The 72,089-nt window shown below is 42.2% G+C and overlaps 2 protein-coding genes and 1 pseudogene across 3 annotated transcripts; 2 read left to right on the forward strand and 1 right to left on the reverse strand.

The window, feature by feature from the left end:
* Positions 1-1,238: 1,238 nt before the first annotated feature.
* ENTPD7 (ectonucleoside triphosphate diphosphohydrolase 7) lies at positions 1,239-38,874 on the reverse strand. The gene is made up of 13 exons (XM_030865306.2): positions 38,756-38,874; positions 38,395-38,497; positions 37,085-37,267; positions 25,445-25,650; positions 25,050-25,200; positions 20,735-20,838; positions 18,806-18,862; positions 16,284-16,417; positions 12,111-12,277; positions 9,678-10,002; positions 7,135-7,220; positions 5,277-5,438; positions 1,239-3,772 (listed from the first exon to the last, which is right to left on the reverse strand). The coding sequence occupies exons 2-13, from the start codon at positions 38,400-38,402 to the stop codon at positions 3,541-3,543; spliced, it is 1,815 nt and encodes a 604-aa protein (XP_030721166.1). The 5' UTR covers positions 38,403-38,497; positions 38,756-38,874; the 3' UTR covers positions 1,239-3,540.
* LOC115858014 (receptor-binding cancer antigen expressed on SiSo cells pseudogene) lies at positions 10,220-11,061 on the forward strand (annotated as a pseudogene).
* A 21,352-nt stretch (positions 38,875-60,226) lies between the features above and the next one.
* On the forward strand, positions 60,227-70,713 carry SLC25A28 (solute carrier family 25 member 28). Of its 2 annotated transcripts, XM_030865310.2 has the most exons (4): positions 60,227-60,532; positions 67,289-67,517; positions 68,644-68,700; positions 69,871-70,713. In XM_030865310.2, the coding sequence occupies exons 1-4, from the start codon at positions 60,242-60,244 to the stop codon at positions 70,386-70,388; spliced, it is 1,095 nt and encodes a 364-aa protein (XP_030721170.1). In that variant the 5' UTR covers positions 60,227-60,241; the 3' UTR covers positions 70,389-70,713. The 2 variants fall into 2 exon arrangements, with proteins under 2 accessions (XP_030721170.1, XP_069900009.1); XM_070043908.1 differs by lacking the exon at positions 60,227-60,532 and having other exon boundaries at positions 67,370-67,458.
* The last annotated feature ends 1,376 nt before the right edge of the window (positions 70,714-72,089 follow it).

The following is a 72,089-nucleotide window of genomic DNA, read 5'->3' on the forward strand; positions in this document are numbered from 1 at the left end:
TTTGCCCTAAATCACACCAGCCACTTGTCTTTCACCCCTGACAAAAAGCAGAACACAAAACTATGAGAATAGGGGTGAGGGGGGCACCTAGATAATACCAGTGAGAAGTTATTCTATCTCAAAAATATAAATATGGAGGTGATAATAAGTGTTAATGCCTAAACTGACTAGCTTAGCAAGTGTTTGGCAGACTCAACCACATTTTAATAATCACTGCCTAAGGCCTCTGAAGTTAAAGAAAGCTCTTAGGCTGAGGAGGGCAGAGGCAGAATACTTTGGATAACATTAGAAGAATAAATACAAGGTTGGGGGAAAGTGCCTAAAATTTCCTAGACCAAGGAAAATCAATTCAAGGAGCTAAGGTACAGAGAGAAAGATGGTATAATTTGGCTTAGAATTAACTGCAACTTAAGTGAATGTAATGCCAAATAATTGGGTATTATACATATTTTTATTATGTTCTCATGATAAGAATTCAGAGGAAAGTGATGGGATGTGCCAACATAAAGAATAATAAAGCCTCACTCCTGTAAGCCACTGGCTCGACTTTGACATTTGTGACCTATCTCAGTAATTAAAGCACTGAAACAGTTCAGGTTCACTGCTGCTGTTATAAGGAAGACTGCTTGGTAAGATTCAAAGGAGCCAGTGGAATGTGAATTTTATGAAATCATAATTATTTTCACATGAGAACCGCTCAAAATGCAGAAATGCAAATAGAAGTCTTTAAAAATCTTTTAAAACTGAGGGCAAAAACAGGGTTAAAGGGAAGATAGACTGTCTGATTCTATAAGTAAGAATATTTCATTTTGAGAAAGTAATATATATAACTGGCACTCAGCAAGGGATAAATGGCTTCTGTTTCTAGCTAATGAGATTTGATTTAAAATATTTAATTGGGAGCAATGGACGAAGCTCAGGAACCAGAACCAAGAGCAAATACTCAGTTTTTCTGAGGGGTATGACAAAAATTCGTCCTTCTTATTTTTATACCATGGAACTCTAAGATGCCTTACTCACTGCAGTAGACAAGCCTAGATCCTATAATATTAAAATAATAAAAGAATATAACACTAAAAAAATTCAGGGCTTCCCTGGTGGCGCAGTGGTTGAGAGTTCGCCTGCCGACGCATACGACACAGGTTCGTGCCCCGGTCTGGGAAGATCCCACATGCCGCGGAGCCGCTGGGCCCTGAGCCATGGCCGCTGAGCCTGCGCGTCTGGAGCCTGTGCTCCGCAAAGGGAGAGGCCACAACAGTGAGAGGCCCGCGTACCGCAAAAAAAAAAAAAAAAATCAAAGACTAATTAAAATAAATTAAGAAATACATTTATATGGAAAAAATGATAAACAGGTATCCTGAGTTTCTCAACTATAAAAAGAACACAATAATCTGAAAGGTTATCATGATGAGCAAATAATATACATAAAATTCTTAAAGATGTGTCTGGTACACAATGAGTGCTTTGTAAATGGTAGCTATTATCATAGCCAGGATGAAGAATAACTTTTGAGCTAATTAGACTGGACTAATCACCACCTCCTCCATGCTTCAGTTTCATTCTGAGCATGCAGATGTGATCACTGTTAGCCAACTAGGCAGCTTCTGAGATCTTTGACTAGATCACACAAGAAAACCAAAAATAGTATTTGGAAACCAAAGTGAGGGGAAAAGAGTTACCTGAGTAGGCAATGGCTAGCAAAACATATTATGACATTATTTATAAGCAGCATTCATAAGGCAAGGGGTCACTCACAGTACAAAGATAAGAAGTCAAAGAAAATCAAGGCAATTTAGAAATCTTAAAAATTAAAGGAAGCTGTGACATAAGCCCTAATGAAAAGTAAAAAGTACTTCCAAAGGAACCTGTAAGACTCTTTGCTGGAACCATTTTTATCTAATTTGAAAACAATTCAAGACTCATGATCTTTTCACCTACCAACCAAGAGTCAGTATACTTATTTTCAACCCAGTATAGTTCTAGGAGGATTTGGATTTATTTTTCTTGGTTTTATGAAGCACTTAATTCCTTTCTGCTCCCAGTATGGAATTTATTTTTTAAGAATTCCACTTTCTTTTCCCTTTGAAGTCAAGGACCTTTCCCCTACTCATGTAATTCTAGAACTCAAAGCTGACAAAAAAGAAAACTGTTTTAACTCTGGGAGCATATTCTTGGGCAGGACATTTAAGGCTACATAGAGGAATGGTTATTAACGTATAAAGAAGGTTCCACGGGGATGAAAAAGAAATCCTTGTGCAATTTGAAGGCTAAATGCAGAGAAAAAGCAAAGCTCCTGAAAGGTAGGAGATAAAAATGTAATTACTATGGCTTTTCCTCTCTCCCCATTAATGGAAATGCTGTTTATGACTGAGAAATCTCTTTAAAAATATTCTGAAAGTTGCCAGGTAGATTATTAACAGATTTATCTGTTTATTCCAAAGTTTGGGATTTGCTTCTTTTCAAATATTCCAAGAGTCAAACTGAGAGAACGTCTGTTTCTCAGAAAAACATTAATAAATAAGAGCTTGGATTTATGGCCTTTGTCCACTCTCCTGATACTGTTCTTTCCTTCTTTAAAAACAATCCAAATGCATCCCTACCCAAAATACATATTGATCTTAACAGTGAAATACAGGAACTCTTTTTTTTTGAATCTTCCCACATAAGGACTCATAAAAATAGGCCTAGAGGACAGTGACCTGAAACCAGAAAAATCTAGGTCTCCAATTCCCATCATAGTCTCTCCAACCCTACAAGCACACTTAAGGTTCAAAAAGAAAAATTAATGCCCAAACAGCCTGTGAGGCACATAGACATGGAAAAATTTTCTATCCTGGTCTTACCAGGCATCAGATAACACATTGTTAAAATCGTCAATGGACCATTCATTTAGAAAGGGTTCTAACCTTTTAAAATCACGAACTAACATCAGCAACAGTATGTCGGGGATCTTGGACCACACGCACAATGGCTTCTTTGTCGAGTAAGCAAAGAAGCTGTGTTATTTTGGTTGCCTGGAAATTCTTATTTGTTCCGCTGAACTGCAAAGATCTTGGATCCCTATGAAAGGCTGTGGATCTCCACATAAGTGATATCTCTGTTACAGAGAAAGAAGGGGCTGCTGCACTTGCTAGAATGTCTTCGGCTTTGAATCAGATGCTCCAAGTTTGGTTTCAACCAGACTTCCAGTGTGCCCAATGCCAAACTTCAAGCTTTAAGCAAGGGGAGAAAAGTCTAGATCCCAGGAGCACACCAAATCACTCAGATAAAGGAGTAGAAGCATGCTTCAATTGGACTAAAGTTGGTTCCCTTTGTTAGCACCAATCTCTCATTTAGTTCTTCACAGACTAAATTACAGCTTCTCTCAGAGAAGAGGACCTGGATATTGAGAATGAATTAAAGTAGGTATTAAAGTAGAAATTTCAAGGCCAAATATCCACAAAGTCAGGCAAAGCAGCATCTGAGGCCAGTACCAGAAAGTGGTGGAATTCAATGGGCAGCAATTCTGAATACTTGAGTTCCCCTAGAACCTGTCCAGCCTCATGGCCCAACCTGTACCCCAATCATGGGCACCACCTCCTCGATCCACAGTAAGTCCAGTGGGGTTGAGGCTCGACTTTGTCGGTGGTGAATTCGGCGTAGCCGCAGAAGGTACAGGATGATGGCCAGTAGCACCACCAGGATACAGGCGAAGAAAAGATAGTGGTTGTACACAAAGGAGAGACGGAACCAGCTACCATGGGCTTGTCGGGCACCTTCCTGCCGTAGCTCCCTAAGGAAGAAGGTGGAAAGAAATGTTAGTTTAGGAGAGAAATATTTATGCCAATTTAAAAGGCCCAGAGGTTTTACCCATTTACTCCATCCATGTAAACATGCTATAATACCAGCTCCACAGAGCAAGCAAAGCTGAAGCATGTCCCCAGGCCCAGGGCTGGTGTGTGTGATTCCTTCTGTACCTTCCTTTCCCCGGCCTAGAGGGAGCCTCACAGGCCTACCCCCTCTAGAATCTGGAGGCAAAATTAGAAGCCAAAGAAATGAACAGTAAGACAAGACTGGTCACCTGTCAAATAAGTCTTAACAGTGACCCCATACCACCCTGGCCTACACAGTTTGTAAATATGGTGCGAATGAGTAGGGTGGCCCCTGAATCTAATCAAGAAATCAGAGTATATCTAAATTTAAAAAAAAAAAAGTTGCTGTGCTTCCTGAGGATTTAGGATTTATCTAGAGAAAGCTGTCACTTAATCAATTGTATTATAAACCGAAGAAAAAATAGACATGTAAACCTAAGTGCAGTGATCTGTCTAGAACAGAAGCCCTTCTCTCATGGTCCAGATACCAGATCCATTTTCATTCTGTTTGACCTGCAGTGTTTTTTAAAAATGTGAATCTCCAAACAGAAAGACCACATATAAAATATGGGTTTCTGGCTTCTCGACAAAGGAGAGCTGGCAGATGCTGGGACAGCACTTTTGCATGACGTAATCAGCCTTTTGTTTGGGGCACATACTCTCCAGTTCCCCACTTCTCTCACCCACCTGGCTTCTATACTGAGTTTAAAGAAACAGGCACCAAAGATTAAGAGTTCATCTTAGTTTATTTAAAATAGTCCAGAGGAGAGAGCACCTAAAAATTATCCCAAATATCTTATGGTACATAAGAGCAAGACATCCCCTAAAAGCATCTCAGGTCCTTTGTTCTAATTCTGGCCCACCAAAAAGCCTTCCAAGTCAATGACATGATCTCTAGAGTGACTCTACCCATTAGGAAAGATTGCTGTATAGGAACAACATATCCCAGTCCTCTAGTCAGATAGAGATAGTTCCAGAGTAACTTTAGTTCATCAGTCAATATCTTAGAAGTTGTTAGTAAGAGCTCAATTCTAAAGATTGATTTGTTGTAGATAAACAAAACTGAATTCCTGGGAACTCCCTGGCGGTCCAGTGGTTAGGACTTGGCGGTTTCACTGCCGAGGCCGTGGGTTCAATCCCTGGTCAGGGAACTAAGATCTCACAAGCCACGTGGCACGGCCAAAAAAACCCCACTGAATTCCTGAAATTGCAAAGAAGAACATACTCCAGACCAATAATTCTCAGACTTCTTTCTGTTTCAACATGCCTGGTAAGTAATAGTAGTTTCACGTGGCAGTAATAAGGGGCGTTTGGGTGGGTTTTTTGTTTTGTTTTTTTGAGGGGGAGTTTACTTAAGAAACCTATTTTGAGGCACCAACTAACATTCTCTGAGCTCAAGATGCCAGCTTGGTCAGTCCCCTTTACCTGAGTGGTAAGAAGCGTGTTTTATATAAAATGGCTCCCAGTGTCCACTGAACCTCTCGGTCATACACCAGTTGGGCTGTCTGCAGATTTGGGTAGTCATAGGGAAAGTGGAATCCTTCATGAAGAACTTGGTACATCCAAGCTGACTTAAAACACTGATATCTGTGTGACAAAAAATAATTAATTTTTTTTAAAGAAGGAAAAGAGGGACTTCCCTGGTGGTGCAGTGGTTAAGAATTTGCCTGCCAACGCAGAGGACGTGGGTTTGAGCCCTGGTCCGGGAAGATCCCACATGCCGCGGAGCAGCTAAGCCTGTGCGCCACAACTACTGAGCCTGTGCTCTAGAGCCTGCAAGCCACAACTACTGAGCCTGTGTGCCACAACTACTGAAGCCCGCACGCCTAGAGCCTGTGCTCCACAATAAGGGAAGCCACCGCAATGAGAAGCCTGAGCACCGCAACGAAGAGTAGCCCCCGCACGCCGCAACTAGAGAGAGCCCGCACGCAGCAACGAAGACCCAATGCAGCCAAAAATAAAAATAAATTTTTTTTAAAAAAAGAAGAAAAAAAAAAAAGAATTCAAATGCTTTCTGCATATTCCCACTAGATGTCAAAAAGACCTCTCTTTCCCCGTTTCACCTTCCTCACCTCTAGGTGGAGCCAAATCTGAGCCTCCTTTATGTTAACGTTTACCACAAAAGGGAAGAACACCTCTATGCAATGTAACAACACTATTGTGAGTACGTTTTACTTTTCTTTTTCTTTCTTTCTTTTCTAACAGCTCTTATCTTCAGGGAGAATGCTGAAATATCTACAAATATGATGTTTTGGATTTGCTTCAAAATGACTGAATTGTGGGGTGGGAAAACAGATGAAACAAGAGGGCTGGAAGCTGACAGCTATTAGGAGAGAAGCTGGGTGACAGACATTCAAGAGTTCATTAAACTGTTCTATTTTTGTTTAGGTTTAAATTTTTTTTAACTAAAACATTTACAAAATGGGAGGACTGATGAACCAAACTGGCAAAATATTGATATGTGTTGAAGCTGGGTGACAGTTACACGTGGGTTTCTGTTACTGTTCTTTCTACTTTTCTGCATGTTTGATATTTTAATAAAAATTTAAAAATAAAAAGACCACCACTTTTGATTTAAAACCACTTAGAGAGAACACTTTTTGGTAACCACCAGTTTCCCTTGGCTTCACTAAAATAAGCTCACTATTTTGGCCTCTACCCTTCAGAAAATCAAAATCTGAAATAACCAAATTCTCCTTCAACATAAAATCCAATCTGTACTATCACTCGTTCTCTTTCATTCATTGTTCATACACTTTTTTAAAAAATTTAATTTAATTTTATTTTTTTGGCTGTGTTGCATCTTCATTGCTGCGCACAGCCTTTCTCTAGTTGCGGCAAGCAGGGTCTACTCTTTGTCACGGTGCTTGGGCTTCTCACTGTGGTGGCTTTTCTTGTTGTGGAGCACGGGCTCTAGGCACATAGGCTTCAGTAGCTGTAGCACGGGGGCTCAATAGTTGTGACAGGCGGGTCCTAGAGTGCATGGGCTTCAGTAGTTGCAGCGTGTGGGCTCAGTAGCTGTGGCGCGCAGGCTCTAGGGTGCGTGGGCTTCAGTAGTTGTGGTGCACGGGCTCAGTAGTTGTGGCTCGTAGGCTCTAGGGCGCAGGGTCAGTAGCTGTGGTGCACAGGCTTAGTTGCTCCGTGGCATGTGGGATCTTTCCGGACCAGGGCTCGAACCCACGTCCCCTGCATTGGCAGGCGGATTCTTAACCACTGCACCACCAAGGAAGTCCCGTTCATACATTTTAAGGCCACATCTAAGGGAGAAAAGGAAGTTACTTACTTGAGTCGATGCTCATCTGCATGTGATGAAAAGAGGCCATTCTTGAATCTCTGAGTGAGTACTGACCAAGCCATGCCACAGTAATCCTGGAACAACCACAGAGAAATGGTGCAACATGAAATGGGAGGCAAACTGTAAATCCGCCACAGTCATAGCTGTTCCGTTTCTAAAGTTACTTGTGGGATACTAGTTGACAAAGGAAAACAGAAATGGCATATTCATTCACCAAACACAGTGCCAGGTCCTGGGCAAGGCAAGTCCCTGAGCTCAGGCCACTGAGTGACTTGAGTTACCTGGGAATAGTCCTTTTTATTCCTATTGCCTCCACATTCACTACGAAGCCTGCCTGACATGGCTCCTGAGCCTCTTAGGCTTCAGATATGGGTAAGGTTAGGACCAGGAGTAGCAACATCAAAAGCCAAACAGAGCTTCATTCTATCCTATGTAGGACTGACATGAGTAGGTCAAACAGATAGAACAGAAAATGGTCAAAGATCTATCACTGGGACTTCCCTGGTGGCACAGTGGTTAAGACTCCGCCTGCCAATGCAGGGAACACAGGTTCAAGCCTTGGTCCGGGAAGATCCCACACGCCGTGGAGCAACTAAGCCCGTGCACCACAACTACTGAGCCTGCGCTCTAGAGCCCGTGAGCCACAACTACTGAGCCCGTGTGCCACAACTACTGAAGCCTGCGTGCCTAGAGCCTGTGCTCTGCAACAAGAGAAGCCACCGCAATGAGAAGCCCGCGCACCGCAACGAAGAGTAGCCCCTGCTCGCCGCAACTAGAGAAAGCCCGCTTGCAGCAATGAAGACCCAATGCAGCCAAAAATAAAATAAATAAAATAAATTTATATTAAAAACAAAAAGATCTATCACTGGCCTGCCTCTGTGTTGTAATTCTCACCAAAGGAATCATTCCTTTTGGTTTGTTCAGTGAACTAACATTTCCTGCATGTCTACTGTATGCCAGGTGCTATTCTAGGTGCCAGGGGGATCCAGCAGTGAATAAAACAGACAAAAATTTCGTTCCTTACGAAGCTTACTTTCTAGTGGTGGGGGACAGACAATAACCAAATATACATGCATACATACATACATATACACATACATACACAGAGTGGGTTAGATGATGTAAGTGCTCATGGGAAAAATAAAGCAGGAAAGGGAAATAGGTAATATTGGGGAGGCCTGCAATTTTGTATAGGATGGCCAAGGAAGGTGTCACTGGGACGATAACAGTTGAGTCAAAGTTAAAAAAAAAAAAGGGCGAACGCAATCATCTTTTACCTAGGAAAGAAAACATATTAAGCCACTAGCAGTTTGGGCAAGTAATAACTTGAGCCCTTTGATGTTCAAGAGAATAGGATTTGAGGAAGTTTTAAAATGAGAGAAAGATTCAGGCTATGGACGCTTAGGGGACGCTGGAAAGGAAAGGGAATATGAGGGTATTCCTAGAGGCAAGGGCAAATACAAACCAGGTTTTCCTCAATATTTCTTAGAGACTGCCTTTAGAGAACAGAATAGTACAAACACTGCAGATATTATTCCTTTTGGAAGCCTTATACCAAGCGAACCTTAGAGAATTCTAAGAAAGCAGAAGGGAAAGAATAAAAAATATAAGAGAGGACAGATCTCCCCATAAATTTTTCTGATAAAAGAAACAGATAGGGCTTCCCTGGTGGCGCAGTGGTTGAGAGTCCGCCTGCCAATGCAGGGGACACAGGTTCGTGCCCCGGTCCAGGAGGATCCCACGTGCCACGGTGCGGCTGGGCCCGTGAGCCATGGCTGCTGAGCCTGTGCATCCGGAGCCCGTGCTCCGCAACGGGAGAGGCCACAGCAGAAAGAGGCCCGCGTACCGCAAAAAAAAAAAAAAAGAGAGACAGATATACAAAAATTAAAAAGAGATGAATCCAAATTAAAGCAGACACTGTAGAAAGCTAGCTAAACTTTTACCTGTCCAAATAACTAATGTTTTAAACCTATAAGATGCTTAAGTCCTAAATGTGCTCTAAGTGCATGTTTACTTCTTCTGCAATTTAAATACACTATCATTGCTTTTTGCAACATCTTTTTAATATTCTAAGTGACCTTATACCATCCTTAAAACTCAAGGTAAGAAAATGAAAGTGCACTTGCCCACCTGTGTGACATCATCTCCAAAAGCACATTACACCTGGGAACAACCAGTAAGGGAAAAATACCTGGAGATGACACTTTTGGCCACAAGCAGTAATTAAGAGTATTGGAAAGCTGGAGGAAAAACCATTAACCACCATGACAATATTAGACCTGGGTGATAATTTGGGTAATAGGACACCCGTGGAAACCTAAGCTTAATTAATTAGAAGGCAGTATAGCACAGCAGGTTCCTTAACTTCTCGAAGTCCACCTCCTCATCTGTAAAATGAGGGCTCACAGGGCTCCTGCCAAGAATCCAGTGAGATCATGCATGCAAAGCCCTTCACACGGCATCTGGTACAAAGTCAGGCGTACAATAAATGGCTGCTGCCAGGATGAGTCACTTTATTATTAATAATTTACCTGAGCAGCCTTGGCAAACGTTGGCCCGTGGTAGCGGCCACCGATGCGTAACACATCCTCTGTACAGTAAAAGAACTCGGAGAAACCGTAGAACTCGCTGTTGTTGAAGTCAATGGGTGACTGGTAGATGCCGTTCAGTGAGGCCTGGCTGGTGCTGGAGCGAGCCAACAGGGGGCTCAGCATGGTCCCACAAGCCACCCAGTCCCCTCTTCCTCGGACATGAAGGACCTGGCTGTTCCTTTCCACCACATCTGTGAGTCCCACAGGCAGGCAGGGATCGAGAAATGGATTGTCAGGACTCAGACCTGTCTTCTGGCCCAGCAACCTGTCACAATCACAAGAACAAACAAAACACATCACTACTGTACTCAGCCTCCTCTAAGATGCTTCCCAGATATCTTGTTATCTTTCTACATGACACCCCTAAAAACAAGGATGGAGTGTTACCACGTAGTTGTGTCACGTGAACAGTTAAATTATGCAAATTCAATTTAGAAAAAGAAAGAAATATGGCAGTGATTTTGTTCAACCTTTTAGTCAACATGTATATTTCCCAATGTATAGTGAAATTGGAGATGTGAATCTGCTGTTCTCCCTCTGGTCTTCATTCCCATTTGCCTCTTAAAAGTGAAAAGATCTCACCATTCTGAGCGCAATTCTAATGTTTAAAAAAACAACTGGGAGGAGGTGAAGTGGGAAGGGCTGAGCAGTGTCCTGAGGCAGGGACCATGGCAGTGGGGCAGTGGCGATAGGTGGCAAAAGTGACCGAGTACATGCCCAGCTCTGAGGGGGAAGGGAGGGGCAGGTTTTGATTCCCATCATGGCCATCACACAGCTCTGATTAATTAAAGTCTGTACTTGTCTAGCAACAGTATTCTCATTCCTAAAGAGATTAATATGCAGATCTGGCCAAAGATGGAAATTAAGTAGAGACCAAATAACTTGGCCAACTACAGTTAATTACTCATGAGTTCCTAAGACAAATGTTGAAGAGTGGACTTCCTGGGATGAAGATGCACCCACAAGTGTAGAGACTGAAGGAGGGTATGGGAATGTGGCAACACAACAAAATGCTTTGGAACAAGTGGAACCTACTTTAAAGATGTGACACCACCTATAAGGAAAACTCAGAAAATTATTAAAAAGAGAGAAACATTAAGTTTTAACATCCCAGGAAGCACAGGTTTCTCTATAGATTAGTAGATACACAAGATGAGTAATCAATCTTCTGAACTAGGTAACTTAGATACATGGTAAAAAAAAATACCAATGCATGAGAAGAAGATGATGCAGCCTCTTCCGAGGCAGCAAAAAACATGATACAGAGATAAAAGAGCAGCAAAACAACAAAGGAAGGAAATGGAAGAGGAAGCACAGTGGCTAAAGTTGGTGTGAAACTTTCATAGTAATTGTTCTTCAGATGCCATAGTGTCAGCAGGAGTGATCTGAACTCCATAACCCAAGCAACATTTGTATGGATTTAAGAGTACTTTCAGAATACAAACACACTGCTTGGTTTTAATGCATTCATCAATCATCCAGATAACAGGATTCTCCCAAAGCACCTTGAACTCTTAGGAGTTTAGACTCAGAAAAACAAAAAAGACTTACGAGACAATATTTTCTTTAACATGCTCCTAATATAAGGCAATTGACTACTGTAGAGAAATTATTACAAATGGGATAAACCAGTAGCTCTTCAAGCCACTGGTTCCAGCTAAACAAATGGGGGTAAATAGTTTTATGGTGGAAAAGAACTCTGCTCTCTATTATGCTTTCCTTTATTGTGCATAATGATAAAAATAATTTTAAATGCTAAAAAACCCACAACTATTTGTACATTATGGTCTAAATACTTCATCTGGTACACAATGAAGAATCAGTGGTCTGTCCAATGCTAGAGGAAAAAATGTCTATTCTGGACTTAAAGAGAGTATTTTAAGGCTAATTTTAACTACTATTTTAAAGGCTAATTTTGATTAAGATACTTTTAATCTTTTATGCACACTATGGAACCTTAAGTCCCACGTAAGATGCAACTCCACTGTAATTCAGAAAACATGTCCTGCACACTTCCATGTATTGATAGAATGAACTTCCAGTAGCTACATTGCACTGCACAACTTAAATTGGTGACTTAATTGATCTCACTTATCCTGTGATACCATGTCTGAAGATGGGCACAGCAAGAAGTCACCACAATAAGCCACTGTACATTTTTGAGTCTTAATAACAAAGATTAGAAGGCACTCTCAAGCAGATCAAGTGGGACTACTAACAGAGGGTCTCTAAAAGATGCTACCCCATTGGCAGGGGTGGTCAGAAAGGAGGAAGCAAGGACGTATCTATCTAGTAGGATGTAACCATTTTTTCCTAATATCTGCAGCCTGACAACATTCTATTTCAGAATCACAGATCCCATGTCAAACATACCTGTTTTTGTTAAGAGTTTCATTCATCACAAGGTCTTCATAGCGCTGCCGGGCAAAGTTGCCCCCGAATCCAAGAAAGGTTGTGACGTAAACCCTATACACATGTTCAGTGTGTTGCACATCACAGCCCAGGTTGAACTCGGCCAGCAAGATCTTCGCAGCTTCTTCCTGTAATACGATGTAAAGGGAACTTTACTTTTGGTTGACTTCTAGAAAGGTGTGACATTGCTAATACACTAGATTTCATCTGCTATGACTACTCTTTAAAACGTCTTGTAGCATTCTTTCATCCTCACAGCATTATTTTAAACAAAGACATAAAATGACAAGACTACACAAAAAGGAACAAATCAGGGACTAAATAACAAATTAGAGACTAAAATACTTTCTGTAGTTAGACAGAAGGTAGAATCATTACAGATGATGTCATTATCTGGCGTGTACTTTTCTGATTTTCCAATTCTCCAAAATGGGAATGTACTATTTTTATAATCAAAAAAAAAATCCGGAGACACATAGTTTTTTGAGGCAGAAGCTTGGTGTGTCCCCCTAGTTTTTTGAGGCAGAAGCCTGGTGTGTCCCCCTTTGCTATCCTTTTCTACTTCACCCAAAAAGAAAAAAAAAATCCTTTGACAAAAATAAATTTAAGGAATTTGAGAGATCATCATGAGATCTATTCTATGGCTTTTTCTAAAACTATTTAAGATGCCTTAATATTCCCTGTGACAGATTTGAGGATTAGAAAAGTCCAATTTTATTGTACCTCTGTTTTTGTTTTTTTTTGACTTCAGGTACAGAGGTTGAATTAGTCATATTCCTCAGTTCATGGCACACTATCATGGCAAAGCCCCACTTTTATTTTATTTATTTACTTCCTTTTATCCTCTTACTCACTGCCATTCTGGCTCTTGCCACAGGCAATCATTCTAATGTGCTTAATATGTAGTATTTGTTTGTATTTTTGTTGCAAAATGGGATTGTTTTGAATGTATTTATTTTAAATTTCTGAAAATGCTACTGTGCCCAGCAATTCCACTCCTAGGTATATACTCAAGAAAACTGAAAACATGTCTACACAAAAATGTGTACATGAGTGTTCATAGCAGCGCTATTCATAATAGCCAAAAACTGGAAACAACGTAAATGTCCATCAGCTGATGAATGGATAAACAAAATGTGTCATGGTCACACAATGGAATGTTATTCAGCCAAAAAGGGAATAAAGTACTGATATCTGCTACAACATGGATAAGCCTTGAAAACTTTTGCTAAATGAAAGAAGCCTGACATAAAAGGCCACATATTTTATGGTTCCATAGGCAAATCCATAGGGACAGAAAGATTAATGGTTGTCAGGGCTGGGGAGAGGGGAATGGTGAGTAACTGCTAATGAATATGGGGCTTCTTCTTTTTTTTTTGCGGTACGCGGGCCTCTCACTGTTGTGGCCTCTCCCGTTGCGGAGCACAGGCTCCAGACGCACAGGCTCAGCGGCCATGGCTCACGGGCCCAGCTGCTCCGCGGCATGTGGGATCTTCCCGGACCGGGGCACGAAGCCGTGTCCCCTGCATCGGCAGGTGGACTCTCAACCACTGCGCCACCAGGGAAGCCCGGGGCTTCTTTTTGAGGTGATGAAATGTTCTGGAATTTGACAGTGGTGATTGCACAACTTTGTGAACGGTACAAAAAATTAGGTATTTAGGATTATTTAAAATGTTTAAAGTGCTATTGTGTTATGTCTCTGTTTCTTTCCTTTCTTTACTAAGCACAAAGATCCATTATATTGCTATGTACACATCTAACTTGTTGCTTGCAAATATACTTTCCATACCAGTGTTGCTTTCTAAGTCTGCACACACACAAAAAGCCATATGTTTAAGACTTTAAGGCTCAATGCCACCTGTCACTTATTCCTTAGTATCAGAACCATGCCTTCATTTTACCTGTTGAATACATACTAACAAATATAGACTAAACAGTCTCATAACCTAGTTCCCCAAATCTGCAACCCCACCACAGACAATCTCTTCTGAATGCCAAACCCACATTTTCAACATACCCAAAATTGAACTGCTTGGTGATAGGACTTCAGAGCTAGAGACCAGAAAGATACTCTCACCCAAACCATACCTGTGTGCTTAGCATCAACCCTGCCCTTTCTCCCGTGGTCTCTCTCTCTCAGTGACTAGGTTCTTCACCCTTCCAGTTACCTGAGCTGGACCCTCAGCATGTGGCCATCCCTTCCTGCCCTACCCACATCACCATGTTACACTGTTTTTTTACTCCAAAATATCCCTTGAAATCTGTCCCCTCCCTTCCATTTCCACTTACACTGTCTAGTTTAGCTCTTTAGCACTTCTCACCCAAGGTTCCCCAACCTATAGTTTTTTCTCCTGACACCAAAATTATTTTCTTAAAAAATAGATTGGGGGGCTTCCCTGGTGGCGCAGTGGTTGAGAATCTGCCTGCTAATGCAGGGGACACGGGTTCGAGCCCTGGTCTAGGAGGATCCCACATGCCGCGGAGCACCTAGGCCCGTGAGCCACAACTACTGAGCCTGCGCGTCTGGAGCCCGTGCTCCGCAACAAGAGAGGCCGCGATAGTGAGAGGCCTGCGCACCGCGATGAAGAGTGGCCCCCGCTTGCCACAACTAGAGAAAGCCCTTGCACAGAAACAAAGACCCAACACAGCAAAAATAAATTAATTAATTAATGTCAGATGCAGGCTTGTGACATCCTCTGTCACATAGGGGAGGATGTAAGTCAGGCACCCGCAGATAAGCAAAGCTCTCACTTTAAAAAAAAAAAAAAGAAAAAAAAATAGATTGGAACTCAGTCACACAATTAACATATAGTCACAAAATTCAGAGCTGGGGACCTTCAGAGTTTAATTATTTCACAGATGATGAAACTTAGGCCCATATGACTGCCCTACTCAAAAACCTTTGCTGGTTCCCCACTGTCTACAGATAAAGCCAAATCCCCTAGCATGGCACCCAAGACTCCTTATGATCTAACTTCATCTTATCTTCCCAGCCTTCCCTATTACCACACTTGAAAATCCCATACTGCAACAGGCTATTCATCATTACCTGGACATTCTGGGCTCTTTGCTGTTTTCTGTGCCTTTGTGCATACTGTCACCTCCATGCAGATGGCCTTCCCTCAACCTCCACTATGCAAAAGCCTGCTATCATCCAAGGCCCAGGTAAATACCTTACTTTCCACGAAGGCAGCATGGAAGGCTCCTATTCAAGCCTTTGCAAATGGGGTTGACCCTGCCAGTCCCCACATTGCTGTGGCTCTCTGTTTAGACCCAAGGTTCTCAACCAGAGGTAATTTTGCACCCCCAGGGGCATCTGGCAATGTCTGAAGACACTTTTAATTGTCAAAACTGGAAGTTTGGGGGAAGTACGGGCGTTGCTGCACCTGACAGAGGCCAGGGATGCTGCTGAACATCACATAATGCACAGAACAGCCCTCCACAACAAAGACTTATCCAGCCCCAAATGCCAATAGTGCCAATGACGAGAAACCCTGGTTTAGATCAAATTACAACACTGTCATGGTCTGCCTGTTATCACAGGCTGTCTCCACTGATAGATTATAAGCTTTTGGGGGCAGTGTAACATGTCTTATTTCTTGCACATACTAGGTGCTAAAAAATGTTTTATTTCTTTTTCCTCTGTATGATGAAACTTCTCCCTCAAAATACATTTTTACATTCTAGTCAGGTAAGGAATAACAGAAGCACAAGGATGGAATCATCAGTAAAGGAAAGGGAATAACGTTTAATTAACAAGTATGTAATAAATACTGTACTCCAGGATTTATATTATCATGTTTAATCCTCAGGCAACTCTTCCAGATAAGTAGTATAGTTATAATTGCTAAAAATGTATTAAACGTTATTACGTGCTGGGCAGCTTGCTAAGTGCTTTATACACGTGGTATTATTTCATCCTCACAACTTTATGAAGTAGATACTATTATTATTCTCTTTTTACACACGAGGAAACTGAGGCTCAGAGAGGTAACCAACCCAAGATAACACAAGCTAGCAATGATCTGAACCAACATTTGGACCCAGGCCATTTGGTCTAAGTCCAAACATAGTGCCCTTCCTTCTCAAAGACAGGCATTCCTAGCCACTGAATTCCCCCAAAAGGTAAAATACCTGTTGTGGAGAAAGGACAGAAGTTGAGGTAGGAACTTCATAAGCAATTTGGAGAGAGGCTCCTCCCATATCCAGTATCCCTACTGTCCTTCTGCGTCCTGTTGCCAACTCCTGGGGAGCCTCGGCATCTGATTCTGAAATAAATAAGAGAACAGAAGGGGTCTAGTAATTAAAAGCCAAAATTAAGTTTAAAGGGAAAAAAAAAACCAGAAATCCCTTAAAAAATTGAAAGCAAACTGAGATAAATTAATCTAACTGTACCAACTATATATTATACAAAGAATTACTTTAAGTGACTTAAAACATGGTATTTTGACTATGTATCTCTTGTAGAATATATCTTAATGACAAAAGAAACAAATAAACTGCATTCCAGTAGTTTTACTGGTAATACATTATTGGTATTATTATTTTTAAACAATTAAACATATATTATGAAATAAAGTTAAATAAATGTTTATGTAAACAGCTTTAGGAAAAAATATTCAGCATAAGAGAAAAAGGATTTGATTTTAATATAAAATGAAAGAAATTAAACAATAATCTTATAATCTTAAATATGAATCAGAACTATCACTATGAGATCATGATTTATTTTTCTTTTTAAAAAAATACAATTTCCTAGCTCTGTCCACTGAAAAGGCCTAGAAGCGATGATAATCCAGGAGCAATGAGCACCGCTGTTGTCTAGACCACAATCTCTAAACATCATTTTCCACTAAAAGAAACAAGGGCTCCTTAAAAAAAAATGGCTGATGCTAGGGTCTAAGAGTAGAAAAAACACAAGATGAGCATAGAATACCATCGTATGCCAATATGCCAGGGAAACAGAAAAGACTACCGGGATCATGTTAAAAGGGCACAAGAGCCAACTCAAATGTGCTCCTACCGGCCAATGATGGTAAAATTTGAGCACCAAAAAGAATAGTGATGTGATGGACTGCAATGCATCAAATAAATTAAAATCCGCAAATTCATAAGGATACTGAAAAAAAAATTCACTGGTTACCTTCAGAAGTTGCTAGGACACCAGCTCATTATTCAAAAACTTGATAAATAAAAGCAAAGAATCAAGGGTTCATTCTGTTTTTCCCATAAGAACTATATTTCAGGATAACCAAATGGCTAATGAAGAAAATTTCATTATATAAAAATCCTAACTGTTAAATGCAGAAAGAATGACAGAATTAGAAAAATCACCATTCTGCAACCTCTAATGAGAAAACAAATCTAAGTAATGATCACAATTGGCTGCTATAACCATTAGGTGAAAAGTGGATAGAAAATTTTTATAACAGATCAGATCAGACTGACAATATCTGAACCCTGAACACCTGTTCAGTCTTAACATGACTAAAAGTAAGACAACCAGATATTACAAAACTCCTGATGTGATACAGCAGTAAACAGCACCACCTATGATTTATTCTTGCCAAAAGAACTGAATCTGAGTCTAATCAAGCTTCTATACCTAACCTCCAGTTTACAGAACAAAAGCCGGGGAGGGGAGGAAAAACATGTTAAAGATCCCACAAAGATTCAGTCAACCAAAGCCAGAATGTGGTAAATTCATTCCATCAAGTGACCCAGTTTTGGTTGTTTTTTGGTTGTTGGGTTTTTGTTGTTGTTGTTGTTTGTTGAATGATTTGGAAAAAAAGAGTTTGGGGGGAAGGTTAACTGTTATAGATTAAAAGGGACCTATCAATCAAATGTAATTTGTGATCTATGTTCAGATTCTGATCTGAACAAGACAACTACAAATAAATATTCTTGATACAATCGGGGAACTCTCTACCTGGGTATGAGATGGTTGTTATCAATACATGATATTAGGAATTGTTAACTTTGTTAAGTTTAAAAATGGAACTGAGGGGGAATTCCCTGTCTGTCCAGTGGTTAAGACTCCACGCTTTCACTGCTGAGGGCCCAGGTTCAATCCCTGGTTGGGGAACTAAGATCCCACAAGCTGCATGGCATGGTGCAGCAAAACAATTAAAAAAAAAATCAAATAAAAATGGAACTGTGGATATTTTTGTTGGTTTGTTTTGAAACTCCTTACCTATTAGAGGTATTACTGAAGTACATGAAGACAAAGTGATTATGTGTGGTGTTTGCTTTTAAAAATCCAGTAGGGTTACAGCAGAAAATAACACAACATTGTAAAGCAATTATACTCCAATAAAGATATTAAAAAAAAAAATCCAGTAGGGAAAAAAACCTGTGTTGTATGGAAGGAGTGTGGGAACAAAACAACAGCAAATTGTTAATAACTGTTGAGACTAGGTAATGGGTTCATGGAGGTTCATTTTATTAATTACTCTACTTTTGTGAATGCCTGAAACTTTCCATATTAAAAAGTTAAAAAGAAATAAAAAAAAGCAAATTAGGACTGGGAAATGAAGCATCTTAAGTTTTGGAAAAAAAAAGAAAGAAAACTCAAAATTAGCACTTACATGCTACTGATAGGTTATGACATAAACCTTCAGCCCTTAGAACTGTCATAAGAAGACAATACTACTCACCATCCTCATGGTCGAATCTTCCCAAAACAAAGTTGATTCCAATCCATGCATAAACCCCTAAGTAAGAAATATAAAAGCCCTTGCTTAATTCTCTACTGCTATAGCATGTATATACCTCTCCCAGGGCTGCTCTTTTCCTCCTTTTCTTGGAAAAAAAGTGATAACCATATTTTATTCCACACTCTCAGTGTATGAATTTAAAATCTTTTATCTTGTGATGTTTTTCCCTTTTAAAATTATTTGCATTTTCTAAATTTCTTACAATGAATAGGAATTAATATATAAAAATAAACGCTAAAAGATAAAAATCTTGGAGTTGTAGTTCTGGGCAAGCACACCCACCCTGTCTCCCCACTGACTACAAGGATAAACTCTGGATAGAATATTTGGAGCAGCTTTCTGAGAACTCTGATAGTGGGCACACTGGGACAGAGATTAGACTTTAAAGGACCACCAAAACCACAGTGAGTTTCCCACTTTTCCCCCTCAGATACTGCCTGGCCTGGACTCAAAATCAGCTTGAAATACAAAAGTACACACCAGATGTGGACAGAAAGAACTTCAAGACCTTGCTTTGTGGTCCAAGGATCAGAAAAGGGGACTCCAAAGGTTCAGAAAGAGTGGCAAGAAATTCCTTGCTTTTTTAAAAATTCTGTTCTCTCCTACCCCAGGCAATCCTGCAACAGCAGAGGTAGAGACTGGGTAGATGCCTAAACCTCTGAGAGATGTGAATCCTTCTTTCTGACCAGAGGAGCTACAGCCTCAAGAGCTGGGGCAAATCCCTATTGCTCTTTTTTTCTCCCTCTGTCCTCTACCACTTAGCCTTGGATATAGATGCAGTCATGGGAAATGCATGGCAGAGTGGGCAAATTACATCCCTGGCTTTCTGACCTAAGGACCATGAAAGTGAACCTCAGGGAACCAGAAAGTATTGGGGAGACTGTGGAGAGTGGGGAATAAACTGGTGTAGGAACTCCTGGGCTCACATGCATGATCTGACCCTAAACAACATATCAAAGCTTTTGAGAACTGACATACTGCCTAGTTAACACATTTGTATGGGCTGTGCCCAGGTTCAGACGGGCCACTGGCTGGCACACACATGGGACAAATCCAAATAGCCGTGCCAAAGCTTTGAAAAATGAATCAGCAGAATCACAGCCCACAGAAGCCAGGTCAGAACTTAAGGCTTGAACCTAACCAGTCTGCTAAGACAAAAATTAACATTCTCTTTATGATAGAAACAAGACCCAGGGTCTAACAATGTAATATTCAAAATATCCAGGATACAATATAAAATGACTTGTCAGGGCTTCGCTGGTGGCGCAGTGGTTGAGAGTCCGCCTGCCGATGCAGGGGACACGGGTTCGTGCCCCGGTCCGGGAAGATCCCACATGCCGCGGAGCGGCTGGGCCTGTGAGCCATGGCCGCTGAGCCTGCACGTCCGGAGCCTGTGCTCCGCAACAGGAGAGGCCACAACAGTGAGAGGCCCGTGTACCGCAAAAAAAAAAAAAAAAAAAAAAATGACTTGTCATACAAAGAACTAGGAAAATCTCAACCTTTCCAATCTCAAGGGAAAAGATGCCGACCCTGAGATGACACAGGTGTTGGAATTATCAAATAAAGCAGCTATACAGCCAGGAAATAAGAGCAGTCTTCCAATGAATGGAAAGATAGAGTCTCAGCAAAGAAATGGAGTAAAACCAAACGGGAATTTTAGGACTGAAAAAGGCAATACTGAGATTGAAAAAGGTGAATCTTTTCCTTTATGTGAACTGCAACTAGAAGACAAAAGATTTTCTGTTTTTCAAGAAATTGAAACATAATTCATCATACAGGCCACATTTGGGCTACATGAGAACATGCATTCAACTCCACCCCAAAACTACAAACCCCAAGTGCAAGCTTTTACTCCTCATGGCCCAATACCTTCCTGCTTCCCAGAGATCACTTCTGCCTGAGACTGAGAAAAGAGGAAGTCAAACTCCAGAGGTAAATCTTTCACTAGATCAGCCAAGATAGCCAACTGCTTCCTGCAAGAAAGAACAAAAAACCTGAGTTAATGGTTAAACTCTCTTCTCACAAACAACCTCAACTTGACCTTCTACTTAGCCTTGTTAGACCTCACTGTTCACCTACCCAAGACACTTGATCCCTGCTTCTGTTTGGTACCCCCTTCGAGATTTCAAAGGTTTAAAATTACTCAAAAGTATAGCCTCCTCAGGGCAGGAATAAAGACATAGACATAGCGAATGGACTTGTGGACACAGGGCGGGCAGGGTGGGGGGAAGCTGGGGCAAAGTGAGAGTAGCATCGACATATATACACTACCGAATGTAAAATAGTTAGCTAGTGGGAAGCAGCAGCATAGCACAGGGAGATCAGCTCAGTGCTTTGCGATGACCTAGAGGGGTGGGATAGGGAGGGTGGGAGGGAGATGCAAGAGGAAGGAGATATGGGGATATATGTATGCATATGGCTGATTCACTTTGTTGTATAACAGAAACTAACACAGTATTGTGAAGCAATTAGACTCCAATAAAGATCTATTTAAAAAAAAAGTATAGCCTCCTTCTTAAAAGGCAATATGGTAACAGTAATACTTATCCTTTATACAATGTTACAATTCAAATAGTATTAAAAGATGAGACTATGGTTCTATGCCTCTCACAGGCTAAGTATGGATAAGCTACAGGAAACTGAAACACAGTTTCATAATCTATAAAACAGATGTAATTACGTTATTCCTAACCACTATGAAAGGAGGCTGTTAATTTGAGGAACACAATCTCATCCTTAGATCTCACACAATACAGAAAAAGTGTCTCACATCACCACGTAAGAAGCACTGTTTGGCCCACAAATTTTTACATGATCCTTTACATTAACAATGAACTTTTAAACCTCCTTTTCCATATTTCAAGGGTTGATTTTTTTTTTCTTTATAAAAATCTTATCATTTGGAAAACCCAGACCAGGATCAAAATCCAAAGGTCATAATTTGGGGATGACGCTTGAAGCTTAGTATCTACAGCGCTGTTTTGTCCTCTAAAGTTTTATGTTATTAGTATTATCAGATAAAAACAAGCAAAGAAACAAAGCTAGAAGTAATCATATAAATCTAGAGACAATGCTGGTTAAAAATAAGAGCAGTTATCTTGGATTTTTTAAATTACTCATTACAAAAATATTCTGCTGGCTATCCTGGTTGCCAGCATGACTTGGTGAAGAATGTTATTAGCACTTGAAAGTGAAAATTACATTTAAAGTAATAATCTTCCAATATATAACGTCATTGTTATACACAAGAAATTATTATGATAAAAATTTCATATGGGGAACTAGAGGTGCTATTTTGCCCTCCTTATTGGATATGGTTCTAAACTACCCAAAGAAGAGGGCTTGCTGGTTTTGGTGATGACATGGAAGAATGGGTACCAACACACACTGCTGTTTGGAATATAAATTACTGGTACAACCTTTCTAAAGGGCAATCTGGGACTAGGTATCAAGGTTTTTAACGTGCTTAACCTTTGACCCAGCAACTACATTTTAAGACATTTATTGCAATGAAATCATCAGATAAGAATACAGAGAGAAAAAATACTACAGCATTATTTATAACAATGAAAAACTGGAAATAACCTAAATGCACGTATATCAGTAGTGACTGGCTAAATAATTTATGGGATAGTCATGCAATGTAATAGTACACAGATGTTAAAAGAAATGAGGTCAATTTATATCTACATGTATTGACATGAAAAGATGTCCAATATTTTTTGAGTTCCAACAGGTTACAAAACAGTACATACAATATGATCCCAATTTATGTTAATAAACAAAACACTATTCATGGATTACACAGGATAGGACAGAACTTTCATTTTCTAAAATTCAATATTGTTTCTTTATTAAAAAAAACATTTTATGGCAAAACACTGACAATTGTTGAAGCTGGGTGGCAAGTAAATGCGGATTCATTACATCATTCTCTCTACTTCTATATACATTTGAAATTTCCCATAATAAAGTTTTTTTTCTTAAATTATCACTTCGTAATTCTTTAAAGGTATTTCCATCACAAACTAAAAAGGCAGTGGAATGAATTCTGTTAGTCTAGGCCTTCGGCAAAAAAATAAAACCTAGTGCTAATAAATCCAAAATACAGTCCAGGGGATTCAAACCCATTTTGAATATTGCTCACAAATGCTAATAAATTAACAAAGTATTAATTATACAAAACAGGTTCTTGCAGTGACTGTTAAACTTACGTCAACAACTATAGCTACCTTAGAGGTAGCAATAATTTCATAAGCCCAGGGTAGATCTAGGCATTATTAAAAGAGCTGATCAAAAAACAAGTTAGGGCTTCCCTGGTGGCGCAGTGGTTGAGAGTCCGCCTGCCGATGCAGGGGACACGGGTTTGTGCCCTGGTCCGGGAAGATCCCACATGCTGCGGAGCGGCTGGGCCCGTGAGCCATGGCCGCTGAGCCTGCGCGTCCGGAGCCTGTACTCCGCAATGGGAGAGGCCACAGCAGTAAGAGGCCCGCGTACCGCAAAAAAAAAAAAAAAAAAGTTAAAGGCAAGTTCTTTAAAAATTCTTAAGATAAAATAAATACTAATATTCAGAGCTTCCACGATGACAGGGAACATCTTAGACAAATGGGGTGGAGCTACATAGTTGATTTTGTTTAAATAGAAACTTCTTTGACAAACAGAGGAAAGGCTGGGCAGGGCCAGGAGATGAGGCAATCCTCTCCTTTGCTCCAGACACACAAACTGTGGCCATTTCATCACCCTGCTGGTTGGCTCTGCCTTTTTGACCTCCGAGTCAGCTTTTTCTCTGGCCCTCCACCCTCCTTCCTTGTTTGTGAGACCTTAGTCCATTCACAGCCCTGTGATGTGGCACCACCTATGTCATCCATACTCTTCACATGGTTTCTAAAAGTTTGAATGATGCATTACTTATGTCAAAAACAAAAATTCTAAATTTCACGTGTAGTATGATTACAATTTTGTAGAAGTTACACATAGATATACAAAGAGAAAGGAATAGGACAAAATGAGACAGTTTTGATAGGGCAGTAGAATTATAACTTCTTTGTTTTGATTTTAAGATTTCCTTTAATGATGTAAGGTTCTAGCAATAACATTTTAAACTTTAGTTTTAAAAATAAGTAAAAACAAACCAAAAAAAAAATTTAAAGATCAAGATGTATGGGAAAACAAGGAACTAGAAGGCCTTTCAGATTGACAAATGGCTACATAAAATAATCTGCTTCTCAACAGTAAACCAGTAACTCTGTGTCTGAGCAGAAGGAAAGTAGTCAACTGGAAGAAGTGTTGACATACATGTCTGGCACAAGCAGAATGGAGCCCTACACACATGGCAGAGGTTTTCATTGCTGTTGGCCAAGTATATGAAATGAAACTTTGTGGAAAAGGGAACTGCCATTTATCAAGGAAAAACATTTAAGCTAATAAAAAATACCTGATGACTATGAGACTGTGAACATTGCAGAAGGATGGGTGCTCAAGTTAAGGGAGCTCATTCCTACCTCAAGACCATAATAAGTATGGAGGGGTCAGGGAGGTGTCAAAAGGGAGAAATCACAAACAAGGAGGGGTCTGACCTAAGCATAGCTGCTGCCCCTTCGTCTTCCTCCTCTTTCAGTGAAGGAAGAAGGATCAGGTGGCAAAAAGCCAGGCTAAACTGCCAAGGTCAAGTGGAAAAGATTTAACCAGCAGGGGTTGAAAAAGTGGTCTAAAGCAATGGAGACTAAGCTTTGCAAGCAGCACCAACTATCATCAGGGAGCCAGGCAAAGTTATAGAGAAAACCCCATTCCTACCAGAGCCCTCCTACTAGACCCCAGGTACCCAGTCCCCCAGGTGACCCTCCTACTACCCTTCTGAAATTATGCTCACCTTCTAGGTGCCTCATGATCCAAATTTATTACATCACCACTGCTCCCAACCCTCAATCAAAACTAAGAATCATTACAACCATCTCAAATAGATATTGATCCCAAAGAAGCAAACGACATGGAGGTGTGATCAACTGATTGTGAAATAACGGGGTGTAGGAGTGGCTCTGCTCTATTTTGAGCAAGAAGTCTCTTAGTGCCACCTGTCAACTCTGTGTGCTGTACCCACATCCTGCCTTCAGACCAGGGAACCACAGAGAATAATGTATGAAACTGCACTTTCAACTCTTGGGCCACCCACTCTCCTGCATCTCACCTCTCGGAGAGAAGCCTCATGCCTGCTGTGCATAGGATGTAAAGGGGGGTCTCCTTGTGCTTCCTCACAGGCACATGAGCAGCAGCAAAGCTCAGCAGAGGACGAAGGTAATCGCTGGCATGTTCTGGAGTGTCTGCCATTGCAGAGATTCCTTAAGTAAGATAAAATACTTTCTTTAAAGAGCAGATCACATAGACTCAGAAGACTGATACCCCATAAGGTTCTGTTTAAGGTCCTAAACATTTATTTCGTAAGAGTAGGGTAGCAATGAATCCCTCCCATTATCCAGAACGTCCAGAAGAAAAGGGTAGCTTTCTTTCTCCCTCTTCTCTTCTGTCCTCTCATTTCTGTAGCAGATAAGAGAGACTGACAATGAAATACATTCCATTTAGTACCTGGCTTGATTTTTTTAACCACTGGTTGGCTGTTACGGTCTCTCATCTGTTTGATGTCCAACAAGTCATGAGGATTCCCATTATGTCTTGGCCAGAAATAAACAAAAATCCGAGAGCCACTGCTGCCACAGTCCACAACAAGTCCATAATTTAGATTTGGGTCTTCAGTGTCAGTAGCTTCAAGATCTCCTACTCGAGCCAAATACCTAAGCCGGGCAAAAAGAGAAACTAGTGTTAAGCAAATAGCACCACCACTTAATTCATCTGTTCGTGAGTCTTCATTAAGTGCCTACATGTGCCAGGCACATGGGACTACACATCCTAACAAAGGAATGAAACAATATTGACCATATTTACTGATGTATATGAGGCAACAGCTGGTTTATACTGAAATTAGGTAACCAAAAGACTCCCCTAAGTTTGGGGGTAGTTCTGAAACTGGCCAGGGTAGCAAATCTTTTACTAAGCATTAAAGGGCTTCTAGGCCTCAGTAAATACTAAGCCACAAAATTTGAGGGTGGTTTGCTATGCACACTAGGTAACTAAAGCAATTCTAACAATTTCTTCTCTATTTATCTATCCTTTCTGTATATAAACATGAAGAACATGGCGGAATGATATCTGGCTGACAGCAGGAAGATGGAACAAGTAAAGATGTTACCACCAAAACCCCAAGGTTTGAGTCTCAGCTCTAGCACTTCCTATGTTTTGTGACCTTCAGGAAATTACTTCTCTCAAGCTGTTCCCTCGTCTGTGAAATGAGGGTAGTTAGGAGTCTCTACTCTCAGAGAGGCCAAAATGTATGTTGAGCAGTTAGCTCAGTGCTGTGCTTGTTACATAACTATTGGGAGAACAAATAGCAGAAGACTCTCTGGAGAAAAGGGCTGAAATATCCAGAAAGAAAAGAAGGCTAAAAGCTGGTAAAACCCTTCTTCTGAGTGATGAGGCTTTAATAAATATTAAAGTTTCCTCAGAGCATACAGGTCTGAAAAGTACAAACGTCACTGATGACTCCTCTTCAAAGGCTTCACCTGAAGAGCAGCCCGGTGAGAATGAGAATGGCTTTTAGCTTATTACTCGAAAAAGGACAGCTCTTTCTTTCTTTTTCTTTTTTTTTGCGGTACGTGGGCCTCTCACTGTTGTGGCCTCTCCTGTTGCGGAGCACAGGCTCTGGACGCGCAGGCTCAGTGGCCATGGCTCATGGGCCCAGCCGCTCCGCGGCATGTGGGATCTTCCCAGACCGGGGCACAAACCCGTGTCCCCTGCATTGGCAGGCGGACTCCCAACCACTGCGCCACCAGGGAAGCCTGGAGAGCTCTTTCTTGACGCTAATATATAATGCATGGTAGGCAGACTAAAATTTTGCCTTCTAGATTCTATTAAATTTGAATAAATATTACCATAGGTTGAGCTAATAATTGAATGAATATTCTGAAAGTAATGTTGTGAATTTTTTCAAGTAATACACCTAAACTCCCTTCTGCCCTATCATCCAACATTGTCTTTAGCGGTAATGCCCAGATCCCCAAGACCCTTACATAGAACCCTTTAGAACTAGCTTTTGTGGAGCCTGAAACTAATATAATGGGGGAGGAAGGTTCTTTTACACAAAATATTCAACATTACAAATACAAAAGGGGCCCATGCAAGTGAGGGGCCTTGAATTGCAGGTAACATTCCCTTCACAGTAAATCCAGAAAAGTAAGCCATGTGTCATACCTCTCAGAACAATCTAGCCTGTGTTTACTGGTGATTTCACATTGCTACACAGACTACAGAGTTCCTTACTTTGGAGAGAAAAGCAAACCTGATGAAAAGAAGACCGTGTAGAAACAGCTCTGAAATCAAAAAAGTAGAGCTGAGTACCTTTCCTATTCTATAACACAAAATGCATTATTTTAAAAAGAGGAGAACATATATTTGAGCTTCAATACAATGCTGTAAATTATTGCATAGGATAGGGTCAGGTAGAACTTTTTTCTGGATCTGATATGAGAGTGAGTTGCAGGAAGTGAAGCAGATGGTAAAAGTCTGTTACACACTAGAAAGTTTACAGTCCTAAAGATTCCATTCCACCACAGACTTTCCCATTCTAATCAAATGATTGGGCTAAAATGGGCTCACAATCCACCAGTCAACTCATAACAGCTCACTTCTATCACAGGAAAGCTGGGCAGACATCTGTGGGCCACAGATAGAGAAGAAATAGGCAAGATAATCCATCTCCAGCCCAAAGTGACTTTTCATTTCTCATCAGCAATCTTTCTACTTCACAGATCTTTATCTGCTTTCCTTCTCTGAAAACCACCCCTTCTACTTCTCTTTGACAAGATTCTGGATCCTGTCCCCTCCTGCTTAATGAATAACTTTTTCCAGTACATTGGTTCTCAAAATTTGGAGGCTCAGGACCACTTTATAGCCTTAAAAAAATTATTGGACCCCAAAGAGCTTTTGTGGTACATCTATCTACATTTACCATGTTAAAAAATAAAACAGAACATTTAAAAATACTTATTTATTTATTTAGACACAATAGCAAACTCATTACATATGAACATATTTTATGAAAAACAACTATTTTCTAAAACAAAAAAGTTAGAAGAGTGGCATTGTTTTAGAGTTCTGCAAATCTCTTTTGTGTCTGGATTAATAGAAGATAACTAGATTCTCATATTTGCTTCTGTATTCAATCTGTTACGATAAGTTGTTTTGATTGAAGTCTATGAAGAAAATCAAGCTTCACCCAGGTATGTTGTTGGAAAAGGGAAGAGTACTTTTTAGATCATTGGTACTACACTGAAACTCGACAAGTGGAGTTTCTTAAAGGTTGGTTGCAATGTGGAATCTAAACTCTAAGAACTTTTCATACTGTCACATTAAAATGCACTGGTCTATCTTTCACTTTAAATTGCTTTTACCCATGCGTAATGTTCTCACATCGTATACTGGAAAATACTGGTTCGCTGAGCTATGCAAATCTTCTTAATGTTGATACATTTCATTCTACCAAAAAACCACACACATTCATGAATATCACTACCAATTTTATCAAAAAAGTCTTTTAAGTATTGGGAAGCTATCAAACTCACAGTGGCAGATACAAACTTCCCAAACTTCTAATTTTCACTTAAAAGCTCAAATTTTATCACTGGCAATAAATACTGACAGTTATTTTCCTTGAAGTGACAGGTTTTTACTTCATTCATTTGCAAGAAAATGTCTATGAAATACCCACATCTGAAATCTACAGTTTTTCTGACAGTTATTCTTTCAAGTGAAAAATAGTATTCCATGACTGTGTTCAGCTCACAACTCAAACAGTTGCCTAAGTGCTTTTCCTTGAGACAACCTGAGTAGGCAACAGAAGTGATTAATTCCTATTTCCCATTTTGTCACACAGAATATTAAAAAGATATTCTTAAGTGGAATTAGACTTTTCTTCCCACTGCAATTGTGTGACAGCGAAGACTGCCATAACTACTAGTATAATTTGGTGCTCTATCTTGATTTGTGCTAAGGCACCAGCAGTTTTACCCACCATCGCTTTTGCATCATCAGTGTAAATGTCAACTCAGTGAAAAAGGCAAATAGTATCACCATAGCCAAAAGGTAGAAGCAACTCGGAGGTCCATGACAGATGAATGGATAAACAAAATGTGATATATACATACAATGGAATATGATTCAGCCTTAAAAAAAAGAAGGAAATCCTGCCATACGCTACAACATGGGTGAACCTTGAGGACATTATGCTAAGTGAAATAAGCCAGTCACAAAAGACAAATACTAGATAATTCCACTTATATGAAGTAGGTAAAGTAAGCAAATTCATAGAAACAGAAAATGGAATAGTGGTTACCAGGGGCTGGGGACAGGGAAAAATTAGGGGTTGTTGTCTAATGGGTATAGAGTTTCAGATTTGCAAGATGAAAAAGTTCTGGAGATTGGCTTCATAGCCATGTGAATATACTTAACGGTACTGAACTATACACTTAAAAATGGTTAAGATGGGTAAATTGTGTTATGCGTTTTTAACCACAATTTTTTAAAAGGGCAAACAACATCTTAGTATTATCATCAAAATAGCTTTGGCCTCACACACTCCCTGAAAGGGTCTCAGAGACTCCCAAGCGTCAGTAAGCACTTTGAGAACCACTACTCTAACGCGACCTTTTTTCTAACATCCGTTTGCTTCTCTACCTATTCCTCCCCCTTTCCCTTCTTTGATATGGCTTCCCAGTTCTCCAGAAGCCTCCCCTCAACAAGCTGATTCTTGTAATGATCTAAAAAAGGCCTCCTCCTTCTGTTCTAACATGTGGAGTGTCATTCTCTTTAAGCAGTTTGCTTACATTTCAGTATGAGCCCTAAGAGTTCTTTCATATTTGTTTGCTCCACCTCTCCATTTAGACTCTCAGCTTCTCAAGAGCAATTACCTTATCTGCATACCTCAATACAGACACAATGTTCCTCACATTTCTCTGATACGTATCAATCAATCCTGATTGGCTTGGGCCTAGAGCTCACAATATGAAGCTGCTAGTTTGTTAATAATTCATCTATGTCTTTGTATAGCTATATTCAAAATCAGTTGGTCTCCTTAGAAAATTTCAATGGCTTTCCAAAGCATCCTGTCATCCTCTTTGGTTCCTGTCAAGATAAGCAACTTTACAGCTCTCATTTGGGTACAACTCAACTTTGCTTTCTCTTCTCTTAGAAGTCGCCATGTGTGCATTGGCAGAAAAAAGTCAGCTGACACTAGAATACTAGGGAGAAAGATAGGACCAGATGACATTTATGTTACATTTCCCACCTGAATCCTTGATCAGTTGCTTCAGGCCGCAGAAAGTTCTGGAATTCTGACCTCTTATGACCTAATCAGGCTTCTTACACTTTTCAACCACCTGAAGGTCTTCCTCTGTCTAGGCTCCTAACGCGGATGGATCACTGGTCCTTTCTCGGATATTTTCATTTCTGATTTGCAGTCCCAGCCTTAGCCATCATGGTTAATTACTTGCATTTCTGGATCCTTCTGCTTTGCTGATACTGCACTGTCAACCCCTAAAGAAGACCTAAAGCCCAAGAGAAAAGTTCCAAAAGCTTTGGATCCCTCAACATCTGATTCACCATCACATGCACTTACCCCCGCCTCACACACATATATCCCCTCTATTTGAGAAACATGATTTCCCTCTGGTCACTGCTGAGTCAATGAAAAGAAAGATACCCACATATACATCACCCAAGGTAGAACTGGAAGACATTGCTTTTCGTTGCCATTATCCTCAAGACATTAACAGCATTAGAGCTATAACTAACCAAACGATTACCTAGCTTACAAAATCAACACTAATTACCACTTCTAGAGTTCAAAAAGAACTCAGTAATATGCCAAAAGTCCATTAAAGTGGTCCCCCATCAGCATGGAGCTACCACTTCTTTGATGAATGTCATCATATCCCAACTCTGTTCAAGGCTCAAAACCAAATATAATGACATTGTAGCCAAAGTAGCTATGCATGACTGATGATAGCAATACATACCCAGAAAAGCATCTTGTAAGGTTACTACTTATCTCCTAACAAGATTAATCAGAGCAGTCAGGAACATTTATAATTTAAAGCTCTGCTTATAAACATTATAAACACCATTAAGGACAAGTAAATGAATAAATGCAAATAAATGCCTTCAATTTCACCAGCAAAATCTCTGAATTTTTCCACTGTACATAAGAACCCTTAACTTCACCTGTATATCTGTTTATCATTTTTATTCTAACCATAAGTAATGGCTCTTTTTCACTTGCTTTAAACAGAATTAAAACTCCTAAGGAAGGTCAGTATTGAGCTGATTGCTGACACAGTAGTGCTCATTCAGTTATTCCCAGATGGCAAAGGAACATGAGGCACCACCTTTCAATAGCTACGTTCTTCAGGACAATAAGTCAACCAGACAAATATTTCCCCACTAATAAAGACAGTAGTGGGGTTACCAAAAAGTGAACAATATTAAACATTAAGGTGAAAAAGAAATGTACTGAATATACAGAACATTTAAGTAAGAACGGTTCACTGTTTGTCTTGCACAACATGTATGAATACATGCTAAAAGCACCCCTTATACTAAAAATTATTAATAAATTTTAACAATTTACCCAGTATCCAGGACTAGCACTTTCCAGCAGAACTTTCTGATATGATGGAAATATTCCCTTTCTGCACTGTCTGATAGGATAGCTACTAGCCACACAGTGAACACTCGAAATGTGACTAGTACAAATAAGGAACTGAATTTTTTATTTAATTTAAATTAATTTATATTTAAATAGCCTCTGTGGGTAGTGGCTACCCTATTGGATACCACAGTGTAGACAGTGTTTGTTGAGTAAGTGAATAGATGAATGAATAAATGGGTGTAAAATATGAATTAAGTATGATGAAGTTGTTGGAGCCCATCTTATATGCCACATACTAGATAAATAGTTGATTAAAACACATCTAACAAAAATTATTCTTAAAAACAGCTTTGTTGTGCGTGTTGGCGGGGGGAAGGCAAGAGGTTTATGGGAAACCTCTCTGTCCTTCTGCTCAATTTAGCTGTGAACCTAAAACTGCTCTAAAAAATAAAGTTTGTTTTAGAAATATAAATTTAAAAAAAAATTCTGGATTCTATCCTTACTGACACCCATCAATCTGTAAATTTACCTTTTCCTAAATTCTAGTTCTGATGCAAACCTTCTGCTTTCTCCTTCCAGAAGCAATGTGGGTATATGTTTGTAAAACAACAGCTCTTCAGTTTTGAAACTACTGAGGGAAAACCCCCATGCAGGCTTCTAAAATCCTGGGCCATATCACCTCAGAAGTGATATGCTATAGATATACTAATATGTATAGGATAGATAACTAATAAGAACCTGCTGTATAAAAAAATAAATAAAATAAAATTTAAAAATTAAAAAAAAGAAGTGATATGCTAGGTTCTACCAATGGCTGAAAAAATTCAAATTAAAACATTTTTTCTATATAAAATATTGATATAATTTCATCATGTGAATTAAGAACAATTTAAGGTGGAAAAAATATGACTATATTCAATGTATGTAATATAAAAATCACAACCACAAGCACTTGTCCTAATTTTTTATAAGCTGTTGAACTTGAGTGTTAGGTGTTTTCATCAATTCCTAATTATTTGTTTAATCATTTTATCATCAGCTAGTGCTTACCAGTGCCTAAGTAGTAACAGCTGCCACAGAAAAGAAATTCTGGAAGGAAAAAAATTTAAATGGAGATAATGCTTCCCCTTATCTTCACTGCATATTTGCAGGGCACAAAACAGAATTAGAGAACAGAAAAATCAAGATTATTCCAAATAATACTAATAAGACTAATATCTGTGATGTACCAGGCAGTGCTAGGTGTTTTTCTTTTTTAATCCAAATGACAAGACAAGTCAGGCATTTTACCTCCACTTTATACTTAAAGAAATGAGATCCCAGAATAGAGCACCTGTCTGAGATAACCCAACTAGAGAATGACGGGCTGATTAGCTCTAAATTCAATCTCTTTCCCCTATACCACAATACTTCGTTCCCAGATAAATATAACTAAACTGTAGAGCAATGGTTCCCAACTTAGACTGCATATTAGAATCACCTTGAGAAAAAGTCCAGTTATTTGCATTTTTTAAAGGTCCCCAAGTAATTCGGTTACATAAAGTTGAAAACCACTGACTTAAGGTCATCGTTAACACAAATAATTAGACTGTATAATAAAATAGTTTTAACAAAATGTGTAGAACTGTTTAGCACTATAGAAATGGTCTGTAGAAATTCTGAGTGACTGAGTCTACTTTTTTTTTTTTTTTGGCTGTGTTGGGTCTTCGCTGCTGAGCACGGGCTTTTCTCTAGTTGTGGCGAGCAGGGCCTACTCTTCGTTGAGGTGCACAGGCTTCTCACTGTGGTGGCTTGTCTTGTTGCGGAGCACTGGCTCTAGATGTGTGGTCTTCAGTAGTTGTGGCACGCGGGCTTAGTAGTTGTGGCTCGCATGCTCTAGAGCTCAGGCTCAGTAGTTGTGGCGCATGGGCTTAGTTGCTCTGCGGCATGTGGGATCTTCCCAGACCAGGGCTCGAACCCAGGTCCCCCGCATTGGCAGGTGGATTCTTAACCACTGCGCCACCAGGGAAGCCCCTGAGTCTACTTTTAATAAATTTCCTCTCTCCTGCCTCACTGTCAAGATGTCAGTACGTTATTAATTACCGTCATCAGTGTGCCCACATCTAATGACCATCACACCCTTCCCACTACCACCATTCTAACTTGCTATTATTTGCTGTGTCCTGAGACAAGAGAGAACCAAGCTAATTACAACAGTATGCACAAGTACACAGTACTATATTTAAAATGGATAGGGACTTCCCTGGTGGCATAGTGGTTAAGAATCCGCCTGCCAATGCGGGGGACATGGGTTCGAGCCCTGGTCCGGGAGGATCCCACATGCCGCGGAGTGACTAAGCCCATGCGCCACAACTACTGAGCCTGCGCTCTAGAGCCTGTGAGCCACAACTACTGAGCCCGTGTGCCACAACTACTGAAGCCTGCGCACCCTAGAGCCCGTGCTCTACAACAAGAGAAGCCACCGCAATGAGAAGCCTGCGCACAACGAAGAGTAGCCCCCGCTCCCCGCAACTAGAGAAAGTCCACGTGCAGCAACAAAGACCCAGCGCAGACAAAAATAAATAAATAAAATAAATAAATAAAATAAAATGGATAACCAACAAGGACCTACTATACAGCACAAGAAACTCTGCTCAATATTATGTAACAACCTAAATGGGGCAGGAATTTGAAAAAGAATAGATATATGTATATGAATAACTGAATCGCTTTGCTGTACACCTGAAACTAACACAACACTGTTAACAAACTACACTCCAATATAAAATAAAAAGTTGAAAAAAATTAAAAAAAAACAGTATGTAAAACAAAAGTAAACAGCCTCTATGTGAGAGCCTTTCTTATCAGTATAGTACATAAGCGCTTAGTACATGAACTCAGTGATATCAAATTTGGTTACTCATGAGCCTCTTCTTATTAAGTTCTGATTCTTAACTTTATTCCTCATTCTTGACTATGTACAGTTCCTGATTCTTTATTCCTGATTCTACATAGTTATACTTAAACTATTATCTCATTAGGAAACAATTATTCCTTCACATCTGCCTCTCTAACTAGATTATTAATTGCATGAGTTCAGGGGCCACGTTTTATTCATCTTTGTACCCTAGCGCCTAGCACAGAGTCACACACACAGCAAGCTCTCAACAGATGTTTGCTTCCTAAATGACTCATGTAGGCAGCCATGAGTGAAGTTTAAGGACACATGGTAATTTGTAGCCATATGCACATTTCATTAACATTTCATTAAAGAACAAGGAGCTCTAGGCTATATGGCTGCTGGCTGCTCAGCCAGAGCATTACAGGGTGTGAGGATTTTGTTACGCTCATTACACAGGCACAGTCTGTGTGTTCCTTAGCTCTGTGGCTAACTTGTTTCAATTAATTCAGCATAAGTATTTATTGAATCTGGCCACCTGAGTTTGGTGGTAGATAAGAACTATCAGATCACTCCACCTCCCACGTATCCCTCAGATGCATTTACTTCTCTTCATCATCATTGCTACCACCCAAGTCTAGGCCACCATCATCTCTCTACTGGAGGATTCCAATTCATTCTCCACCATGCCATCAAAATGACCTTTCTGTAAAAAGCATTTCTGATCATATCACTCTTCAAAGCCTTTCAAAGTCTTCCCTCTGCCCTTAAGATAAAGTCTAAACCCCCTAAAATGGCTTAATAGGCCCAGCCTGATCTACCTCTCCAGCTATATAGATCACCACTTCCTGGACTCACTGGTCCAGGAAGACCCCACATGCCATGGAGCAACTAAGTCTGTGTGTCACAACTACTAAACCTGCACTCTGGAGCCCGCGAGCCACAACTACTGAGCCCACATGCCACAACTACTGAAGCCCACGTGCCTAGAGCCCATGCTCCACAACAAGACAAGCCACTGCAATGAGAAGCCTGTGCACCCCAATGAAGAGTAGCCCCCGCTTGCCACAACCAGAGAAAAGCCCGTGCGCAGCAACGAAGACCCAACACAACCAAAAATAAAATAAAATAAATTTTAAAAAATAAAAATAATTTTTAAAAAAATCTTAAAAAGAAAAAAGAATCATGAAGAAAACTACACCAAGGCACATCATAATCGAATTGTTTAAAACCAGTGATAAAGAGAAAACCTTAAAAGCAGCCAGAGGAAGACATATTATGTACAGAGAGAACAAAGATAAAAATGGCAGCAGACTTCTCCTAAGACAAGCCAGAAGACAGTGAAGCATCGTCTGTAAAGTAATGAAAGAAGAAAACGATCAACCTAGAGTTCCATACTCAGTGAACATTTCTTTTAAAGGGAAAACAAAATAAAGACTTTTCCAGTCACATAAAAGTTTAAAGAATTCACCAACCACAAACTCACACTACTAGAAATGTTAAAGGAAGACCTTTAGGCAAAAGGAAAATGATACCAGATGGAAATATGAAATCTACACAAAGGAATGAAGAGGCCCAGAAATGGTAAATATACAAGCCTTTTTTTCTTATTTTTAAAAACCTCTTTAAAAAATAATTGAATGCTTAAAGCAAAAATAATAACACATGGTGGAGCTTATAACATATGTAGAAGTAAAAGATATGACAACAATAGCACCAAGGCCAAGGGGAAAGAGAGGAATGAAAGTACACTGTTGTTAGGTTCTTACACTGTGTGTGAAGAGGTATAATATTACTTGAAGTAATAAGTTAAAGATGTATACTCTAAACCCTAAAGCAACCACTGAAAAAATAAAAACAGAGTTATATCTAATAAGCCAAGAAAGGGGCTAAAATGGAATCATAAAAAATGTACTCAATTCAAAAGAAGGGAAAAAAAGAGGAAAGACAAACAAAGAACAGATGTGACAAGCAGAAAACAAATAGCAAGACAGATTAAAATCTAAACAATTGATAAATGTAAATAGCCTGAAGGGCCCAAATAAAAGGCAGACATTGTCAGATTGGGTAGAAAGAAAGACTCAACTAAACTCTGCCTACAAGAAGCTCACTTTAAACATAAAGACACAAATAGGCTAAAACTAAAAGAATGGAAAAACATCTATCATGCTAACACTGACACAAGAAAGCTGAAGTTGCTGTTGATATATTAATACCAGACTAGTAGATTTCAGAGCAAAGGATATAATCAAAGATAAACAGAGTCATTTAATAATGATAAAAGGGTCAATTCATCAAGAGTACATAACAATCCTAAACATTTATGCACCCAGTAAGTCAGCCCACCAAGACAAAAGAACAGAAAGATGTCTTTCATGGTTAAAATGCAGCAACAGCATTGCTGAATCAAAACTGAACATTGCCGAAATGGGGCTTAAGATCTTCTTTATGTAATAAGTGGCATGCAGTTTTACTAATAAAAGTGCGGTATTCCCCAAAAGAGTCAAAGGTGGTAATGTGTTAAACAGCTTATCAAAATATTTATGACTTCAACACCAAAGCCAATCGAAGCGATGTAAAGCTGACTCACCTTTCGTATTGCCTGTCTCGTGGTAATGAAGCACCCCAATGTCTAAAGTCCATGATTAACATAAGCAAAAGGAGACAGGATATGAAGAAGAGTCCTAGGAGTGCCACCCGCTGCCGGGGAAATGGGCTCACTGTGGGCACAGTGAAGTACCAGGAGGCTGGGCAGAGGTAGGAAAAACTGATCCTGAAATGAGACAAACATTAGTAAGAAAAGTCTCTACAATCCAGTGCTAAAAAATGGTTTTTAAGCTGAATTAAAGCGCTTCCTGATAAAGGCAAAAAATTTATGCCCCCAGAAGTCTAAATGTTCATTTACTCTTGAACTTTAGAAAAGGACATATATAGTTCATGGAGCTTCTACTATATAAATAAAAAAAGGCTTCTCTGCTCTTTTTCCAGAGTGCACTTTGGGATGCAGTTCAAAGAACCAACTTCATGTTAATGAAAAGATCACCAGTCTCCCTGTGCAATCTCATAACACTGAAGAATCAGAGCACTTGTAACATTGCCATCAAGAATGCTGTCAAAAAAACTGGATAGTCAGAAAATTTATTCAACTGATTTTTAAAAATATTTTAATAGGTAACATATGCACACAATAAAAAAAAATCAAACAGTTTAAAGGATATATAGTGGAAAGTGAGTCTTGTGCCTTAACCCCATCATTTCCCTCTGAGGCAACCACTGTTACCCAGGGATATTCTTGTATACACAAGCATAAATACATACCATATAGGTAATATATCTGTGTGTGTGTCTGTGTGTGTATCTCCATTCCTTTGCTTTTACATCATACCTACTGTTCTGCATCTTTCTCCACTTACTCTATTTGACAACTGTCTCATTTGGTACCTGTTGCTCCACAGATCCACATTAATCTTTTCTGAAAGCTTCAGAGTGTTATAATGTATGGATAAGCATACTCAACTGTGAAGTTCACTTTCCATGGTAATTCAGAAGGACCTCGGTCTGTTTTCAAAGTTCATTTAAAAAAATTTTTTTGTTTTGTTTTTGGTTTTTGGTTTTTTTTAACCTCCCCAAGGGGCACCTAGCCTCACTCAAGTGGAAATTTGAAAGAACATTACAATCTAGCACTTACCAGAGCTGAGCAAGCACTCACTCTATCACCCCGGGGGCTCTGGGCTGTAAGGTATTGTTGAATCTGCCTTCAAAAGAATGCAGCTTTGATCTTTGCATCCATCTGACCAGGCTGCGAAGTCCATATGCAGCCCTAGAGCAAACCTCACTCGTAACAATCTCCCAGCCACCCCCCACCGAGCTCCCAGCTGAGGATAAAGTCTGCAACCTTACCTAGCCATGGGTTCCCTTCAGTGGTCTCAAGGCCTGTCACCTCCTTTTCCTTTTGCCTTGAGAAGGTGGTCTTCTCGTCCCAGTCATCTCCGAAGTCTGCAGCCTGGAAAGAGCTGGTTGGGGTTCCGGCTCACCTCCAGCAGTACCCACGAGACTAGACCCCATACCCCACCACGAGAAGCTCATGGCGTCCACCCACTCCCCGGGCTCCCACTCCAGATCCGTATGCTCTTGCTCCTGGGGCTCAGTGGACCCTACCCAGGCTCCCTGGGAGCGGGGTATTCTAGAGGGCCAGCGACATCCTCGAGGAACCCGCGGTCCGCCCCTCCCGGCCCCGCAGCCCTCCCGAGCTCACACTCACGGGTCGAGCGGCCCGCCGGCTCCCTCAGCTCCGCTCTGCTAGGTCCGGAGGTGCTCCCCGCGGCCTCTAACCGAGCCGGAAGGAGGCCTGGGCCGCCGGCGGCGCCACGTCCCCAAGGAAACCGCAGGGAGCCAATGACTGACAGGGGACCCGCGGAGAGGGGCCCGCCTTCCGCCCAGCTGGGGCCGCGGGCGAACCAGCTCCGTCGGCCGCACGTCGGTCCGCCAGGGTGGCCAGTCCCCTAGAGCGCTAGGCCTTAATGCCCGCCCCGGGATTTCGAGCGCGTCCAATCCGGAAGGGCGTCGTGCGGGGCTCCGCCTGGAGGGGCCGGCTGTGGCTCACAGGTGAGCAGTACGGAGCGGCGCCCAGGTACCTTGCGGCTGCTACCCTCTCGGGGGCGCTAGTTCTCTGCTGGCTGTTTTCTCTGCGGCCGTTTTCAGGACGGAGCGGCTCGGGTGCGTGGGTCTCGGGGTGTTCGCGACACAAGTGCATCCCTTGCCTAAAGCCAGTCAGAGGTTTTGTGTCCACAAATCCTGCCCTGCAGAATGGCAGTTCTCCCACCACAAACCTTCCCTACAGCCTCCCAAACAGATGCCCCGGATCCACTGTGTTGTCCCATGAGAAAAAAACACAAGTTGGGGGGTAATGACGACTACACCGCAGCGCTTATATCCATTCATTCCACATTCATTTAATGTCTACTGTGAGCCAAACATTAAGAGCGGCTGTGTCCCTGCCCTCCCAGACCTTAACAGTGATACACAAAAGGTAATGTTTCCTGAATGTTGTTTTTGTACCTTGCTTACACCAGCCTCTTCTCTCATGTCCAGGCGGGAGCCGCTTGGACAGGATGAAATCCAAGTCCTTACAAACTTGGCACACACATGGCCGTCCACGACCTGCCCATGCAGCATCTGCTGCTGCTCCGCACCTCCCTTATCATGCTCCAGCAACGCACCTCTGTGGTTTCTGCCCTCTTGGGCTTTGCTCACTCTGCCTCCTCCACCCCTCCCCTCCACCTGCCTTGAGTATCCTTCCCTGCCTCTTTACCGGGTCAACTCGTCCTCAACCCTTACCACTCGATTTAAGGGTCACTTCCCCTAAAAGCCTTACTTGATCTACACCTCCTTTATATGTTGTTTCACTTACCACATTGAATTACAATTATATTTACGTATCTGTCTATCCCAGTAGACAGAATATCCTTGAGGGCAAGGACTATCTGCTTGCATAGCAATGTTGGGTACTGCCTGGCACATAAAATACAACTAATATATGATAAATATGTGAATGAATGACTGTGGAAATAAATGAAGACCACCCAAATGAGAACAAAGAGGCTATTTATTCTATGCCTGCTATAACAGGGCAGTCAACCACTATCACTTGGCATCTGGCAGAGATTCAAAGGCTGTCAAGGGAGTGGGGAAATTTAAGGTGGAAAAACAAAAAGGGAAGATTTCATGTATGCACCGAATGGCATGGGGAAGCTGGAGGCAGGCTAACTAGAAGCAAGGCATCTAATGTGATTGTTTTGGGGGAGCATATTTGACCTTCACCAGTTGGTCCTGAGTTGGAAGGGCAGGGGCAAAAATTAGGGAAGCTGACAGTTATTGACCAGTCATGAGGGTTCTGGGCTGATTGCTGCAGAGGCTGTGGGTCAGAGTTTTAATTGTCATATACGGTCTGGCCATTATCCAGTTTGCGTATTCAGTCTCTCATGACTGTTTCTTTTTTCCTCCATTACTCTCCCAACCTTGTTGGGTTTCCTAGGTTGCTTTTCTCCTTCAATTCTCAATTTTCTTTTTGTCCCTCAGTCCCTACTCTGCTTCAAGTGTTATATTTTATCCAGGCCCCAGAAACCACATTGAGTATAATAGCTGCATAAAGTTAGGATTAACCACAAAAAATTACAAAATACCAGGTGATTTTTTTTTTTTTTTTGCTGTATGCGGGCCTCTCACCGCTGTGGCCTCTCCCGCTGCAGAGCACAGGCTCCAGACGCGCAGGCTCAGCGGCCACGGCCCACGGGCCCAGCCGCTCCGCGGCATGTGGGATCCTCCTGTACCAGGGCACGAACCCGCGTCCCCTGCATCAGCAGGCGGACCCTCACCCACTGCGCCACCAGGGAAGCCCTACCAGGTGATTTTATTCTAGAGCCCAGTTCAGTGCCTGGAACAAGGTAGACATAGGAAAAGCTCAACAAATATTTTGGCTTTGTTTTTTTTTTTAATTCTTGAAGTTGCCAGCCAACTGTGCAGTTCTAAATCTAATCTATGTATATTTCAAACTCCAGTGTTCCACTAAATGAGTGTTTTTGAGTGGAAATAAAATTCCTATTTATGTTTTAAATAGTACTTGTTTCATATAGTTTATGAACTATATTAACTTAGAACTTGAAGGTGCATTGAAACATCTAATTTATATTTTGTAACTACTGTTATAAAACAGAAAAGAAACCTACATTTTAATCCCAACACTTTCTCATTATACCTTCTTTGTCCATCTGGTTTGGACAATAATTCCTTCAATCACTCCATATGCTCTCAGGCATGGTAAAGCCTGCAGTGCTTATCTGATTAACAGCCTACAGGGCTAAGTTCTGAGGTTTCCAGTTAGGAGGCCAAAAAAAATGGGTTGAGATCATTTCTCCATCTCATTTGCTGTAATTCAACATGTTGAAACAAATTACAGAAATCCATATTTCAAAACAGGTTTTTAACTGCTTTTTAAAGGCTTGTCTACAATTACATTTGCAATTTTCTCAAGGCATCCTTGACTCTACCCACCCTGAGCAAAATCAGTCAAACCAGTCCCACACTGTGTCCATTGTCTGCATCGCTTTATTTCTCCTCATCAATTCTCCTTCATTCCACACTCCATCCTGCCCTAAACTCTAATGGAATTTAATGTGGTCTTTGCTCTCCCCTCCAAGTTTACTGATCTCTCTTCATGTGTCCTATAGGTACCTCACTGTCGAAGACCAAATTCACTGTCTCTCCATTCTCACCTTATCCACCCAAACCTCCTCCATGCATATTCCCAACTTTGACAAAATACCCTGTGATTCACCCAAGCAGGTATCTGCAAGTTATTTTTTTTTAATTTTTTTAATAGATCTTTATTGGAGTATAATTGCTTCACAATACTGTGTTAGTTTTTGTTGTACAGCAAAGTAAATCAGCCATATGCATACATATATCCCCATATCCCCTCCTTCTTGAGCCTCCCTCCCACCCTCCCTATCCCACCCCTCTAGGTCGTTGCAAAGCGCCAAGCTGATCTCCCTGTGCTATGCTGCGGCTTCCCACTAGCTAACTATTTTACATTTGGTAGTGTATATATGTCAATGCTACTCTCACTTTGCCCCAGTTCCCCCCTCCCCGCCACAGTGTCCTCAAGTCCATTCTCTATGTCTACATCTTTATTCCTGCCCTGCCACTAGGTTCATCAGTACCATTTTTTATTTTTCAGATTCCATAAATATGCGTTAGCATACGGTATTTGTTTTGCTTTCTGACTTCACTCTGTATGACAGACTCTAGGTCCATCCACCTCACTACGAATAACTCAATTTCGTTTCTTTTTTTTTTTTTTTTTTTTTTGCGGTATGCGGGCCTCTCACTGTTGTGGCCTCTCCCGTTGTGGAGCACAGGCTCCGGACACGCAGGCTCAGTGGCCATGGCTCACGGGCCCAGCCGCTCCGCAGCATGTGGGATCTTCCCGGACCAGGGCACGAACCCGTGTCCCCTGCATTGGCAGGCGGACTCTCAACCACTGCGCCACCAGGGAAGCCCCAATTTCGTTTCTTTTTATGGCTCAGTAATATTCCATTGTACATACATGCCACATCTTCTTTACTCATTCATCTGTTGATGGACATTTAGGTTGGTTCCATGTCCTGGCTATTGTAAACAGTGCTGCAATGAGCATTGTGGTACATGTCTCTTTTTGAATTATGGTTTTCTCAGGGTATATGCCCAGTAGTGGGATTGCTGGGTCATATGGTAGTTCTATTTTTAGTTTTTTAAGGAACCTCCATACTGTTCTCCATAGTGGCTGTATCAACTTACATTCCCACCAACAGTGCAGGAGGGTTCCCTTATCACCACACCCTTTCCAACATTGTTTCTAGATTTTTTGATAATGGCCATTCTGACCGGTGTGAGGTGATACCTCATTGTAGTTTTGATTCTAATAGTGATGTTGAGCATCTTTTCATGTGTCTCTTGGCCATCTGTATGTCTTCTTTGGTGAAATGTCTATTTAGGTCTTCTACCCATTTTTTAACTGGATTGTTTGGTTTTTTTGATATTGAGCTCCATGAGCTGTTTGTATATTTTGGAGATTAATCCTTTGTCCGTTGTTTCATTTGCAAATATTTTCTCCCATTCTGAGGGTTGTCTTTTCATCTTGTTTATGGTTTCCTTTGCTGTGCAAAAGCTTTTAAGTTTAATTAGGTCCCATTTGTTTACTTTTGTTTTCATTACTCTAGGAGATGGGTCAAAAAAGATCTTGCTGTGGTTTATGTCTAAGAGTGTTTTTCCTATGTTTTCCTCTAAGAGTTTTAGAGTGTCTGGTCTTACATTTAGGTCAATCCATTTGGAGTTTATTTTTGTGTATGGTGTTAGGTAGTGTTCTAATTTCATTCTTTGACATGTAGCTGTCTAGCTTACATGCAAGTCATTCTTGAATCTATCCCTTCTACTTCCTTTTCCCATTCCAATTAGTCACTAGGTGTTCTTAATTCAAATGCCTAAAATCCTCTCTAATATGTTCTGATGAAATCTTCTAACTGGTGGCCCTACCTCCAGACCCATGCCCCTCTTGAGTACCCCTCTATTCTGACATAGTGAAATATAATCATGCTATTTCCTGTTTTAAAATCTTCTGTGGTTTTCCATCCCAGTGGGAGATAGTTCAAATTCCTTGGCATGGTGTGGCAGATTCTGCTGACTGCCTAGCCAAAACTTCCACCTTGTTAACAGAATCCCAATTTTATTCTAGTAACCACACTGCTATGCTTCACCATGTGCTTCAAGAGTGCTAGCTCCCACCTCAGCCCTAGGGAGTAAACTGTGACTGGTCTACATCAATCATGGTGGCCTATTCCCTTACCAAATACTGAGCCTGGGCATATGATGCAATTCTAGCCAATGATACTAAAGGGAAGTCAGCTGTTGGGAGGAATGGGAGGAGGAGGGAAGACATTTCTGGGAAAGGCTTTCTCCATCTTAAAAGGAGTATGTCAATCAAAAGTTTACATAACGAGAGAGAAGAAAAGGCCCCTTTTCTACCTCCAGAAGTAATCTTAAGGGTACCTGGAGCTGCTTTAGTCATCTTACAACCACGGGGGTAGGGTTGGGGTGGGGGTAGGGGACAAGCCTGGGAATAACAGAATAGAAATATGGAAAAAACCTGGGTCCTTGATAACATCATTAAGCTGTGAAGGTAACCAACATGGGAGCAGCCCTACTTACGGACTTACTATTTGAGATACTAAATTCATTATTGTTCTTATTTTTAAGTCAGTTGAATCAGGGGATTCTGTTAGCTTTGGTCTCCTAACTGATATATGTGGCTTACAATGCCTGATATGATCTAGCCCCCAACATCAACCAAGCTCCTCAACAGGTATTCTCATGCACAACCCTGACATATTTACAGGTCTCAGAATTATGCCTTTTCTTACCTCTGAGCCCTTGTACTTGTTATTACTTCTGCTTAAATGACTTTCTTTCACTTCTCTACCAAATGAACTCCTACTTATCCTTCAAAACTCAGCTCAAATGTCACCTTCTCTCTATGAGCTCCCCCAGTCAGCTTAGGTGCTTCCTCTCTGCTCTTGTAGCACTTTGCTCATGTATACTTCTATTAGGGCAAGAATACTTGTTTTAAAAGCTGGCAGCTGTTTGAGTGGACCTGGTACCAGCTGGCCAGGTAGGAAGACAGAATATCTAGGTTTTGGACCATAATGGGTATGTTTGGTCAGGGAGAGTGGGATCCCCTGGGCTTAGTCTAGATGGGAGAGGTTTAGACCAAGAAGACTTCAATTACTCTCCAAATAAAATACAGGAATTTTGAGCATTCCCTCTAGAAACTAGGTTCAGGGAGCTCTGGTAAAGGAAAAAACAAATGAGATAAAAGAAAGATGAGGGACCTCTGCAAGATGGTGACAGTTGGGACTGGAGAGAAGAGCACATGAGAGAGTCCCTGTATTCTTTGTCTATAGTTGCATAACAAATTATTATCTCTCCCAGTTTTCGTGGGTCAGGAATTTAGGAGCAGCTTGGCTCAGTGTCTCTCATGAGTTTGCAATCAAGATGTCAGCTGGGGGACTTCCCTGGTGGCACAGTGGTTGAAAATCCGCCTACCAATGCAGGGGACGTGGGTTTGATCCCTGGTCCAGGAAGATCCCACATGCCTCAGGGCAGCTAAGCCTGTATGCCACACGACTGAGCCTGCGCTCTATAGCTCCTGCTCCATAACAAGAAAAGCCACTGCAATGAGAAGCCCGCACACCACAACGAAGAGTAGCCCCAGCTTGCCGCAACTAGAGAAAGCCCACGTGCAGCAACGAAGACCCAACACAACCAAAAAAATAAATACATGAATTTTAAAAAATAAAAATAAATATTAAAAAAAAAATGTCAGCTGGGGGGATTTCCCTGGTGGCACAGTGGATAAGACTCCATGCTCCCAATGCAGGAGCCCTGGGTTCGATCCCTGGTCAGGGAACTAGATCCCACATGCATGCCGCAGCTAAGAGTTCACATGCCTCAACTAAGGTCTGGTGCAACCAAATAAACATTAAAAAAAAAAAAAGATGTCAGCTGGGGTTCTAGTCATCTAACATCTTAACTGGCACTGAAGTATGCGCTGCTAAGTGATGGCTGGCAAGTTGATGCTGTCTATTGTTGGGAGGCCTCTGTGCCTTCTCACGTGGGACTTTTCCAGGGATCCTTGAGTGTCTTCATGATGTGGAAGCTGGCTTCTCCCAGAGTGATCTGAGAGAGAGGGAGAGTGTGAGTGCCAGGTAGAAGCTTTATTCTTTTTTTTTTTTTTTTTTTTTTTTTTTTTGCGGTACGCGGGCCTCTCACTGCTGTGGCTTCTCCCCTTGCGGAGCACAGGCTCCGGACGCGCAGGCTCAGCGGCCGTGGCTCATGGGCCCAGCCGCTCCATGGCATGTGGGATCTTCCCGGACCGGGGCACGAAGCCGTGTCCCCTGCATCGGCAGGTGGACTCTCAACCACTGCGCCACCAGGGAAGCCCAGAAGCTTTATTCTTTTGATGACCTAGCCTCAGAAGCCATGTCTTCACTTATGCCACATATTATTTGTTAAAAGCGAGTCACTAACTCTCAGTCCACATTCAAGGGTAGGGCAATTAGGCTCCACTTTTTGAAGAGAGAAGTATCTAACAATTTGCAGACATATTTTAAAATCACTAGTCCCCAAGACACGGTGGTCAGGGAAATTTCAGGTAATAGCATTGACATCTAGGGTTCAATTTTGAATTCTGCGCTATGTTATAATCCTCTCCATGACCCTAAACCTTCAGTAAAAGTCTGATAACACTACTGCCATGTGTTGGAGTATCTTGAGAAATGATGGCATATCAGTGCAAAAAAGATGACAGCAACTGTAGGAAGTGAATTAACAAGTAGGATGATTGAAAATTTGACAAACGCAGGAAGTCAATGCCATAGATCATTCCGAGAAATGAAAGGCCACTCTTCAGAGATTCCAGCTGGGGAGGTGGGGTGCAGTATGGCAAAGTTTAAAATTCCCATAGTACTTGGGACGAAGGCATGGGGAAGATATTGATCCCTTTCTCTTGGCATCCATTCCGATTTTGAGTGTGGGCACCTTCCCCAGGTATAGGCCGTGTGTACTTGAGGATTCTTTCACCCTGGCTCTAGGAGTGGGACATGCAAGCCAGGTCTAAGGTATTGAGCAAAATCCTATCCCTTGGCCACAGCTGTGTTTTCAGGAGTGGGCATATAGTCCAATTCCAGATAAAGAGACATATTTGCTGGGGCAAATAAAAAGTTTATTCACTTTTCTTACGGAGTGTAGTGAGGGAGCCTCTCTATCTCTCTGTCTGTCTGTCTGTCTCTCTCTCTTTCCCCTCCTTCCTAAATTCTTGAAGACATGGTTAAGTTACTGAGTCAAATGAAACCTGAATTCCATTGTATCTCTGGATAGCCAATTATTTGAGCTAATAAATATCCTTTATTAAGTCAGTATGAAGTGGGTACTATTCTTTCAATTTTTTGTATGTTTGACAATTTTCACAGTTAAAATATAGGGTAAAAACTACATTAGATACCATTTTTTCAGCTACCAATCTGGCAAAGATTAAAATGTTTGATGACACACTATGGTAGTAAAGGAGTAAGAAACACTCCATTCTTCCAGATGCTCAGGCCCAAAATCTTGGAGTTGCCCTAACCCTTCTCTTGCTCCCATACCCACTCCCCACCCTCCATCGAGACCATGAGCAAAGCCCATTAGCGCTACCTTAAGAATGCATCCAAAAGCCAGCCATTTCTCACTAACCTCATTGCTACCACACTGGTCTAAACTACTATCATTATTTTTTTAACATCTTTATTGGAGCATAATTGCTTTACATTGTTGTGTTAGTTTCTGCTGTATAACAACGTGAATCAGCTTTATGTATACCTATATCCCCATATCTCCTCTCTCTTGCATCTCCCTCCCACCCTCCCTATCCCACCCCTCCAGGCGGTCACAAAGCACCAAGCTGATCTCCCTGTGCTATGCAGCTGCTTCCCACTAGCTATCTATTTTACATCTGGTAGTGTATATATGTCCACGCCACTCTCTCACTTCATCCCAGCTTACCCTTCCCCCTCCCCATGTCCTCAAGTCCATTCTCTACGCCTGCGTCTTTATTCCTGTCCTGCACCTAGGTTCATCACTACCATTTTTTTTTTTTAGATTCCATAAATATGCATTAGCATACGGTATTTGTTTTGCTTTCTTACTTCACTCTGTACGACAGACTCTAGGTCCACCCACCTCACTACAAATAACTCAATTTTGTCTCGTTTTATGGCTGAATAATATTCCATCGTATATATGTGCCACATCTTCTTTATCCATTTCTCTGTTGATGGACACTTAGGTTCGTTCCATGTCCTGGCTATTGTAAATAGTGCTGCAATGAACATTGTGGTACACGTCTCTTTTTTAATTATGGTTTTCTCACTGTATATGCCCAGTAGTGGGATTGCTGGGTCATATGGTAGTTCTATTTTTAGTTTTTTAAGGAACCTCCATACTGTTCTCCATAGTGGCTGTATCAATTTACACTCGCACCAATAGTGCAAGAGGGTTCCCTTTTCTCCACACGCTTTCCAGCATTTATTGTTTGTAAATTTTTTGACGATGGCCATTCTGACCGGTGTGAGGTGATACCTCATTGTAGTTTTGATTTGCATTTCTCTAATGGTTAGTGATGTTGAGCATCCTTTCATGTGTTTGTTGGCAATCTGTATATCTTCTTTGGAGAAATGTCTATACCATTTCTTACTGAATTATTGCAGTAGCCTTCTTCCTGGTCTTTCTGTCTCTACCCTTGCCCCTTATAGTCTATTCTGAACACTGCAGTCAGTGGGATCCTTTCAAGTATAAGCCAGATCTTGTCACTCCTCCAAACTCTCTAGTAGCTTCTCATCTCAGAGGAAAAGCCCTAGTCCTCACAATAGCCTACAAGTCACATACCTCTTACCTCTCTAACTTCACTTCTCACTGTTATTCCCTTCACTCACTTTACTTCAGCCACAGGGGCCTCCTTACAGTTTCTACCTTATGACAGGCCTGTCTTGATTTAAGATTTTTGTAATTAGTGTTCCCTTTGCCAGAGTTTTTATGCATCTGTTCTCCCTACCCAGTGCTTTACCAAGACCCTTACCTCCTTCAGTCTTTATTAAAATATCAACTTCTCAGTGAGACTCACTTAACCACCCTAATTATAACTGTCCTTCCCACCCACACTTCCTATATCACCATTTTACATACAATATGTTTTATTGTCTATCTTCCTGCAACTAGAATATAAGCTCCATCAGAGCAGGAATTTGGCTCAAAAAATGAATAAAGAAGCTCTTTATGTACAGATATGAGAAGATCTCTAAGAAATATTGTGAAATAAAAAACTGACAGCTAACAAAAAACCTCATACCACATAGGAAAATTAACTTGAAATAGATCATAGTCCTAAATGTAAGTGGTGAAACTATAAAACTTGTAAAAGAAAAAACTAGATGAAAATCTTAGTGACCTTGAGCTTAGCAAAGATTTCTTATATTCAGCAGCAAAAGCATGATCTACAAAAGAAAAACTTAATAAATTGGTACTCACTAAAACTAAGAACTGTTCTTCAAGAGACACTGAAAAAAATGAAAAGATGGGCTACACACTGGCAGAGAAAATATTTGCAAATAATCTATCTGTTAAAGGACTTGTATCCAGAATATAAAAACAATCCTCAAAACTAAATAATAAGAAAACAACAACAAAAAAAACCATTTATAAATGGACAAAAGATTTACACACCTCATCAAAAAAAGATATACAAATGGCAAATAAGCAAATGAGGTGTTCAACATCATCAGTCACTAGGGAAATGCAAATTAAAACTACAATGAGGGGCTTCCCTGGTGGCGCAGTGGCTGGGAGTCCGCCTGCCGATGCAGGGGACGCAGGTTCGTGCCCCGGTCCGGGAAGATCCCACATGCCGCAGAGTGGCTGGGCCCGTGAGCCATGGCCACTGAGCCTGCGCATCCAGAGCCTGTGCTCCGCAACGGGAGAGGCCACAACAGTGAGAGGCCCGCGTACTGCAAAACAAACAAACAAACAAAAAAAACAACTACAATGAGATGCTACTATATACCCACTAGTATGGCTATAAGCAAAAAGGCAGAAAATAATTTGCCAAGAATGTGGTACAATGTGCTGCTATGTCATAAGGACCCTTAAGCAGCTCTCTGGAGAAACCCACAAGGAGAACATGAGGCCTCCTGCCAACAGCCAGCAACAACTTGACAGCTGTGTAAGCGAGCCATTGTGGAAGTGGATCCTCCAATCCCAGTCAAGCCTTCAGATAGCTGCAGCCCCAGCCAACATCTTGACTGCAACTTCATGAGATAATCTACACCATAACCACTCATCTAAGCCACTATCAAATTCCTCACCTGCAGAAACTGATAGTGAATGTTTATTGCTGTTTTAAGCCACTGTGTTTTATAGTAATTTGTTCACTGAGCAGTAGATAACTAATATACAACCAAAGAGGATTAAAAGAAATAATATATACCTTGCCTGGCACACAGTAAGCCCTTCATAAAAGTTAGCTGTTATAACTGTTGTTGTGTAAATGCATGCATGTCCTTTTCACCAACAGTTGCAATCTTCTTGAAAAGGACTGCAGCTCATTCCCGTTTTTGCACTCTCTGCCTCTCCTCTGCCCTCTCAGCCCTTTAGCGTAGTGCTGGGCACACATACAACAGAAGCCCAGTAAGTAACTCTCAAAGAGGGAGTTAAATCCGAAGGTGAAACAATTTCCCTTTGTCACCGTGAGGATAACTTTCCACTTCCTAAAATATTTGACTACCTTTTGGTGCAGTTAATGTAAATGCTTGGACTTTTATATGCTAGTTTGTAATGACTAAGCTGTAAAGGCCAAGGGGTGGAAAGGGAAGACTTGGTTGACTAAAAGGAGGCAATGAAGAAATGCACATTGGATAAGGCAGAGGACCAGGTAAGACGGTCAGGGATGTACCTGTAATAAAAAGAGTAAAAATGGGAATTGGACCTGGAGAACAGCCAGGAAAATTACACATATAATTCAGGGCTTCAAGGTTCATGGTTTTGAGGCCCACATCTGCTGTTTTTTGCTAATGATGATGTTTTTATTGTTGATAATGTTTGCTGCCTCCGTAACTCTGGCTAGTTGCTTTGAGAAGATATCCCATATTTATAAAGGATTCAATACCACAGAGCATTAAAAATACATGACATCTACTTAGATAAATAACCCAAGTGTCATTCCCTGCTAATAGCTTATCTTCTTTGTATGTCAAAGACAACAGACCGTTACAGTCTTTGATAATATTCAAGGAAAGTTTTGCAATTTTACTTAAGAAATTAAAAATATTTTAATCTACTCTTTATGATACAAAGCTCATACAGTAATTGAAGTCAAACATGCCATGGACCTGAGGTCAGGATATTATTGTCAGTCTTATTTGTGAGATATCCCAAATTTGGTGTGCTAGTCTAGAAACAAGTTGATTGTGCAAAGAAGCAAAGGACAGTAACTAGTCATGGGCATCTTGGTTTCTTGATTGGCAGTTAGGTAACATGATGCCATCGATTTCTGCAGTGGGTGGGTGGACAGTCATAAAGAAAAATAGGTAATAATAATTATAATAATAGTAATAATAATCAACATTTGTTGGCTTCTAACTAACCTATAGTATAGTAAGAATTTAACCTTCTTTTTCTGATTGAATCCTGAAACAATGCAATGAAGTACATATTATTACTATTACCATTTTACAGATTAGGTAACTGAAGTTTGGATTAAGTCATGGAACTTCAGCTACCCTATGCTTCCCTCCTTGATCTCTGACAGTCATGACCAAGGCAATGTCAGAATGAGTCAGAGATAAGTCTCTTTGTTTCTTCCTTTCTTAAATCATTGTAACTAACTCTATTTTGGGGTTTATTACCTTGATCTGGAGAGACAGCCCTGTGTGGTTAAGTTTATACTCCGATGTCAGGGAGATAAGTGTTTGAAAGCTGGTTTCACAACTTACTAGCTGCGTGACCTTGAGGAAGTTATTTTCGTTAAAGCTCATTTTCTTATCCATAAAATAACAATAATGACAACACTTCTAGGGTTGCTGCCCTCAATCTTTCTCCACAGCAGCCAGAGAGAAGTTTTCAAAACGCAAAATTGACCATGTTATCTAATTTCAACTCAAAATGAGATCCCATTGTTCTTAAGATATATAAATTGATACCCTTAACACGACTTTCAAAGCCTCTCATGGTCTGGCCCCTAATTCACCTCCCAGGCTGCATCTCAATCTATGCTTCCTCTACCCCAAACACTGGCTTAAGCCTCTCACTACAGGACTTTTGCAATATGACGGTCTCTTTGTCCAGAAAGTTCTGCTTCCCTTACCCCTTCTGCTGCTCCCCATCTGACTTAGCTTAATTAACTCTTATCTTTCAGATCTTATTTCAAATGCCACCTTCCCTGTGTAACGTAACTCCCTAGACTAAGTCAAGTCCCTCTAACATATGCTTTTAGTGCGTCACGTGTTTTCCCCTCATAGCATACATCCCAGTTGTAATGTTACATTTGTGAGTTTCTGGTTAATGCCTGTGCTCTTCGCTAGACCCTAAGCGCCACCAGAAAAGAGACCATGTCTAGTTTTACTCATCTTTGTCTCCCTAGCACCTAGTTCAGGGCCTGGCACATATCATCTGAAAGAACACTTGAATTGGCTAGCACTATTAAGCTTCACTGCCCCTGCTATGAGTATAATTTTAGCCTGTGAAACAAGCACCACCTGGGTGTTTAGAATTAGTATGGTGATAACAAAGCAGTATTTATCAAACAGTGAGAATCTGCTTGGAAAATGCAGATTCCCATGCCTCATTCTCAGAGATATGAGTTGATAGGTCTAGGATGGGGTCTAGAAATTTGCATGTCTAACAAGTCCTCAGGGTGACTTGAGAACCACTGGTAAGAAAGGAAGGAAAGAAAGGAAAGGAGAGGAAGAAGCTAATTCATAGTCTCACTACCTTAGTAAACTCTGATAAAGTAATGGCAGGACTGTTTCCAGTCCTGGTTTCTGAATTCACTGCTGGGCTTGTTGCTTCCGAGGCAGCTTCGCAGAATCAAGGCCATGATTAGGAAAGGGATGAGCTTTGCTAGCATCCTGTTGGGTGGTGTCTCTGGTGACAACTGCAGGACACTGGGGAGGGTTGAGGGGTGAAGGAACTGGAACTTACTGGATGAGTCAGTCACTGCTACTGCCTAAGGGGAGGAATAGCAGCTCAGGCCCAAGATTCATGAGTGTCTCACTCATTATTTATTTATTTATGCAAATAAATTCTACCAAATTCTTACAGTGTTTCAGGTACTAAGCTATTCTGAAAATATAATGACACAGGGGAAAAAAAGTAAAAAAGAGACTCCTTTCTGATGGGGTTTACCATCTACCGGTGATATAGACAGTAATGAAATAATTTTATAAACATATGCAAAATTACAGCTATCTAAGCTCTGTAAGATACAGGACCTGCGACATGATGGGGGAACTGATCAAGTCAGGGAGATCAGGGAAATAATTATTGAACTGGGATATGAAAACAATATAACTATAAATTAGATTTTGATGAATCACTACCTACATAAAAAGTAAAACTTTATTGGACTGTACCTCTTAATAGATGGATGGAGCTTTAAAAACATTTTAAATTATATCATTTAATGTAATTAGATGACTAGATCACTAGATGACTCATTTTTTGGTAAAGTGAAATAGAGATCATCACCAATTCTACTCCTATATTTTATTATTATAGGTAGGTACCAAAGAACTTTTTACACAAATAAATGAATGGCATTTTGCCAAATCTTTGTCACAATTTTTCCATATCCTTAAGATTTGTTAAGGGATTAGAAACCATCTCATTTGCAAAAGGATGTGTTATTCATTTGAGTAATCACTTAATCTCTGGAAATAAACCCAAAAAGGCTTATCAAGTGACTACTAATTGTTCTTATTTCTCTTTCACTTAAAGGCATTTTGGTTTTGGAGCTGAAAACCCCTTAAAAATGTGTTTCATGATTTTTCTTGTTGACTGTGAATAAAGACCTACTTCAATTATTTAGGTCATGTTAAAGTGCCGTAAGAAGACATTACAGATGGGCAGAAATTGGTATAATAAAAATATTATATACAGGTTTTTTAATCTCATTTCAAGATTTAAACAAGTTTAAAATTATACATTTGACAGAATTAAAAGAACATGTCACCATCTGAGATGAAGATATTAATTCTAATTAAATGAAATGGTTTCCAAAAGCTCAGGGCATTATATCTTAGGTTATATTTTGGGAACACTTTTATTTTACCAGGTACATAAGTAGATGCTTTTAAGACTGCAGTTTTGGACTTCCCTGGTGGCGCAGTGGTTAAGAATCTGCCTGCCAATGCAGGGGACATGGGTTAGATCCCTGGTCCGGGGAGATCCCACGTGCCACAACTACTGGGCCCACATGCCTAGAGCCCATGCTCCACAACAAGAGAAGCCACAGCAATGAGAAGCCTGTGCACCACAACGAAGGGTAGCCCCTGCTTGCCACAACTAGAGAAAGCCTGCATGCAGCAACAAAGACCCAATGCAGCCAAGAAAAAATAAGAGTGCAGTTTTATCTAGTTTGTGAAAATAAACAGCAAAAAGAAGAGAAGGTTTTATATGACTAGTAGGTAGAGTTTACAAAATGGTGTAAAAATAATTGTTTAGGGGGATTATTTACATAATTTACAACATGTTCCTGTCAAGGTAATAAGGATATAATAGAAAGGCATAAATGAAGGGGAAAAATGAGTGGCAGTGAGATTTGTGCCCAAATAATATGGATTTACCATATCAAATAATATTTTTTTCCTGTGTCTGTTTCAACTTGAGTACGAAATGAACTGAAACTTCATACTAGACAAGAACTAGTGAAGCTAAAGTAATTTGGGGGGATTTTTGCCTATGAGCCAGAGATGACATGATGTTTGTTTCTTAGCCTGATCAAAATTAGTGATTTTCCTTGTTTTGCCTTTTTTTCTTTTAGAAATAAGATCCTTTAGGAGAAACAAACAAACAAAAAAATTTAAAAAGGTGGTGTGATTGCAGTAACTACCACCACCCGAAAAAAAAAATGTGCAAAGGGAAACAGTTTATTGCTTAAAGGATGATGCAACTAACTAAAGTTCCAAAAGAAGATGCTCTTTCGGTCATCTGGCTACCTGGAGGTTTTTACACACCAGGGCAATGAATTATAACAAGATATAGGACTGGCAAAGGCACACTTGTCTTTTTTTTTTTTTTTGTGGTACGCAGGCCTCTCACTGCTGTGGCCTCTCCCGTTGCGGAGCACAGGCTCCAGACGCACGGGCTCAGTGGGCATGGCTCACGGGCCCAGCCGCTCCGCGGCATGTGGGATCTTCCAGGACCGGGGCACGAACTCGTGGCCCCTGCATCGGCAGGCGGACTCTCAACCACTGCGCCACCATGGAAGCCCACACTTGTCTTTCATAAGGTGGGAGGACAGAGTGAGAAACGGGAGGAAGGAAAGGAGAACTGCTTCATCAGCTTTCTTAGGAAGATGAATTTTATGAAAGATACGGAAAATGAGGAACAGCAAATTGATTCCCTTAAACTGTTCCCCACATACCTGTTGGAAAGTCTTCCTATACATATTCTCCAGTTTGAAACTGCTAAAATAATTCTATCTTCTTATCCCTTCAGCCCTTGCTGATTGCCCCCTCTCTGAATTCCTACAGCTCTTATTGTCTATTCTTGATAATTTAGGAATCAATTTCTCTTTAAGTGACTGTAAAGAAATCAGTCTTATTTTCAAGTGTGGCTGCCAGAATCAATCCCATTCTATATTATACTCATACCTCATGTCTGGTCATGTACAATGGCAGTTCAGGGAAAAAGGGTAATGTAAGCTGGAATAAGTAGTGGGACCTGTTTTAGACCTTCAAGATGAGATTTTTATAAGAGAGAAATGCATTCTCGGGAAGAACATATGCTGGTTAGGATATAAATCAGCTGCTGTAATAAAGATTCAGACTAACAGCAACTACCTAAACAAGTTCTCTCATGTACCAGAGCATGCATAGTCCAGAGGTACTACTGTAGTCCATAAGGTAGCAGGTTTCCTTTACCTTTTGCTCTGCTACCTGCTAAGGTAGAGGCCTTGTCCTCATGGCCAAAAATGGTTGACATTTTGGGTCTGTATGCTAGATGACAAGAAGGGAGAAAATGAGGAAAGTACTCAAAGAGGACATAATCTTTCCTTTTAAAGGCAGAACCCAGATGTTTCATATCAATTACACTCACATCCCACTCACCAGAACTTAGTCACACAGACAATGCTAGCTGTAAGAGAAGCTGGGGAAAGTATAGACTTCTGCTGGGAAGCCATGGGCCCAAGCTAAAACTTGCAATTTCTATTACTAAAGAAAATAACTGAGACAACATTGAGAGAACTAGTGGTCTCATAGATTAATGCAGAAAAGAAAATGCCAGGAGATAGAAGGGAGAATGGGGAAAACAACTGTCCTAAGCATATAAGAAATTAAGATTCTACAGTGCCTGACTGAGGAGTTGCAGGCGTGGGAAGCTCTTCAGGGTTTATAACGAATATCACTGGGCTTCCCTGGTGGCGCAGTGGTTGAGAGTCCGCCTGACGATTCAGGGGACGCGAGGTCGTGCCCCGGTCCGAGAAGATCCCACATGCCGCGGAGTGGCTGGGCCCGTGAGCCGTGGCCACTGAGCCTGCGCGTCCGGAGCCTGTGCTCCACAACGGGAGAGGCCACAACAGTGAGAGGTCCACGTACCGCAAAAAAAAAAAAAAAAAGAATACCACCAAGAGGGACTTCCCTGGTGGTCCAGTGGTTAAGACTCCATGCTCCCAATGCAGGGGACCTGGGTTCGATCCCTGGTCAGGGAACTAGATCCCGCACGCGGCAACGAAGATCCTGCGTGCCACATTAAGACCAGGCACAGCCAAATAAATAAATATTAAAAAAAAAAAAGAATATCGCCAAGGAAGTCGTTTCTTTGCTTGCTAATTTGTTTGTTTTCTAGGAGGGTTTAAGTGCTGGTGAGATGTAGGACAGAGTGTGTGTAGATGTGCTGAGAGGGTATATCAGATAGGATGGGTAAGGTCCTTATTATTTGAAGTATGGTCCAGGGTCTCATAGCATCAGAATCACCTGGGAGCTTGTCAGAAATGCAGAATCTCAGAAATGCAGAATCTCAGACCCCCACCGAGATCTACAGAATTATAATGTGGCATTTTTACAAATTCTTTAGGTGATTAATATCACATTAAAGTCTGAGAAGTGCTGTGCTAGATTATGTTATGGTATGGAATAATCCTAAAATCTGTATCTTAAAACCACAGAGATTTATTTCTTACTCATGCTGAAAGTCCATCTGGGAGGAAGAGGGTGGCAAATACGTGACTGCTTCATCATCCTCACCTGGGCCCCAGCCTGACGGTGCCTCTACCATCTGAATGTCACCAGTCAGGTGGCAAGAGAAGGTAATGTGTGGCTCTCATGCTTCGCTCACACTTCCTTGGTCAGACAAATCTCATGGCCATGCCTATCTTCAAGGAGGTGGGAAGAACAATTCTACCATGTCCCTGGAAGGAGAGGACTCAAAATACTGGTGAAGCCAGGAGATCCCAGAGGTAGGGTGGCCTTTCAAAGGTTATCACAATATAGATGTAAAATTATCAGACACTGGGAGAGTATAATATCTATAGGAAGGAGAAGAAGAGCATGAACAACAACAACAAAAACATTTCAGGATAGTTAGTCTGAAGAGGTAGTCAAGGAAGACTCCCAGCTTTAGAGTCTGATTGATTGGGTAGAAATGAAATATTGTGGAGGAATTGGTTGCAGTGGGGAGTGGAAAGGCTGAGTTTGGAACGGACGTGCTAAGTCAGAAATTAAGGTGGATATTCACCCTCTGCCTATCTTTCCAACCCCCCACCGTGCTCCGGCCACACTGACCTTTCTGTCCCTTCATACACCAACCTTGTTCTCACCTTAGGATTGTTGTACCTACAGTTTCTTCTGGAATGCTCTTCTCTGGGCCTAACATGAGCTCCTGCCTGTCATTCAGAACTTAACCATAGTGTCACCTCCTCAGAAAGGCCTTTCCTGGTCATACAAGTGTAGCCACCCTGTCATACGTTATCACACCTCCTTACTACAGTTATCAGCATAGTACCTAGAGCTAACCGATAACCGATATTTTTATTCGTCTATCCCTCTCCCCCCATTAAAAAGTAAGCTCCATGAGGTCATAGACTCTGTCTATCCTGTATCACCAGCTTCAAGTACAGTGCCAAGCAAAGTTGGTACTCAATAAATACTTACTAAATATTCACATGGAAATTTCAGTTAACAGGTATGCAATTAGGGACATATAGATAGGGCTCCAATGAGGAAAACAGATTTGGAGTAGTGAAGTTCTCTAAAGTATTAAAGATGAACAAGAAGCATTAAACCTTCAGGAATGTCCCCCCCTCAGTGGGTAGAGAAGCGTAGGAGACTCAGAAGTCTAAAGGGTAGAACAGAGTGTCTCCTGAAGCGAGGAAAAAGTTTCAGTGAGGGATGGGTCAATGGGGGGCAAGTGTTATCTCTTAGTCAAGAAAAATGGGAATAAGAAAAAGACCATTGGATTTGGAAAGGTCATTTGTGACCAATGAATAAAGGAGTAAAAATGTAGGGCTTAAGGAGAGAAAGGACTTGGCAGGTATAGCTCATTACTGGAGTAGGTTTGGCAGTAAAGGGAATTAGTACTCCAGCAGGATTGAGTGGGTTTCTTTTTGTGAAACCTATGGTTCTTAACTTGAAGTTAATGGATTCCTAGGGGGTCCACGAGTCACTGTCAGGGACACTGCAAATTTAGAAATTATAGGCAAAATTTTGTGTGTGCATGGGGGTAGGAGGTGGGGGGAAGAGGATTTGTAGTTTCATTATTTTCCAAAAGGTCGAGACCCAAAGGTTAAATAGCCAGTGCTGAATAGGAAGAGAATAAGTTAAAAAAAAAAAACAACAAAAAACGGAGACCCATAAAAGGGCTAAGCTTTAGAGAGAAAAAAAAAAACCTCTTTCTTATCTAAGGAAAAGCTAGAAACAGATTTTTAAAAGTTCACAATTACATCATCATCTCAGTAAAAGAGGGAGTAAAGACAGATCTGGAAACACTGGGGAGACTTGTGCAAACACGCTCCAGTTAAGGGAGGCTGAAGAAGCCGGGAAGACGGAGTGGGGAAAGCCTGTGTTCCTCAACCGAGCCCGCGGCCCTAGCAAAGCACGTCACCGCCCAGAAGGTGGTGCTCAAGGCTGGGAACTGCTGGTATTGTTCTTTAATCAGTAAGCGCCCCTCTGAGACCCCAGCCGAAGCGCCTGGGATCGAGAGCAGTCTTACCACAAAAAGCATAATCACCGGGCAGGGGAGCTCATCAGTGAGTCAGCTCAGGGACAAGCTGTGCGTCCGACAAGCTTCCCCAAATTTGCCGTACTTTCCTGCTGTGTTTGGGCAGCTGCCTCCTGCCCAGCCTCCCCACCTGTCGTCGTCTCTGAATCGTCCCGCCCCATTTCGACATCTCCCTTCCCCGCCTCCAGCTCTCGGCCTGGCGGAGGGCCGAGCGACAGCATGCCCCCGAGAACTCGTTCACTCAACAACTGCGGGGTTTGCTTGGCGACTCCGGGGCAAGCCCAGTGCCGGGCGCTAGGGCCTGAGGAGCATCAGGCCCTAAGGAGTCCGCCCGCGCGCAGCACGGAGGGGTCAATTCTCCCGACCTGACCGGAGTTTAACGGACCTCCTCCTGCATGTCGCAACAGCTTTCCCGACATGCCGGCGGGCCTCGCCAGGGGATGCCGGGCCCCGGCCCGCTCCACCCAACGCCAGTCCGAGATCCCGCGGGAACAGAGTTCTCGGGCCAAGGCCACCCGCCAGCACACGACCCGCGAGTCCCGGGATTCGGGGTGGGCGCTCTAGAAGGGGCCTAACTGCATCCGTCAGCGGTTTGACCTTGAAGGCCAGGCACCGCCCTCCCCTCCTCCCCCGACACGATCCAGCCTGCAGCACCCACAGCTCTACTGGCGCCACTCAGGGCCCGAAATTCCCCCTCGATAGCCCCTGGGCGCTTCGCTCTCTTCCTGTGGCCAATCGGATCCCGACATAAAACTGGCCAATGCCCGCGCTCAAAGTATCAAGAGTCGTTGAGCCTATCAAAGTTCAGCCTTAAGTCTCTCCCGCCCTCCAGAAAAGTCGGAGGGCGGGTTGATCTTACATGTTGGCCAATCAAGTAGCCAATAAACAAGAAGCTTCCAAGATCAAAGGGGAAGGGGTGGGATCTAAGCTGTCTCAACGCCGCGGGGCGGAGGAATGACAGGCAACTTCACTAATACCACAGACCTATATTTTCTACGTAATCTGGGGGCGGGGCTATATTGACGGCTGCACCAATGACTGACTGAGGGGCGTGTCCTCGGGGCCAAGCGGGAGCCCGAGGCCCCGGGCTCTCTGGGCCGCGCCTGAGGCAGACGCAACGGGGCTGGGGGGCGGCGGCGGCGGCGGCGGCGGCGACGGCGGCGGGGGTGGGCGCTGCAGCTGGCCCGGGTGGATGGAGTTGGAGGGGCGGGGTGCTGGCGGTGTGGCGGGGGGGCCGGCGGCTGGGCCGGGGCGGAGCCCCGGGGAGTCGGCGCTGCTGGACGGGTGGCTGCAGCGGGGCGTGGGCCGGGGGGCCAGCGGCGGGGAGGCCGGGGCCTGCAGGCCCCCGGTACGGCAGGATCCTGACTCCGGCCCGGACTACGAGGCGCTGCCGGCTGGAGCCACTGTCACCACTCACATGGTGGCGGGCGCCGTGGCAGGGATCCTGGAGCACTGCGTGATGTACCCCATCGACTGCGTCAAGGTGAGACCTGGCCCTGCTCCGAACTTCACCTGGGGCTGACCCGACCCCTGGGTCATGCCCGGAGCCAGGATCCCAGCCGAGAGCCGGAGCCGACCAAAGTCCCTTTCTGGCTCCTGCCACCACACTATTCGAAGCACACACCTATGCAAGAAAGGTCCCGGCCGGGAACTGATCCCACTCAGAAGCCAGGACCAATTTCTCACCGTCAGTGAGATCTAAATTGGGACTCTGGAAAGAAAATCTGTCAGCCAGAACCCTGGATCCCAACTGGGACTAAATAGGAATAGGGTGGGATGGGAAGGGAACAGGTAAGTGCTACTAAATTGATTAAGGTAAAGCTTACTGAACACCCTCAATAGGATCTTAATGGCTAGAGATGTTCTCTGGCCAGTGCTTTTACAAGCTCCTTGCCGTGTTTTCCCTTAAAAGTGATGGGGCAGGAACCAGAATCTGGGATCTCTCAGCTAGAGGAAGTATTTACTTATTAAATCTTAACCCATGAGTGATTGGAAATGATTGTGCAGTCAGAATTCAGAGTTCCTGACTGGAAATAATATGGGAAAGACCATGTTCAGGAAAAAGTTTCGGTTTCTCTGTGCAGCAAGCATGATACTCCACCTATTTCCTGAACATGAAAATTGAGCTGGGATTGGGATTGTGTATATGCAGGGAGCACATCAGCCCTCCAAGGAGAGATGGACCTCATAGTGTATTTCTTTGGCCACTTGAAGTTGACAAAAAGGCAAAAGTTGTCTAGAAGGGAAGCATGACATACTGGAAAGTAGATGTTACTGTGAAGAAAATAAAATGGGATTAACAAGAGGGCATGATTCATGTGAAAGTAAAACTAATTTCAGCCACACCAAGCAGGCTGATGAGTGGGTACAAGAAGTCATGTTTCTGAAGAAAGCTGGGTGACGAGGGGAACACATTGTTCTTTACAGTTCTTATTCTTGTGCATTAGCAAAGGAACAACCAAGGGGACTGTTGAAATAAATATAATGACAGACTGGTTCCTCCTTTACATGTTAAGGGTGATATAGTTAAACAATATCCTCACAGCTCTTGGATGTATGCTTTCTTCTCAAATTAGGAAAAAGTTACATATTCAGGAGGAGAATATCTACTTGGAAGATGCAAAGTCTTTCTCTTCTGCTTCCTGGTTCCAGTACCGTTTCATGTTTTCATTAGTAAGGTGGATGAGGAAATGGAGAAAGTGCTCCTTAAGCTTTGTGAATGACACCGAGTTGGTAGGAGTATCCTAGCACATTGCAAGGTAACTCCTACCAAGGTTCATACCCTTGAAACTGTGGTAAATGCACTTGGCTAAAATGGATATTAGAATTTTATTTTATTTTTTTAAGATTTTTTTTTTTGCTGTAGACCGTTTTTAAATTCCTTATTGAATTTGTTACAATATCACACCTGTTTTATGTTTTGGTTTTTTGGCCCCGAGGCATGTGGGATCTTAGCTCGCCAACCAGGGATTGAACCTGCACCCTCTGCATTGGAAGGCCAAGTCTTAACCACTGGACCGCCAGGGAAGTCCCTAGAATTTTAAATACGCATGTCAATTGTGAGGAATAGAAATAGTAAAATCCATGAGAGAGAAGTAAGAGGATGGCTAATGCTCTAACAATATTGAAATGTCATATGTATAAGTACAAATAAAAAAGATTCAGACATGTATGTAACAGAGTCTAGGTTGAATGACTGTGAGTCGTTAATGCTGTATATCCAACTGTGAGTTGTTAATGCTGTATATCCAAAAGTTAACATGATCTAACTGCAAAGTAACCTCACTATACTTGGACTGTGAGTAAAGTCCAAGATAGTCTAGGGTGCTGTCTTTCAGGATGGGTATCAAATGAAAACTAGATCAAGGAGAGTAATGAAAATTATTGAATGGCTTGAAAAGTACAATGTAATAATGTGACTGACTTAGAAATATTACCTCAGAAATATTACCTCAGCTTATCAATTTAAATGTTGTCCCACTACCTTAGGAGACTATCTCCTTACTCCATATATTTACATAATGCTAATGTTGTTGTGAACATTTTATAACTTACTCTGTTAGAAATGCCTCTAGAATACTTGGCTACATATCCTTAAATGGGGCAAGTGTTTGTCCTGTGACAAGACAGAGTTGATGTTTTAGTAATTGAGACCATTCAGAATCAAATATGGCAGTTCAGGTGGGAGATCAAAATGGGTAATGATGATTGGGGTCAAAGATAAGGTAGGACTGGAAAAAGCAAGGAGACTGATTTACTCCTGAGGTTGATAAACCCACTGAGGGAACATTTTGGAAAGAGGAGTTCCAGAAATGTTTTGCATAACTGCAGCAGCATTGCTGGAATAAGTCGCTTGTAGCCTTTCAAGATAACTGTTTTGAAGAACAGTTCTTATTCATTTGCATAAGCTTTGGAATTTTTGTTTTTAAAAGATGACTAATACAACATTACAGTCATGCCTCAAAGCACTACATTAAAGAAATAATTATTTCATCTGGAGGAAAAAATGCTCAGGAGTCTTCAAAAACACAAAAGCGTGTTTTAGAAGAATCATTTTCATTTGCCATTAACGCTGGCATTTAAATGATTAGAGGGAAAAAGTAGATGAGCCTATCAAGATTTAGTGTCAGTAAACACTGTTTACAGTAGTCACTGTTGTGCAGGCATGAAAGTAAAATTCAAATCTCTTCCTTCAGAAAGGGCTTTGCAGTTCACTTGTCCTTGCGTAGCTATTCTTCCTCTTCCACCATAAATAGGTGGTGGAGAGGAAGAGCAGCCCAACATACCCTAAGACTAGAGGCAGGTATCTGTGTTGGAGCCTAAAGGTCAACCACAGTGTTTGCAAGTGAAAGCTGATAGTGACTCTTGGCATGCAAGCCTGTGCACCCCCAAACCGCTTATCAGGGTCAAGTCGACTTAAAATATCCTTGGGAAGGACCATGGGAAGTCAGCATAGCCTTGCTAGGCTATAGTTAGTCAACCAGTGATTTTCATGGTCATAATAGGGAGGTTTGGGAGCCCAAGTGAATCCCAGTATTCCTTTTCTGGGCTTCAGAGACAAGCACCAGACTTTATCTAACGGGATAGGTTCTACAGCGTAAAGCAGTCAAAACTCTTCTCAAAGTCATCTGGCTAAGCACCTGTCACCAAGGTGCTGCTTTTTGGCTTTGTAGTCGTGAAGCAAATAATCTACTTATATAATAAGTTAAGGAGGGAAAGAACAAAGGGAAGTAAATCTTTTCCAAACTCCAGATGTAAATGGTTATCTATATACATTCACCAGCGGACAGCTAGGAAATGGAAACATTGGCTTATTTGATGTTCTTATATCTAATAATGAGCATTCAGTAAATGGCAATTGCTCATGTTTGTCAAGCACTATGTGATGTGCCTTAATATTTACTGATTTAATCACTGGAGCAACTTCATGAAGTAGATACCATTTTCATTACTTTATAGATGAAGAAAACAGGCAAGTAACTTGCCCAATGTCACATAGTTAGTGGCAGAGTCATGATTTAAACCCAGTCTGACTCCCAAGCCTTCCATACAGGCTCCCAAAAGCAGATTTCCAGAACCAAGCAAGGCACAGAATTTCACAATTTTCACAATTTCCTAAACATGGCCTTTAGATGAACAGCTGGACATATAAATCATAGACACAGAGGAACTTTAAAATGAAAACAAAAAATACAAAATCAATTCTGATTTGTTAGTGGTTAAAGACCAGTTAGTTGCCCATGCATATTTGCAAAATGACTTATACACGAGACAACACTGCTGTGATCTGTAAATTCTGAGATATGAACTAATATTTCTCAGAAACATAGTTGAATACAATAAAAAGCCTTATATTTCTAGCACCACATAAATTAGCAACGGCTTTTACTTGCCTTAACTCTGAATCTCCACAACAGCAATCTGAGTCAGCCATTCTTAGTCTCATGTTACAGATGACATTGCTGAAGCTCAGAGGTTAAGTGACATACCCAAGACCACATAGCTAGCAAAGTTGGGTCTCCCACTCAGCCTTTCTGACTCAAATGTGACTTGTCTCACCAAACTACTTACCTGTTTGGCTTTTTTTTTTGCGGCACACGGGCCTCTCACTATTGTGGCCTCTCCCGTTGCGGAGCACAGGCTCCGGACACGCAGGCTCAGCAGCCATGGCTCACGAGCCCAGCCGCTCTGCGGCATGTGGGATCTTCCCAGACCGGGGCACGAACCAGCATCCCCTGCATTGGCAGGCGGACTCTCAACCACTGCGCCACCAGGGAAGCCCCGTTTGGCTTTTCTTCAAAGTCGGGCAGTGGTTTTTTTTATGTTGAAGACTATTCACTAATTCTTACTTAGAGATTTCATCTTTAAGAGGTTTTCATCTTTCTGTGAAAGAGATTTATTGGCCCACAAATTTGGGGAGCCATATTTGTATATTTGGTGTGGCTTATGCCTGGGTCCTCTCCATGAGGGTGTATTTTCATTGAGTTAGAATTGTGAGTTAGATTTAGACATGTGTGTAAAATTTTCATTGTAACTTACACACAGTCCAGGTTTCTCTTGTGGGTAAACGGTTCCAGGACTCTGAGGCCAGACCTTTAAGACTAGTTACCCAAATATGCTATTGACTCCAGCAGAACAGTGCAATTTCTAAACATTCCCCCAATACAAGATTAGTTAGTTGTTTTTTTTTAAATTTAATTATTTATTTTTGGCTGTGTTGGGTCTTCATTGCTGTGCGCGGGCTTTCTCTAGTTGCGGCGAGCAGGGGCTACTCTTCATTGTGGTGTGCAGGCTTCTCATTGCGGTGGCTTCTCTTGTTGCAGAGCACGGGCTCTAGGTGTGCGGGCTCTAGAGCGCAGGCTCAGTAGTTGTGGCGCACGGGCTTAGTTGCTCCGCAGCATGTGGGATCTTCCCGGACCAGGGCTCGAACCCGCGTCTCCTGATTGGCAGGCGGATTCTTAACCACTGCACTACCAGGGAAGTCCTTTTTTTTTTTTTTTTTAATTGAGAAGTAGAAAAGAATGTGTCACATTGTGATAAGTGATATTGTATATTTCTGATTGAACTTCAGTAATCTTTTAGGCTACCAGTTCTTTGTTGGTAGCAGGAAGGAGAAAATAACTAGAGGAATGTGGATTGCTTGCAGCTAACCAGGATTTGTTAATCTGGTTAGTTCGTTTTTTCCCATGCTTTGGAGAAGAGGCATTACTCTTGGATTTCAGATGGCCAACAGGAAGGTTCAAGCTTTTAAATCCAGATTGAATCAGTGACAGGAATGAAGTAGGAATTTAAACTGTACTTGGGCGTTAGTTGCCCCTGTTGGCTCACTAATGGCCTTTTTGAACTGGTGCAGACAAAGCTAAGATTCATTCATTCATTCATTCAACAAACAAATCTTGAGTGCCTACTGTGGTCCAGGCACTGGACATTGATTTTTTTTTTTTTAGTATTTAATCAATTAATTAATTATTTTGGCTGCGTCGGGTCTTAGTTGTGGCACATGGGATCTTTTTGTTGCAGCACAAGCTCTTTGTTGCCATGCGCAGGCTTCTCTCTAGTTGTGGCGTGCGGGTTTTCTCTCTCTAGTTGTGGTGCGCGGGCTCCAGGGCACGTGGGCTCTATACTTGTGGTGCGCAGGGTCCAGAGCACATGGGCTCTTTAGTTTGTGGCACATGGGTGCTCTAGTTGAGGCGCGTGGGCTCAGTTGCCCTGCGGCATGTGGGATCTTAGTTCCTTGACCAGGGATCAAACCTGCGTCCCCTGCATTGGAAGGCGGATTCTTTACCACTGGACCACCAGGGAAGTCCCTGGACATTGACTTTATACTATCTGGTAGTCTCCATGCCACCCTAACCTTGAAATAGATCAATAGACAAGAGATCTGCATTGGAGACTCATCCTTCAGAGAAGGTCTGTGATTTGGGAAGTATTTCAAGTAAGATTAATTTCCCAAATTTCAGTATCTACCATATACATTCATTCCAGTCACTGAATCCTCTAGAGATTCCAAGGGTTATGTTTCACTGAGACTAATTTTATTCATTGATGCCAGTTTTGGGATTCAGTCAGTTTAGATTAGAAATCTGGAATCTCCCTCAGTTTTAGAGAATAGATTGGTTTCCACCTTCATAGTTTGAGGGTAAACTTTCTTTTCCAGGAAATTAGAGCAGCATCTATTAGGAATACTACTTCTGCCAAAATTTTAACTTACAGGCCCAGCTGCCAATGCCAAATAGTCTGAAGAAGCCAGATTATCATCAAGGTTATATCGAAGGATGAGCTGTCATCTCATTAGTCAGTGTAGTATGTGGCCAGGAAGCAGGCCCAGGATCAGTCTTCAGAAATAATAAAGTATGTTGTAGACAGTAAATAGTTGACTTTAGAATCCACTTGTAAAGAACTCTTAGCCTGAGTTTATTAAGACACAAAAGCAACTTCTCCTGAAACACAGGCTTAATATTTCTTGCTGGGTTCAAGGACGCTTACCAGGGGGCGATTTTTTGAGGGAAAATAATGGTGTTCCACCCGTAGGGTCATAGGTGACCAGAAAAAGAAAGGTCCAGCCGAGGCTTGGAAAGACGGCACATAGATTTGGAAGGCAGTAACACTGGATGCCGGGTATCACTTCTACATATTGGCGTGATTTCACGTAGGTCTGCCCAGTGCCCAAGCCTGAGTGTTGAGATTGGGTGCGCAGTCAGCATCACTGACATTGCACTTCTCCCTTCTGTACTTTCAGACTCGGATGCAGAGCCTACAGCCTGATCCAGCTGCCCGCTATCGCAACGTGTTGGAGGCCCTCTGGAGGATTATAAGAACGGAGGGGCTGTGGAGGCCCATGCGAGGCCTGAACGTCACAGCAACTGGCGCAGGGCCCGCCCACGCCCTCTATTTTGCCTGCTATGAAAAGTTAAAAAAGACACTGAGTGATGTAATCCACCCTGGGGGCAATAGCCATATTGCCAATGGTATTGAGCCTTCCTGTGCTGGTTCTCCCACTTTCCCAACTCTTTGGGCTTTGCTGTTGTCAGTGCTTTCCAGTCTCAGCATGATTTGAAGCTGAAGCTTTGGGCTGGAGTAGGCCAGATTATAGGGGAGGGACTTCCAAACCTGATGTTCTCAGACAGTGGGCTGCGTCAACCCCACCTCTTCTTTGGGGCATCTCAACAAAGGGTTACAATATCCTCCCTTACGTACCAGCTTGACCCTTTCCTCTCATTCTCTCCCTGGTATCAGCTTCTGATGCCCTGGTAATGTGGAGACACACACTGAACTGCCCCCGTTGTGTGTTTCTTGGTAGTTGGGTGGTATCCCGCTCCTCGGGGCAGGATTGGAGGTAACCCAGCCACCCAAGGAAGACATCAGTGGAGCTTCAGCTCTTCGCCTCACCTTTTCAGGATCCCAGCTGCCCACAGGCAGTTTGTATCATGGAGGACATGACAAGCCCTCAACAAGTGAATGGTGCTGGGGCCGGGGGGCTTCTGTACAAAGAAACCAGAGGGTTGGAGGTTGTGTGGAAGTAATGGAAGGGATGGCAGCCTGGAGAAAACCAAAGTGAAAGTGGAGAGGAGAGGGTGAGGGATACGGTAGTTCAGGACCTGAGGGAAAGGTCTAGATGGACAGATGTTAGGATTTGGAGACTGGGGTTGGGCAGCATGCGGCAGCAGGATAGAAGGTGAGATTCTGTGGTGGAGGTCTAACCACCTGCCCCTCGTGCTCTCCCGCCACTGGAAGCAGGTGATGTGCTGGCATCCCTTTGCCACAGTGTATCTGCTTCCTGTCTGGAGCATGAACTGCATTTATTCTCAGAGCCATCTTTGTTGAAAAAAGTCTGGGCTGTTTCTCAGACTCTTCCTGGCCTTCCTATCGTAGCTGTGGAAGGTAGATTGATGGCCTTACTAAGTTAGATGGAACAAGTATCTTCATTTCTCTGAACAGGCATTTAGAAGCAGTGGGTTCCATCTTTTAAACTGGCTATTAACATTCCCTCTCCCTGCTGTGGTTTATCACAGCTATGCCCCTTCACTCTGGGTCCTCCATGAGTCAGTCACCCTTTCCTGGCCTTACATGTGGCAGTTGTTTTTTCCTTTGCAGGCGCGGCCGGGTGTGTGGCAACATTACTTCATGATGCAGCCATGAATCCAGCAGAAGGTAATGATTCCTCACCCTTTCCCTCTATGGGCAGCTGCATCTACATCTCTGGGCTTTTCCTTTATTTTTGGTTTGCAGGAGAAAGCCAGGGAGCACCCCATCAGTTTTGGTGGGAAATCCTGGCGTGTTACATTGTCTTACCACTAGAGGGCACTCCCTCCATGTTGTCCATGCTTAGGAGGATTCCCTTAGACAGGAAGCATATTCAGTGAGATTTATTCACCTGGGACTTCCCTGGAAAAAGGTATGGCTCTATGTGGCCTATTCCTGGGCCTTCCTGGAAGTCCGCTTTATAGTGGATTTGATGTAAAAAATTTAGCAGATTATTTCACTTTTCTTCAAAAAGGTGAAGATGGATTCTGACATTTGAAAATACTGCCTATCTTGTTGGAATGAAGAATGGTTGAGATAGGAATGAAAGGTACATTGGTAGAGCTTAGTCCCTGCACTGCTGCTTGGATCTTGGCTTTTCAGTTGGAGAATGAGGTACCCAAACAAATATGAAAGGATAGCACAGTTGCCAGGTTCCTTAAAGTTCCAGTTCTTTACCTGTCTGGGCAAGGCCATGGCAAGGAAAGAGCCAAAGCTAAACTGAAGATTATACCTGAGCTTATACATGTATCTACTTGAGGGGGTAGGAGATGTCTGGAAACTAAAGCCGTACCCTTCTTGACTAAGAATTGTGTTTTTGGTAGCCCTTCTCCTCTTCCTGTGGAAGGATGAGATCCTCATGTTGTAAGAGTTCAGTGTTGTGTACCTGAGGACTGGAATTGTTAGGGCTATGTGTTCATTATTATGTTCACTGCCACTGAATCACTTCTTGTCTTAAGAGTTACGAAAGGGTAAGATGGTAACAATAATAGGTAGGTACTTATTTCAAGGAAACCCTCTGGAGTCTAAACTGTAGATATATCCTGTATGTTAATTGGCTGGTATTAAAGAAATCCTACTAGAATTGGGTCCATTATTTTTTAGCCCTTTATCACCCTCTCCTATCCCCTCCTCTCAAAAAAGGGCAACCTTCACTAATCAGACTGACAATTCACTCATACTTTTTCCTCTCTCCAATCCATTGGCTGATCTACTGACTTGGGACTCCGAATCTGGACACTCCTGCTCACCGGCTGATTGCTGTCACCATTCCCTTCTTCTCATTGACGGCACCGCCAGTGGTGAAGCAGAGGATGCAAATGTACAACTCACCGTACCACCGGGTGACAGACTGTGTACGGGCAGTGTGGCAAAATGAAGGGGCCGGGGCCTTTTACCGCAGCTACACCACGCAGCTAACCATGAACGTTCCCTTCCAAGCCATTCATTTCATGACCTATGAATTCCTGCAGGAGCACTTTAACCCCCAGAGACGGTACAACCCCAGCTCCCATGTCCTCTCCGGAGCCTGTGCAGGAGCTGTAGCTGCCGCTGCCACAACCCCACTGGACGTTTGCAAAACACTGCTCAACACCCAGGAATCCCTGGCTTTGAACTCAAACATTACAGGACACATCACAGGCATGGCTAGTGCCTTCAGGACGGTGTATCAAGTCGGCGGGGTGACTGCCTACTTCCGAGGGGTGCAGGCGAGAGTAATTTACCAGATCCCCTCCACAGCCATCGCATGGTCTGTGTATGAGTTCTTCAAATACCTAATCACTAAACGGCAAGAAGAGTGGAGGGCAGCCAAGTGAAGCGGCACTCAGTGGAGCCAGGGTTCGGCCAGCACTGCTGCTCTGCCCACTCCAGCCACGTTCTCTGTTTCCCGGCACACTCCAGCCTCGAGCGGGGTGGGAAGGAAGGCAGAGGGCTCTCTCCCCCAGGCTCTTGGTGTTTTGGCTGACGCCAGTTCCTGCCGCCCTCCGTCGTTGCTGCCTTTCCTTCCGGGCCCTAAGCAAGTGCAGCAAGTCACAGCACTGCATCTCTGACACTCTCTCCTTCCTGGGCCTGGTGACCTGCTCTAGACTGTTACAGAGGGATAAGCAGCTCATTCCCCTGGTTCCTAATAAAAGCCTTTAAATTAAACGGTTTCATTGGGTTTGTCTTGCCAAAGGGGAAGTGAAATGCTGTCAACTGTTCTTGACTAAGCGTAAATCAAGGGGCCCACGGGGAAGGTTTATTGCGTATGTCTGTAGTTTTTGTTTCTGCTGTTTTCATGGTGATTTAAGACTTTGGGCCCTACTCCCCCTTATTTAGTAATAGGCTCCAAGGAGTCTCCCTGATGGCAGGAACGATGGGCCTTTGGCAGATCCCAGCTAAACAGGTGCTCTTGACCCCCACCATTGCCTTTTCCCTAGGGCAGTGGCGTGGCACAGAAGAGGGAGATCTCTCTGCCCTAATTCTCAGCTCTGCCTGCAGCAGTAAAACTTTCCACATGGCTCTTGGTTTTCTAATGCAGTCGTAAAGCTAAGATTAGTGCAGCTGCAAGTCCGGAAGATGCTGTGGTAAATAATAACAGTGCCTCTCATTTTAAGGCTTTTACAAAGTACTTTCATATACGTGATCTCCTTTGGTTCTCACAAAATCTGAAGTAGGCAGTGCAGGTGTCTTCTCTATTTTACAGGTAAGGAAAGCTCAGAGAGGCCGTGACTGGCTCAAGGTCTCACAGTAAATACAGAACTGGGACCGCGACCCAGATCTTTTGTCCCCAGAAGTGAATCTAATTGTGCCTTCCTGCAGATAGGAAATGAGCGGAGGGCATGTACTCCACCTGCCATCTGAAGGAGCTCCCTGCCGACGGCCACTTGGGCTCTGGGTACTTACAGGGACGGGGCTTTCACTGTGCTTTGGGGGTCAGTCTGTTCCTTTTTGTGTAACTGAACCAGTTATTGGCAAGTTCTTCAGTACATAGAGTGGAAGTTACCCCCCTGAAACTTCTATCATCTTTGCATCTGTCATTCATTCAGTAACTACTGAGTGTCTGTGTCAGGCGCTGGTGTTGGGCACACGGTGATAAATAACCGCCCCCCCAAAAAAAAGATTTAAAAAAATCCAAAAAACAACATTCCAGCCCTCAAGGAGCGTGGAAGATACTTATAAACAGGCAATTACAAGATAAAATGACAAGAAATGTGATAGGGTAAAACTAGACAGCCGTTTGGAGGACAGAAGAATACCCAGCCTGGCCGTGGGTGATGGGGTGGGCTTTTGGAGGAAAGTGACATCTGAGGTGACACCTGGAAGGCAAACGAGCTAACTGTGAAGGAGGGCGGGGAGATGTTCTAGGCAAAGACCTGGAGGTAAGAGAATGAGAAGCATTGGGGGTTCAGTGTGCAAGGGGTTCAGTGGGGCTGACAGCCTGGGCAACGCATGCAGCTGGAAAGCCAAGTGGGGGCTGGGGTGTTAAAAGCAATGCTAAGAAGTTTAGACTTTATCCTGAAGGCAGTGCAGAGGCA

The sequence above is a fragment of the Globicephala melas genome, chromosome 16 (genome assembly GCF_963455315.2).
Source record: "Globicephala melas chromosome 16, mGloMel1.2, whole genome shotgun sequence".
NCBI classification, from domain to species: Eukaryota; Metazoa; Chordata; class Mammalia; order Artiodactyla; family Delphinidae; genus Globicephala; species Globicephala melas.

Coding starts and splice junctions, on each gene's coding strand:
- ENTPD7 (XM_030865306.2), bottom strand. Junction 25,201..25,444: donor GGTTAAAAAAATCAAGCCAG/GTACTAAATGGA, acceptor ATCTTACTTAAG/GAATCTCTGCAATGGCAGAC. Junction 10,003..12,110: donor GAAACTCTTAACAAAAACAG/GTATGTTTGACA, acceptor TGATTGTGACAG/GTTGCTGGGCCAGAAGACAG.
- SLC25A28 (XM_030865310.2), top strand. CDS start 60,242: ATGGAGTTGGAGGGGCGGGGTGCTGGCGGTGTGGCGGGGGGGCCGGCG. Junction 60,533..67,288: donor ACCCCATCGACTGCGTCAAG/GTGAGACCTGGC, acceptor CTGTACTTTCAG/ACTCGGATGCAGAGCCTACA. Junction 67,518..68,643: donor CAATAGCCATATTGCCAATG/GTATTGAGCCTT, acceptor TTTCCTTTGCAG/GCGCGGCCGGGTGTGTGGCA.